Source organism: Bos taurus, chromosome 12, assembly GCF_002263795.3.
Source record: "Bos taurus isolate L1 Dominette 01449 registration number 42190680 breed Hereford chromosome 12, ARS-UCD2.0, whole genome shotgun sequence".
Taxonomy (NCBI): domain Eukaryota; kingdom Metazoa; phylum Chordata; class Mammalia; order Artiodactyla; family Bovidae; genus Bos; species Bos taurus.
In genome coordinates, this window is record NC_037339.1 from 63,225,968 (window position 1) to 63,298,056 (window position 72,089).

General features: G+C 36.1%; 2 long non-coding RNA genes across 3 annotated transcripts; one reads left to right on the forward strand and one right to left on the reverse strand.

The window, feature by feature from the left end:
- Positions 1–20,308: 20,308 nt before the first annotated feature.
- Positions 20,309–31,674, reverse strand: LOC112449136 (uncharacterized). Of its 2 annotated transcripts, XR_009496638.1 has the most exons (3): positions 31,528–31,674; positions 29,470–29,585; positions 20,309–20,500 (listed from the first exon to the last, which is right to left on the reverse strand). It is a non-coding gene; the product is annotated as an uncharacterized lncRNA (long non-coding RNA). The 2 variants fall into 2 exon arrangements; XR_003037631.2 differs by lacking the exon at positions 20,309–20,500 and having other exon boundaries at positions 29,448–29,585.
- On the forward strand, positions 20,910–31,218 carry LOC132346723 (uncharacterized). The gene is made up of 3 exons (XR_009496639.1): positions 20,910–20,972; positions 23,736–23,852; positions 31,140–31,218. It is a non-coding gene; the product is annotated as an uncharacterized lncRNA (long non-coding RNA).
- Positions 31,675–72,089: the final 40,415 nt, after the last annotated feature.

Genomic DNA, 72,089 nt, shown 5'->3' on the forward strand with positions numbered 1-72,089 from the left:
TGAATGTTAAATCATTTAAAGTCTTGCCTAAAACTCCACTCCACCACTCATAATTTCATCATTCCCTGTGCTCCAGTTGATCCCACTACTTGGACCATAGTATATGTATTAGTTATCTTTTACTCTGTAACAAAAGACCCCAACAACAATTAGAAACTTTAAACATATCTATTATTTCACACATCCTGTGAGTCAGAAATCTGGATATGACTTTGCTGGGCAACTGCAGCTTAGCTTCTCCTACCAGGTTGTAAGCAAGGTGTGGTCCAAAGCTGTGGTCTCAACTGAGGGAGGTTCTACTCCAAGCTTACTCATGGAGGTTGTACGAATTTAATTCCTTGATGACTGTTGACTGGAGGACTTTCTTTGTTGGCCATTAAGTAGGTAAGCTCACATATGGTGGCTGGCTTCCCTCACAGTGAGAGTAAAAGAAAGAAAGTAAGAAAAAAGAACAGGGCTTTTTTTTTTTTTTTTTGTAGTCTAATCTCAGAAGTAACATCTTATCATTTTTAAGATTTTTTTTATTTGTAAGATTTGTAAGAACAAAGCTAGTGGAGGTGATGGAATTCCAGTTGAGTTATTCCAAATCCTGAAAGATGATGCTGTTAAAGTGCTGTACTCAATATGCCAGCAAATTTGGAAAATTCAGAAGTGGCCACAGGACTCGAAAAGGTCAGTTTTCATTCCAGTCACAAAGAAGGGCAATGCCAAAGAATGTTCAAACTACCTCACAATTGCAATCATCTCACAAGCAAAGTAATGCTCAAAATTCTCCAAGCCAGGCTTCAACAGTACGTGAACTATCAACTTCCAGATGAGATGTTCAAGCTGGATTTAGAAAAGGCAGAGAAACTACAGATCAAATTGCCAGCATCCGTCAGATCATCAAAAATCCAGAGAATTCCAGAAAAATATTTACTGCTGCTTTATTGATTATGTCAAAGCCTTTGACTGTGTAGATCACAACAGACTGTGAAAATTTCTTCAAGAGATGGGATACCAGACCATATTACCTGCCTTCTGAGAAATATGTATACAGGTCAAAAAGCAACAGTTAGAAATGGACATGGAACAATAGACTGGTTTCAAATTGGGAAAAGAGCACATCGAGGCTGTATATTGTCACCTGCTTATTTAACTTATATGCAGAGTACATCATGCAAAATGCTGGATTGGATGAAGCACAAGCTGGAATCAAGATGGCCAGGAGAAATATCAATGACATCAGATGACATCACCCTTATGGAAGAAAGTAAAGAGGAAATAAAGAAATTCTTGATGAAGGTGAAAGAAGAGAGTAAAAGAGCTGGCTTAAACTCAACATTCAAAAAAGTAAGATCGTGGCATCCAGTCCCATCCCTGCATGGCAAATAGATGGGAAAACAATGGAAATAGTGAGAAACTTTATTTTCTTGGGCTCCAAAATCACTGCAGATGGTGACTGCAGCCATGAAATTAAGAGATGCTTACTCCTTGGAAGAAAAGCTATGACTACCTAGACAACATATTAAAAAGCAGAGACATTACTTTGCCCACAAAGGTCCATCTAGTCAAAGCTATGGTTTTTCCAGTAGTCAAGTATGGGTGTGAGAGTTGGACTCTTAAGAAACTAAACACCAAAGAATTGATGCCTTTTAACTGTCGTGTTCAAGAAGACTCTTGAGAGTCCCTTGTACTGCAAAGAGATCCAACCTGTCAATCCTCAAGGAAATCAGTCCTGAATATTCATTGGAAGGACTGATGCTAAAGCTGAAACTCCAATAGTCTGGTCACCTGATGAGAAGAACTGATTCATTGGTAAATTTCCTGATGTTGGGTAAGACTGAAGGCAGGAAGAGAAGGGGATGAAAGATGATTAAATGGTTGAATGGCATCTCTGACTCAATGGACATGAGTTTGAGTGTGCTCCGGGAGTCAGTGATGGACAGTGAAGCCTGGCGTGATGCAGCCCATGGGGTCTCAAAGAGTTAAACAGGGCTGAACGACTGAACTGAACTTAACTGATTTGTAAGATGTGGTTTAGTTCATACTCAGGAGCCAGGACTACACAAGGGTATGAATAACAAGGGTTGGTAATAATTGGATGCCATATTTAGAGACTGTCCTAGGACACTATGATATATCTTTTTCTTAAAATTTACAACTCATTATTATGGTGAACAATTTTCTCAGTTTGACTGTGACTGTCTCAGTTTTAGCATTAAAATCCCCCATCCTGGGAAAGTCTTCATTGGTTAGCCTACATAATACATATACTTTCAAAATATAGGATTTTATAGAGAGAACTCTACTTATATTGTCTCAATAGCCTTTTTTTCCTACTAGCATGAAGCTACTCAAACTCCATACCTCTGCTTAAAATATTTTCTCCTCAGAGAATTCTTCCTATCCCCAAGTCAAGGTTAATGGTTCCTTTCCCACTCCAGAAAATGGCTTTTGTAAGACTATTTAAATACTTCTTCATTCTGCTTCTATCAAGACCCACTTGCCCTTTCCTCTCCCTGCACCAAGAGTAGAATCTCAGAAAGGTGACTGAAGATACCTATCTCAATGGTTAGTGATTTTGCAGGCAGAATCCACATTTAATGGAAGAGAAAATATGACCTCAGAAAGGTGAAAGTAAATGTTCAAATTCATTTAGCTCATCAATGAGGAAAGAAAACCTGCAGGTGCACTGGTGTCTACCCCAGGCATTGATAATGAGTTACAGGACAAGATTATATTTAAAATTCTTCCATTGTAAGCACTGACCTATCCAAATTGTATAGTAACCATAAAAATGTCTGTATACTTTTGGGCACCAAGAAACATAATAACTGAAAAATTATTATAAGAATTTATTTTATTTTTTAAGAAAGTGTAGACATCTTATAGGGAGAAGGCAATGGTGCCCCACTCCAGTACTCTTGCCTGGAAAATCCCATGGACGGAGGAGCCTGGTAGGCTGCAGTCCATGGGGTCGTGAAGAGTCAGACACGACTGAGAGACTTCACTTTCACTTTTCACTTTCACTCATTGGAGAAGGAAATGGCAACCCACTCCAGTGTTCTTGCCTGGAGAATACCAGGGACGGGGGAGCCTGGTGGGCTTCCGTCTATGGGGTCGCACAGAGTCGGACACGACTGAAGCGACTTAGCAGTAGCAGCAGCAGACATCTTATAATAAATACTGCTATCACACTCTGGAGAACTCACACTATTAGGATGATGCTAATAGACCGTTCTGAGCTTTCTGCATAAACACTTGTGTATTAAAACTATAGATGCTATAGGATTAGGTAAAATAGTTTACAAAACTACTTTATCTAAGCCAACAAGCAGGAGCCGCCTGAAGTTTCACTTTTCACCCAGGTTATCATACATTATTTGGATTTTTGAGCAACTGTTTACCTACTTAATTCTGAGCCTGGAATAAGGAATATAGTTGAAATATTATCAGTGATTCTTTAGTGTTTATGGATGGATAAAGATGACTCAGCATTATGTTTCAAGAGAGAAGATAGTTTCCCAGAGTAAACAGGCTTTGGAAGTAGAGGAATGGAATTCTCACCTTTACTTCTTCCCCCAGTTAAATATAATAATTCAGAAGTAAATTAAGAAGGGCTAGGAATCCTGAGGTGACTTAGAGGCTGACATCTGGTGGAACAGTGGTTAAAGAACCCACCTGCCAATTCAGGAGACACAGGAGACTTGGGTTCGAACCCTGGGTTGGGAAGATCCCCTTGGAGAAGGAAATGGCAGCCCACTCCAGTATTCTTGCCTGAGAAATCCCATGAACAAAGAAGCCTGATGGGCTATATTCAGGCTACAATCCATGAGGTCACAAAGAGTTGGACATGACTTAGAAACCGAGCGTGTCTGCATGCATCCCATGGCTATATTGGTCATTTTTTTGTTATGTGAATGACAATAAATAAACCATGATTAATATAAAGTAATATGATATTCATATTTCCTTTTGCCAGATGCTGTATCGGGCTGTTCATGGCACTTATAATGTAACAATAATACTGCTAAGAAAGATTTGTTCCCCAATTAATAAACTTGCTGATTGGAAAGCAATTTTATGATATTGCTAAAAAACAATGATGTGATATTTAAAGCTGTGACTATAGTCTTTTAAATCATGAACAGGAGCATCAGTAATATACAGAGTTTAAGAAAGAGTGGAAAAATAGGAATATATGGACCCATGAATTCCTCAATAAATCAAACAAAATAATGCCTACACTCTAGATCCAAATAACTCCAACCTCTTCATAAGTGTTCTCTTTACGTTTTTTTTTTTTTTAAACTTGTTTTCAAGTGCTAAGTATTTGGATATTCTGTCCTAGCAACTGAGTATGTACTAACTGAATAAACTAATTCTATAGTAAAATCATTAGTGATGTACATAGCAAAATCTTTGAATAAAACTGAAAAGAATTTACTTATATAACCATATTTTTATGCTCAATCAACTTGAAAAAAAAACTTCAACCTTGCTAGTAATGTAACATTTATAATATAAATAAATATAATTTTAATGGCAAAAACAAAGCCAAGATAAGTTAATCCCAGGAAATCTCTTTTATTATATTAATAAATAAGCCTATATTTGGTTCACACACACACACACAACATTCTTATGTATTTTTCTGCTAATATTTTAATGTAGTTTAAAGTGTAACACAAATATTTAACAAATAGCAGAGGCTTACTGGCCTCTGATTTTAGGTAAAGAACATTTACCAGATGTTGTTTACGTTAATGATTTTAGGTGATAATGGAGTAAGATTAGAGTAATTTTCTCTTTGTCATCTCATTAATAATACAAGTCACACTATCAAACTATATGTATTTTTCCCCCTAAATAGTCTCACTTTATTGTTAGTGAGATCAACAGAATAGGAAATCAAGACAGCACATTCACTGCTAATTTTCCCTGTGGTTAACCACCGAAACTGTTAATGAGACCCCTTGTGCTTTTCCGGCTACCTCTAACTTGAACTTGTTCAGCAAATTTTGTCTGCATTAGTAGCCATGGCAACTTCAGGATTAATATTGAGTGCTGGCCTTCCAACTGTTAAAAACCTCTAAGTCTCCTTTAAGTCCACAGTGTATCTCTACAGAGACGCAGGGATTCAAAACAATAGAAACTTTTCATCTAGATCCAAGGAAAAGAGGTAAAATGTCAAGAACAATCTAGTTTATTATGAAAGTAAATAGAAGTTGCTGTGCCAGTATTAAGAAAACTTTTTTACTCCTAAGGTGGTAGAACAAATGGCAAATTTCATAGCAATTATGTGAAGCTTTCACATAAACAGATCATTAACACAGTTACATGCTTAGCTGCTCAAAGGACTATTGAAGAATGAGTGGAGAAAAGGGATAATTCAAGACCAGTATTCTCTCAAAAACTTGATTGCCCTTTTAGTTATTTGTGATGTATGACTTTATGTAATGTCTTCTTAATTGAGGGTAAAAGTATATCAAGTCCAAACCTTTTAAAATTATATGCTTGTCACTTGAAAGTTATTAACAGGTCTTCAGGCAGTGCTTGTATCTACAGATTACCTTGTGTTAAATCAAAATTCCATGTGTGTGGCATCAAATCTCATATTGTTGATTTGTTAGATAGGCAGAGGGCTGTGCCCAGCTTGCACATTCTGATAATGCCCTTTGATTTTTAGAATACTCAAATGTATACCATTAAAGATTATTAAAATGAATATAAGCCCTGTGGCATATCATATTTCCCATTGTTGTCATTCAGTCCCTAAGTTCTGTCCAACTCTTTGCTACCCTATGGACTGCAGCACCCCAGGCTTCCCTGTCCTTCACTATCTCCCAGAGTTTGCTCAAACTCATGTCCATTGAGTTGGTGATGTCTTCCAACCATCTCATCCTCTGTTACCCTCTTCTCCTCATGTCTTCATTGTTCCCATAGATGACCACAGTAATATCTTATATACCACATACTTTTCTAACCATCTAACCTTGACATTCCTCCCAGGTGTTCTGTCCTTTGGATCTTGTGGACTATATGTCTCAGGTAACAGTATGGTAGAAGTAACACTATAATCCCTAAGGCTCAGTCATCAACAGAGCATAGACTCTTTGCCTTTTAGGCACACTTCCTTTTAAAACTCAGCTGTGGCCATCTTGCAAAGAAGCCCAAACAAACACACAACAAAAAACCAAATGGAGAAGGCATATCTCGGCTGATAGCTGATAGTGTTTCCACTGCCTGCTGTCATCAATTGCCAGACATACAAGTTAAGACATATCCAGATGTTACCAGTCCATATCTGTTAAATCCCATCAGACTTAGTGTTTTCCTGCTGAGGCCCAAGACATCAATGAATAGAGCAAGTCATCACTGCTGTTTTTGAATTTTAAGCTTCACAGTACCAGAGCACAATGAAATGATTGCTTTGCTTCCACATGTGGTAAATTAATATGCAGTATTGGGTAACTTAAAGCTCAACATTCAGAAAACTAAGATCATCTGGTCCTATCACTTCATAGGAAATAGATGGGGAAACAGTGGAAACAGTGTCAGACTTTATTTTTGGGGGGTTCCAAAATCACTGCAGATGGTGATTGCCGCCATGAAATTAAAAGACGCTTTCTCCTTGGAAGGAAAGTTATGACCAACCTAGATAGCATATTCAGAAGCAGAGATATTACTTTGCCAACAAAGGTCCGTCTAGACAAGGCTATGGTTTTTCCAGTAGTCATGTATGGATGTGAGAGTTTGACTGCGAAGAAAGCTGAGCGCCAAAGAATGGATGCTTTTGAACTGTGGTGCTGGAGAAGTCTCTTGAGAGTCCCTTGGACTGCAAGGAGATCCAACCAGTCCATTCTGAAGGAGATCAGCCCTCGGATTTCTTTGGAAGGACTGATGCTAAAGCTGAAACTGTAATACTTTGGCTACCTCATGCGAAAAGTTGACTCATTGGAAATGACTGATGCTGGGAGGGATTGGGGGCAGGAGGAGAAGGGGACGACAGAGCATGAGATGGCTGGATGGCATCACTGACTCGATGGATATGAGTGAGTGAACTCTGGGAGTTTGTGATGGACAGGGAGGCCTGGCGTGCTGCAGTTCATGGGGTCACAAAGAATTGGATACAACTGAGTGACTGAACTGAACTGATTGGGTAACTAGATAAGACACTATCTACTCATCTTCTTATTTGTACTATTCTTCAGATGGAAAATTCCTAATTAGGTTTCCTAGATTTGTTTAAAAAATGTTTTATATTCAGCCCAGCTTTATTCAAGGGAAGATCATTAAATATATTATTTTCATTTCAAAAGTTTTAGTAGTTGAATTGCCACCAAAGAAGCATCTAAGTAGCATAGAAGTTTTCACTAAAAGCATAAGCAAGATTTTCCCCTGTCAAAGGTTGAATTGAATTTATCACTTGGAGATATAGATTCAAGAAACTGATATTAACATTGTCAATAGTTATTTTGTTTCCTCCATATAAAATATTAAGAAAAATTTCCCTTTGCAAGATGTAAATATTATAAAATGTCAGTAATTTATCTCTTGGGGATTGGAAATTGAAAACCTGAATCTCTACCAGACTTTGTTTTTGTGTTGCAAATCAGATGTAACATATATATTAAACATATGAAGAAGGAGACAGGAGAAAAGATAAAGAAACATGCAGACTATGACGGTGTTTTTTTTTTTTTTCCTTAATTGATTTTCTGTTTCTGGTTCAACTGCATATCTTGATGCCACTGAAAGTGACAGTTTTCGTTGCTCAGTCATGTTCAACTTTGCGACACCATGGACTGTAGCCCACCAGGCTCGTCTGTCCATGAAATCCTCCAGGCAAGAATACTAGACCGGGTAGCCATCCCCTTCTCCAACGGATCTTCCCAACCCAGGGATCGAATCTATGTCTCCTGGATGGGCAAGTGGCTTCTTTACCATCTGAGCCACTAGGGAAGATATCCCTGTGTTCCTGCAAAGCCCAATTGTCATCTGAGGTTACTTAAAGATAATATATTAGTTAGAATTCTTTTGACTTGAGAACAGGGCTTCCCAGATGGCACTACTGGTAAAGAACCTGCCTGCCAATGCAGGAGACATAAGAGATGTGGGTTTGATCCCTGGGTGAGAAAGGAAATGACAACCCACTCCAGTTTTCTTGCATGGAGAATCTAATGGACAGAGAAGCCTGACAGGCTACAGTCCATAGGGCCTCAAAGAGATGGACACGACTGAAGCAACTTAGCATGCACACACACAGAATGCCTTTGACTTGAGAACAAATTACAGTGTCAGCTCTGTTGGCTTAAATGAAAGGAAGGGCATAAGATTCCATAACAAGAAATGAAGAGATAGAGTCATCTGGCAGCTTAACTGTAGAGAAACCAGAATCTTTCCATGTTCTCATACACCAGTCCCAGTTTAAGATGTATCTCACCACCAGTTCCTCTTGTGGTTTTAGGAAGCTTCAAAGTACCTATCTCTTTATTCATTCTACCTATTTCTTCATTCAGTACAAGTGATAACAAGTCCTTCTGCATGCCTTCTTCAATTCTTTTTGGTCTCATTTGACCCTTCAGAACCCTTTAATTGTTTATTTCCCCAACATTTGCAAATCCCAACATCTGCATGTTAACATGATCTGTTAACGTGCTTAAAACAAAAGCAAAAGCATAGTCTTCTTTGTCATCTTTTTGTGGCACAGAATCATTGATAGTAACCAGGTTTCATCATTTTCTTTTTTTCACAGTTTTTTCACATGGAAGGGAACAATAACCTGATTTATCTTAATAATAATTTCAATAATATAATATTTTCAGAAGACATAATCAGTTTTCATTTTGAGTACTATTTCTTTTCCTTAGTTTCACTTCATTTTGTGTTCCTTCTAGTTAGTTCAAGGTCTATAGCTTGTCAGTAGTAAAAGACCCATTAATAAAAGTATTTATAGGAAATATTCCATAATTTCTTAGTAAAAATAATTCTGTATTCTGAAGCACAATTTATTTTTAACTGAATAGGCAATTAGCTATTTCAAATATAAATGATTGAGTCATATGAAAATTACATAGAAAAAAAAAAAAAAGCACATCGCTAAAAAAGCACATTGCCAAAAATTAAACACTATGGATGTGTCTTGCTTTCAAGATTTTGTTTAAAATTTCTGCTGTGACCCACACCTATACACAAACTATAACATACCCAACATACAGTTTTGTCTTATGATGTATTTTCTGAGTCTTTTGAACAGAAAGAATTCCCCGTGTTGTTGAATATTTTAAAAATAGTACTAAAATGCCATTAAATATTTTCAAATGAATATAGTATTAAAAATAAATGTAGTATCATTTCCACACTTTTGTTTTTTACATTACATCTTATCTTTTTAGTATTAAAATACTACTGTCACATATTAACTTTTGTATTAATTAGTATCCACATTTTATATTCATAAAATATTTTAAAATTTATTCTTATAATGGAGTTACTGAGACAAATAACAGTGTATATTTTCTTAAGGTTGTCACACAAATGAATATATTTAATAAAAATGTAGATAATTTTCTGGGCTGTTGATAATATGCCTAAAACTTGTTTCTTATTAATTTTCATATATTTATCATTTGATTTCATCTTTTACATAGTAAGTCCTAGTCAATATTATATAGCATCAGCTACTGAAAATTGCATATTGCTCTATCATCTACAGAATACAATATAGCTTTCAGTATTTTAAAGTTTTTTCACTTTTCATTTGTAAAATAGACACATAATTTTGCAATATAAGCAAACCTTTTTTCTCTGTTTTGTCGTTTGTAAGAGGGGGAAGTTTATATAAACCAGTAATCATAAGATGTTTTTACCATTATGAGAAAAGAAAAAGCAACTCTAATTAAGTGACAGGGTTTAAAATGGAAGGTTAACTCCATAAAAATCTATTTTGATTTAATAAATTCATCTTTGAAAATTACAGAGGTATCCTTTAATGTGTGAAATTCAGATGGAAAAATAAAACTGAACTTTTGGACATTATTATATTTCTAATTAATAAAATAGTAAATTTTCCAAAATAAAACACAGCCACTTAGATATTTTTATAGCGTATGTAAAATTTATTTTGGAAAAAATTTACTTGCAGTTTATACAGACAGTTAATTCCCCAACTTCTTATGATGCATCAGATCAGATCAGATCAGTCGCTCAGTTGTGTCCGAATCTGCGACCCCATGAATCGCAGCACACCAGGCCTTCCTGTCCATCACAAACTCCCGGAGTTCACTGAGACTCATGTCCATCGAGTCAGTGATGCCATCCAGCTATCTCATCCTCTGTCGTCCCCTTCTCTTCCTGCCCCCAATCCCTCCCTGCATCGGAGTCTTTTCCAATGAGTCAACTCTTCGAGTGAGGTGGCCAAAGTACTGGAGTTTCAGCTTCAGGATCATTCCTTCCAAAGTAATCCCAGGGCTGATCTCCTTTAGAATGGACTGGTTGGATCTCCTTGCAGTCCAAGGGACTCTCAAGAGTTTTCTCCAACACCACAGTTCAAAAGCATCAATTCTTCGGCGCTCAGCCTTCTTCACAGTCCAACTCTCACATCAATACATGACCACAGGAAAAACCATAGCCTTGTCTAGACGGACCTTAGTTTGCAAAGAAATGTCTCTGCTTTTGAATATGCTATCTAGGTTGGTCATAACTTTCCTTTCAAGGAGTAAGTGTCTTTTAATTTCATGGCTGCAGTCACCATCTACAGTGACTTTGGAGCCCAGAAAAATAAAGTCTGACACTGTTTCCACTGTTTCCCCATCTATTTCCCATGAAGTGGTGGGACCGGATGCCATGATCTTCGTTTTCTGAATGTTGAGCTTTAAGCCAACTTTTTCACTCTCCTCTTTCACTTTCATCAAGAAGCTTTGTAGTTCCTCTTCACTTTCTGCCATAAGGGTGGTGTCATCTGCATATCTGAGGTTATTGATATTTTTCCCAACAATCCTGATTCCAGCTTGTACTTCTTCCAGTCCAGCGTTTCTCGTGATGTAGTCTGCATATAAGTTAAATAAACAGGGTGACAATATACAGCCTTGACATACTCCTTTTCCTATTTGGAACCAGTCTGTTGTTCCATGTCCAGTTCTAACTGTTGCTTCCTGTCCTGCCTACAAATTTCTCAAGAGGTAGGTCAGGTGGTCTGGTATTCCCATCTTTTTCAGAATTTCCCACAGTTTATTGTGATCCACACAGTCACAGGCTTTGGCATAGCCAATAAAGCAGAAGTAGATGTTTTTTCTGGAACTCTCTTGCTTTTTCCATGATCCAGCGGATCATGCAAATTTGATGCAATTTGATCTCTGCTTCCTCTGCCTTTTCAAAAACCAGCTTGAACATCTGGAAGTCCACAGTTCATGTATTGCTGAAGCCTGGCTTGGAGAATTTTGAGCGTTACTTTACTAGCATGTGAGATGAGTGCAATTGTGTGGTAATTTGAGCATTCTTTGGCATTGCCTTTCTTTGGGATTGGAATGAAAACTGACCTTTTTCAGTCCTGTGGCCACTGCTGAGTTTTCCAAATTTGCTTAGTGGCAGACAAAAAAAAATGTTGTTTTAACAGAATGATTTAAATTATATCATAATATCTATTAGTAACTCTCTTATTTTTTTCTGTATATGCAAAACCTTTTAACCACAGATCAAATCTCAGTCAAAGCACTTTGATACTTTTCTGCTGTGCACCTTACATTCCAGTATTGTGCCCTGTAGTACCCTTCCCTACTCTGCTGTTCCTTTATTTGTTTTCCCCTCTGCCTATGAGTTTTGGAATTGAAATGCCTTTGGAACATCCTCTCTACCACAATGCCTTTTCTTGTCTCCTCTCACCAGCCCAAGCCCCCTACACACTCCAGAATGGATTGGGTGTGTACCCTGGACTCTAATACATGAGCCTTTCACATAGCAATTGTTGGGATATATCAACATTTTCTGGAGAAGGAAATGGCAAACCACTCCAGTATTCTTGTCTAGAGAATCCTGTGGACAGAGGAGCCTGGTGGGCTGCTGTCCATAGGGTCGCACAGGGTTGGACACGACTGAAGCAACTTAGCATACATGCATGCATTGGAGAAAAAAATGGCAACCCGCTCCAGTATTGCCTGGTGAATCCCAGGGACAGAGGAGCCTGGTGGGCTGCTGTCTATGGGGTTGCACAGAGTCAGACACGACTGAAATGACTTAGCAGCAGCAGCAGCAGCAGCATCAACATTTTCTGTGTGTGTGTGTGTGTGTGTGTGTGAGTGTGCATGCTCATGCCTGTTACCTTCTACCCTACTGAACCCTAAGAGTGAATACTTAAGTATTCTTGAGAGCAAATTCTGTCCTTTTCACATCTGTAAATTCAGTTCAGGTCCAGTGCCTGCCATTTAGTGGGCACTCATTATAAATTTGATAAACTCAGCTAATCAGAAAACAGTCATGAACCTGAAAAATCAATAAACACCTGTTTCTTAGTAGCCTCAATAGATATAAATGTGACATGGATTGTGAACTAAAAGCCAAACACTTTCTTTGTAGATAAGTCCCTCAGGTCCTATACAGGCTTATTTTAGACACTGCTTTTTAGTTTTGTTTTGTTTTTAAGTACTTGCTTATTTTGATTTCCTAGCACACAGAAATTAAAACCTGCAATTTGGAGGAAGTAAGGGGGTGATGCAGGTCAGGAAGCAATAGTTAGAACTGGACATGGAACAACAGACTGGTTCCAAATAGGAAAAGGAGTATGTCAAGGCTGTATATTGTCACCCTGCTTATTTAACTTCTATGCAGAGTACATCATGAGACGCGCTGGGCTGGAAGAAGCACAAGCTGGAATCAAGATTGCCGGGAGAAATATCAATAACCTCAGATATGCAGATGACACCACCCTTATGGCAGAAAGTGAAGAGGAACTCAAAAGCCTCTTGATGAGAGTGAAAGAGGAGAGTGAAAAAGTTGGCTTGAAGCTCAACATTCAGAAAACGAAGATCATGGCATCTGGTCCCATCACTCATGGCAAATAGATGGGGAAACAGTGTCAGACTTTATTTTTCTGGGCTCCAAAATCACTGAAGATGGTGATGGCAGCCATGAAATAAAAAGACTTGGAAGAAAAGTTATGACCAACATAGACAGCATAGTAAAAAGCAGAGACATTACTTTGCCAACAAAGGTCCATCTAGTCAAGAATATGGTTTTTCCAGTAGTCATGCATGGATGTGATGGTTGGACTATAAAGAAAGCTGAGTGCTGAAGAATTGATGCTTTTGAACTGTGGTTTTGGGGAAGACTCTTGAGAGTCCCTTGGCCTGCAAGCAGATCCAATCGATCCATCCTAAAGGAGATCAGTCCTGGGTGTTCATTGGAAGGACTAATGTTGAAGCTGAAACTCCAATATTTTGGCCACCTGATGTGAAGAGCTGACTCATTTGAAAAGACCCTGATGTTGGGCAAGATTGAAGCTGAGAGGAGAAGGGGATGACAGAGGATGAGATGACAGAGGATGGTTGGATGGCATCACTGACTCAAAGGACATGAATTTGAGCCACCTCTGGGAGTTGGTGATGGACAGGGAGGCCTGGAGTGATGTAGTTCCATGGGGTTGCAAAGAGTCAGGCATGACTGAGCAATTAACTAAACTGGACTAATAAGTATAATGACAGCTCAATTCCACTGATCTTTTTAAAACTTAGATTCTTGTGATCACACAAAATTGAGTAAAATTTTACTTTATATAGAAATTATATTGAATGTCATTTTAACATGGTAACTAATAAAGGAGTTGAAAGCATAAATGTATATTGCTTTAAGATTCCAGACTATGGAAGAAATTGAAAAGACGTGTTTGGTAAAGAAGTAAAAAGAGTGATGGAATAATGCCTACTGTGAAAGGGTTTATGTTTTATTTTTTCTAGTGGAAGATAGTGGTGTCAAATTTATTAATATAAGGCATTTAGATTTGATCATACATATTTAAATGAGTGATGTATTTTAATTTTAAAATGTTTGCATTGAAAAGATATGATGGAGTTTTAGATATCAACAGAAAAGTTACAATGTGGCATATGGTTTTGTAAAATTTAAGGAGTTTATTTGGAAACAAAAAGGCATGGAGATCACTGATATCAAATTTCACAAGCTTCCCTGTATGCCATGATCTCCCAGAGTCTGTTGTGTGTAATTCTGCACTTGGCTATCAGCAAATTTTCTAAAACTCACTCATACAGTGATTTCTTTCTCATTTACTAAGGTTCAAGTCAAACACGACTTACTTCTCTAAGAAGTCAGTTCCAATATTTTTTTGTTTTAAGAAGAACTACATTGATACATATACTATAAAATCACACTTTACTATACTATACTAATTATTCCCTTACATATATTACTAGTGTTAGATCGATAGTTTTGAGGGCAGTGTTTAATAGGTCTGTATAATATCAGTATCTGTATAACACACCCTGTTATGCAGATAAGAACATAAGAGTTCCTGAGTAAATGAAATCTTATGAAAATACTGTAGAAAGAAGTTACAAATAGATTTGTGTTTCAGAAAATCTTATGCATTTTAGGATCCTGTTTTTAATCTGCAGGCAATGAGGGAGACCCAGGTTTGATCATGGTTCAGGAAGATCCCCTGGGGAAGGGCATAGCTACCCACTCCAGTATTCTTGCCTGGGAAATGACATGGACAGCGGAGCCTGGTGGATTATAGTCCATGGGGTTGTAAAGAGTTGGACACAACTGAGCAACTAATACTTTCACTGTTTTCACTTCCTTCAAGTCTATACACTTTAAAATCTAGTCTAAAATTGAGAAGGGAGAAATGAGCTAAAATAAACTCATATAATCATATTTAGTTATTTTATATTGCTCTTAACAAATTTCAGCTAAATTCTATAAAGCATAGTATTTTATAAAGCACAATATTTTAAAACTAGGGATATTTAATGGATTCTTGGATAGACTAAAAATAGCATTTAAAATTTCTATTAGAATGGCATATAGAAATTTATTTTCTTTTTGGATGATTTACAAATCTCTTTCAGCTTCAATTCAGGTCAGTTCAGTCGCTCAGTCATGTCCAAGTCTTTGCACCCAGTTACCGCAGAATGCCAGGCCTCCCTGTCCATCACCAACTCTCAGAGTTCACAGAAACTCATGTCCATTGAGTTGGTGATACCATCCAACCATCACATCCTATGTCATCCCCTTCTCATCTCACCTTTAATATTGCCAAGCATCAGGGTCTTTTCAACTGAGTCAGTTCTTCACATCAGGTGGCCAAAATATTGGAGTTTCAGCTTCAACATCAGTCCTTCCAATGAACACCCGGGACTGATCTAATTTAGGATGGACTGGTTGGATCTCCTTGCAGTCCAAGGGACTCTCAAGAGTGTTCTCCAAAACCACAGTTCAAAAGCATCAATTCTTCAGTACTCAGCTTTGTTTATAGTCCAACTCTCACATCCATACATGAACACTGGAAAAACCATAGCCTTGATGAGATGGACCATTGTTGGCAAAGTAATGTCTCTGCTTTTTACTATGCTGTCTATGTTGGTCATAACTTTTCTTCCAAGGAGTAAGGATCTCTTAATTTCATGGCTGCCATCACCATCTGCAGTGATTTTGGAGCCCAGAAAAATAAAGTCTGACACTGTTTGTTTCCACTGTTTCCTCATCTATTTGCCATGAAGAGATGGGACCAGATGCCATGATCTTAGTTTTCTGAATGTTGAGCTTTAAGCCAACTTTTTCACTCTCCGCTTTCACTTTCATCAAGAGATTCTTTAGTTCTTCTTCACTTTCTGCCTTAAGGGTGGTGTCATCTGCATATCTGAGGTTGTTATGCAGATGACACCACCCTTAAGGCAGAAAGTGAAGAACTAAAGAATCTCTTGATGAAAGTGAAAGCGGAGAGTGAAAAAGTTGGCTTAAAGCTCAACATTCAGAAAACTAAGATCATGGCAACAATCTTGATTCCAGATTGTGTGTCCTCCAGCCCAGCATTTCTCATGATGTACTTTGGATACAAGTTAAATAAGCAGGGTGACAATATACAGCCTTGATGTACTCATTTTCCTATTTGGAACCAGTCTGTTGTTCCATGTCCAGTTCTAATTGTTGCTTCCTGACCTGCATACAGATTTCTCAACAGCAGGTCAGGTGGTATGGTATTCCCATATCTTTCAGAATTTCCCACAGTTGATTGTGATCCACACAGTTAAAGGCTTTGGCATAGTCAATAAAGCAGAAATAGATGCTTTTCTGGAACTCTCCTGCTTTTTCGATGATCCAACAGATGTTGGCAATTTGATCTTTGCTTCCTTTGCCTTTTCTAAAACCAATTTGAACAACTGGAAGTTCATGATTCATGTATTGCTGAAGCCTGGCTTAGAGAACTTTGAGCATTACTTTACTAGTGTGTGAGATGATGGCAATTGTGAGGTAGTTTGAACATTCTTTGACATTGCCTTTCTTTGGGATTGGAATGAAAACTGATCTTTTCTTGTCCTGTGGCCACTGCTGAGTTTTCCAAATTTGCTGGCATATTGAGTGCAGCATTTCAAAGAATCGTCTTTTAGGATTTGAAACAGCTCAACTGGAATCCCATCACCTCCACTAGTTTTGTTCATAGTGATGCTTCCTAAGGCCCACTTGACTTCACATTCCAGGATATCTTGCTCTAGGTGAGTGATCACACCATCGTGATTCTCTGGGTCATCAAGATCTTTTTTGTACAGTTCCTCTGTGTATTCTTGCCATCTCTTCTTAATATCTTCTGCTTTTGTTAGGTCCATATCATTTCTGCTTTTATTGAGCCCCTGTTTGCATGAAATGTTCCCTTGGTATATATAATTTTCTTGAGATCTCTAGTCTTTCCCATTCTATTGCTTTCCTCTATTTCTTTGCATTGATTGCTGAGGAAGGCTTTTAATCTCTCCTTGCTATTCTTTGGAACTCTGAATTCAAATGGGTATATCTTTCATTTTCTTCTTTGCTTTTTTCTTCTCTTCTTTTCACAGCTATTTGTAAGGCCTCCCCAGACAGCCGTTTTGCTTTTTTGCATTTCCTTTTCTTGGGGGTGGTCTTGAGTCCTGTCTTCTGTACAATGTCATGAACCTCTGTCTATAGTTCATCAGGTACTCTGTCAATCAGATCTAGTCACTTAAATCTATTTCTCACTTCTACTGTACAATTGTAAGGGATTTGATTTAGGTCACACCTGAATGGCCTAGTGGTTTCCCTACTTTCTTCAGTTTAATTCTGTATTTGGCAATAAAGAGTTCATGATCTGAGCCATAATCAGCTCCCAGTCTTGTTTTTGCTGACTATATAGAGCTTCTCCATCTTTGGCTACAAAGAATATAATCAGTCTTATTTTCATGTTGGACATCTGGTGATGTCCATGTGTAGAGTCTTCTCTTGTGCTGTTGGAAGATGGTATTTGCAATGATCAGTTTTGCGTCATTACAGTATTTGCATTCTCTTAGCAAAACTCTATTAGCCTTTGCCCTACTTCATTCTGTACTCCAAGGCCAATTTTGCCTGTTAGTCCAGGTTTTTTTGACATCCAATTTTTGCAGTCCAGTCCCCTATAATGAACAGGAGATCTTTTGGGGTGTTAATTCTAAAAGGTCTTGTAGATCTTCATTGAAACATTTAACTTCAGCTTCTTCAGTGTTACTGGTTGGGGCATAGGCTTGGATAACCGTGATATTGAATGGTTTGCCTTGGAAACAAACAGAGATCATTCTGTCATTTTTAATACTGCATCAAAGTACTGTATTTCAGACTCTTCTGTTGACTGTGATGACTATTCCATTTCTTCTAAGAGATTCTTGCCCACAGTTGTAGATATAATGGTCATCTGAGTTAAATTCACCCATTCCAGTCCATTTTAGTTTGCTGATTCCTCAAATGTTGACATTCACTATTGCCGTCTCCTGTTTGACCACTTCCAATTTGCCTTGATTCATAGACCTAACATTCCAGGTTCCTATGCAATATTGCACTTTACAACTTTGGACTTTTCTTTTATCACCAGTCGCATCCACAACTGGCTGTTGTTTTTGCTTTGATTGTGTCTCCTCATTCTTTCTGGAGTTATTTTTCCACTGATTTCCAGTAGCATATTGGGCACCTACTGATCTGGGGAGTTCATCTTTCAGTGTCCTATCTTTTTGCCTTTTCATACTGTTCATGGGGTCTCAAGGCAAGAATACTGAAGTGGTTTGCCATTCCCTTCTCCAATGGACCACATTTTGTCAGAACTCCACCACGACCCATCCGTCTTGGATGACCCTACATGTCATGGCTTAGTTTCATTCAGTTAGACAAGGCTGTGTTCCATGTGATTAGATTGGTTAGTTTTCTGTGATTGTGGTTTCAGTCTGTCTGCCCTCTGATGCCCTCTCTCAGCACCTACCATCTTACTGCGGTTTCTCTTACTTTGGATGTGGGCTATCCCTTCACAGCTGCTCCAGCAAAGCAGAGCTGCTGCTCTTTACCTTGGACGTGGGATATCTCTTTTTGGCTTCTTGTTCCTGCAGAGCCACACAGCCGCACTGCCTTCAGCTTCACAAGGTTCAGCTGAAGCCATTTTCAACATCACAAGTTTATTAATGATATATTACAAAAATATAGGATTTTGGCATCAACGTTTGGAAGACATCACTTGTGCATATTGAGCTGTACTATCTTTTATTATTTACTGTATTCTTGAGCAGTGAGAAGTCCAAAACACATTTGAGTTGATTACATTTATTATTAATCACTTCATTTTTGATAGCCTTACTTTTGTGTGATATTTTAATTTTAATATCTATTTCAGTGTCAATAGTTTATGAGAAGTCAGCATGAATTTCAGTTTTACGTACATCACATATCACTGGTTTTCAAAAATTATCTAGTAAAGGGATTATTCATTATTTTAATTCAAAAGTCAAATTTTTCTTAATTATTTCTGCTTTTGTTAAAGTCTGAAAAATGTTAGACTTTGCTTCTCAATGAAGAACTCTAGATTTTGTCATATTTATCAGATTTTTAAAATGATCTCATTAAATTTATCTGGAATTTCTCTCATTTTTTTTAAGTACATAAATCTAATGTTAGTAAAAGAAGATACACTTCCTATACTTATATGTTAGGGGATTTTAACTTTTCCTTACTTGTTTTATCGACATAGAAGACATTTTTCAGATTTACTATAAAAATTGTATTGTTTCAACTCAGCTAATTATCAGCTAGATTGCCAAAAAGTCCTTCAAGTGTCTCCATTTCACCAGATCCTAGAAGAATTCTGATGGAAGGGAAGTCAGAGGACAGGCTAAGGCCTTGAATGGCTGTATTTCCTTAGTTTCATGATACATCTGCTGCTGACAAGTGTGTACTTTGTATTGCCCTCCATGTGTATACGTGAACTATTAGCATATTCAGTTAAGATTTTTTTAAACATGTATATATGAATTTACCATATAAACAGTATCTAAGGACCATCCAAATTTGTCCTGGATTAGGATTGGTAGCTAACATGGAAGGAAAATGTGAAATTTTTACAACATATGTGTGTTAAGTCACTCTTTGCCACCACATTGACTGCAGACCATCAGGCTCCTCTGTCCATGGATTCTCCAGGAAAGAATACTGAAGTCACAGCCAGGCCCTCCTCCAGGGGATCACCCTGACCCAGAGATTGAACCTGTGTCTCTTTGGTCTCCTGCATTGGCAGGCTGGTTCTTTACCACTAGCTGGGAAGTGCTTTCTACAACATACACCATGCTTAAATTAAGAATGATTGTGTTCTTACTGTTTTACCCCACCACGGTCTCTCATAACTTGATGGTATGTGAATATCCATCTGCCATTCTGAGGAGAAATACTTTACAATATATATGTGTAGTTCTTAACTACCATAAATTTTCACTGATCCAAGTTCAAGAAGTGAAGTGAAGTGAAAGTTGCTCAGTAGACTTTTTGAAACCCCATGGACTATAAAGTCCTTGGGATTCTCCAGGCCAGAATACTAGAGTCAGTAGCTATTTCCTTCTCCAAGGGATCTTCCCAACCCAGGGATTGAACCCAAATCTCTCACATTATAGGCGGATTCTTTACCAGCTGAGCCATAAGAGTTCAAGAAGGCATGTTGATAAAAATTAGCTTTCCTGTTCTTTTTAACTCCATAGTCACTAAACTTATTGCTGAAATCATATTAACCACATATATCAAATCAGTTTACACTGTCACATTGTCACACATTCCACAAATTAATTTAATCAGAATAAAAGTCAGGTGTAATACAAGAAGTTCCAAGAGATAAGTAGGTTGTATCTGGGGAAAAGTATGAGTTTTAAAAAATACATTCAGTAAATGTGCCTTTTGAATTGATGATTTAAGCAGTGGGGAAGGATGGTGATTATCTATCCACATTTTTAACTTTAATTCCTTTTAAATATCTGGCTGGAGTTGGAGGTTCAGTCAATGTCTGTGAAAGAGAAAGTATCACAAGTGTAGGAATATTAAAGAACTTAAATTACACTATTATCTAATCTACCAAAAATGCATATTCTCAATGAAATTGCTATTTTTGTACTCAAAACTCAGCAAAAATTGTTTTGAGATTTTTTTTTTCTCATTTCAAAATATTTTTCTTATGTATGTTAATTAGAAATTGAAGCAAATACAAGTCTTAGTTTAAGTTCATGTGAAAATTCAAGATATTTGTTAAATTCCAACAAAATTTATAAAGCAGTCTACTAAAAGTAAGAGTTTATTATTCATTCTGCTCAGTCATGTCTGACCCTTTGCAACTCCTGGTGGACTCTAGCCCACCAGGCTCCTCTGTCCATGAGATTTTCCAGGCAAGAATATTGAAGTGGTTTTTCATTTCCTTCTCCAGGGGATCTTCCCAACCCAGAGACTGAACCTGTGTCTTCTGGCATCTCTTGCATTGACAGGTGGGTTCTTTACCACTGAGCCACCCTGGAATCCCCTTTACTATACATTATGTAGTCAGAAAGAATTAAGGAACAAGTATCATGTCTTTGAGGGCCTTATATTTAGTTAAAAATATGTTTCCTCATGCGAGCATAACATTTTTGTAATACAAGATAATATAGCACTCCAGGTTTAATTACTGCTAGACATTTTTCATCATATAAAACATTGATCATTAGACTACTAAGTTTTATGCTACTTTGATTAGTTATGAAAGTGACATATTCATTAATAAACATATTTTAATTTAGCTAATGAAAGCTGCCATGACAATTGTTTTCAAATATTCATTAATGAGCAATTGGCAAAGCATTTTAATTCTTGAAAAATGAAAATTCACAATGTCCCCAACCTGTGATTTCCAACTTAAAATTGTGTAACTGAAGCAAACAGTAGTCAGCAATGCAATATTGTATATTAATTGTTTATCTAAAATTTAAACTTATTTTTTTGTAATTTTATATGTATATATATATTTTTAATTTTACTCGCTAAATCTGAAACACTAGTTTCTCTTAAATGAATTAATAAATATATTTACCACCCACCATAGTTAGTGTCCTTGTCTTTTCAAACTAATAATTAGATATATTTTCATTTATATATATTATTATGTTGATTAATTTATTGATTATTGGATAGTATGTTATAGCATTTATGTAACTTTGTTTAAAATTTCTCTACTGAAATCCACTTAGATTTTACAGATATTATACCATCACATAGTAAATCTAAAAATATATTCTTGGTCCTGTTCCTTTGGATACATGGCAAATATCTGTTCAAAGTAAATACTAGAAGGAATGCTTTAAAGTCAGAATTCAGACCTATTTTATTTGAATAAATGCTAACTTACCCTTCAGAATATTTAACAAATATATAAACAATGACACATTCAATCTATTTTCATAAAAAAAAACAACAAAAAAAAACTATCAGTTCAGTTTAGTTCAGTCACTCAGTCATGTCTGACTTTGCAACTCCATGGGCTGCAACACACCAGGTTTCCTTGTCCATCACCAACTCCAAAGCTTGCTCAAACTCATGTCCATCAGGTGGTTGATGCTATCCAACCATCTCATCCTCTGTCATCCCCTTCTCTTCCTGCCTTCAATAAATTAATTGATTTAAATTTCCATCCTTCTGATCCATGGAATTATTTTTCAGGTTTTTATTAGTCAACTACATATTATTCAAGTTGACTACGGTTTTAAAAATTTTTAATGTTTTTGTTTTTTTAATATGTTAGGTAACAGTGTTCATTGTAAATATAGCAGATATTTTCTTCTTCCAGTCTGTATCTTGCCATGGAACTTATGGTACCATTTGTTTCATAGGAATTTAAAACATTAATGTCATCAAACTTATCAGTACTTAACTTTAAGAACTGAATGTTATTTTGAGAAACAAGGTACCTTGGTAAGCTGAATAAGGATGTCTTAAGATTTCTATGCCCTAATTCCTAAAACCTGTTACCTTAAATGGCAAATAGGATGTGATTTAGGGGCTTCTCAGGTGGATCCCTGGTGGATCAGATGGTAAAAGCGTCTGCCTGCAATGCGGGAGACCCGGATTCGATTCCTGGGTAGGGAACATCCCCTGGAGAAGGAAATGACAATCCACTCCAGCACTCTTGCCTGGAAAATCCCATGGACGGAGGAGCCTGATAGGCTACAGTCCATGGGGTCGAAAAGAGTTGGACACTACTGAGCGACTTCACTTTCACTTTCAGGTGGATCCCTGGGTAGGGAAGTTCCCCTGGAGAAGGGAATGGCAACCCACTCTAGTATTCTTGCCTGAAGAATCTCCAGACAGAGGAACTTGGAGGGCTACAGTCTCTGGAGCTGCAAAGTCAGACACAACTGATGGACTGAGCACATATAGATGTGATTTAGTTAAGAATCTTGAGATGTGAAATTTATTATCCTGGATTATATGGGTGGGTCTGATGTAATCACAAGTCTCTTTATGAGAGAGAAGATGTTATGAAATTTAAGAGAGAGATTTGAGGATGCTACACTGCTGGATTTGAAGACAAGAAGTTAGAAAAGCAAAGGAAAGGCATTCTTTCCTAAAGCTTCTGGTGGGAGGACAGCTCTGCAGGCACCTTTTTGCACAGTTGCTCAGTCATGTCTGAGCATGACTTTTTATATTTTTATAGCCTATATTTTCACAATTGTTAATTACTTAACAATTACTTCATAATTAATTTTTGAAAATGTCTTTCATCCTCTAAATTTACTTTCCATTGTTTAATTAATAGTCATCAAGTTGTTTCTGAATTATCTGTGCTATGCCTCGGTCTATCTATATATCATTGTGATAATAGTACATCTTATAAAAATTTAGATCTTTTCATACTGTTTGTTTTCAGGTAAAGCAAAAATCCCTTCTTTTTTCTTTGATAGATTCTCTTAGACAGTCTTACATACATATTACAGGGAAAAAACGTGTTTCACAATTTAAAAATCGCTATTGCAATAGTAAGCCTGCGGAGTTCTTAACTTCTTTTAAAAGAACACTTGTCTTTTTCAGTTTTGAAGCAACCATCAATCTTTTAAATACTTCCTCTTATTTTTCACTGTTTTTGGAACTCATTACCACTCATTAGAACCCGGATGTAACTGACAGTCTATGAATTTTAATTTGGTTTTCAGTTCTTAATTTTTATACTACTTTCTAAAAGACTTGATGAAATCAATTTTAACACTTTGGCCTTTCAGAACATATATTTGTGGCAACATCAGATGGACCCTGGCTCATGGCTTCATGTGTGAGCCCCAACCAGGCTGATAGTACAGATGCTGCCCATGGGTCTCCCTGAGAGAGTTGGCCTCAAGGTAAACCTTTGATTTCCATCTTCCAAATACATTTAAGAGTTTCTGAACACAGATATTTCCCTTAATTGAGTTACATTGAGGTAATATATTAGCTTTTTTATTTTTAGCTTATACTTATAGTACATCGTTTTCTTTCTTTCTATGAACTTGTGTCTGAATATAAATTCCAGCATATTCTCAGTCTGCAGTTTTTAAGCTGAAATTAATATGTCATAAAATGCCCTTGAAATTTTGAAATAGTCTTACTAAGGTATGATGTATAATATAGTATTTTTTAAATTTTTCTACCTCTTTATTAAATGACATTTTTGGTTTTCATATATGTGATACTTGTTTAATTTCAAAGCCATGTTAGCCTAACTTTACAAAATGAAGTCATGAGTTAAATATGTCATGTGGATCCAGTGGATTTTAGGATTTGAACTTGTAATGCCTTGCCATTTTCTTTTAGGTTGATTTTCTGCTCTGCCTCTATTTTGTTTGATCTCACTATTGTAAATTACAAATTGAATAGGAAATAATTCATATACTGTACAATAACAAATGTATTTCAGGTATCCATGCTAGTAGCCTAACTTCAAAATATGTCCATTATAAATTAACACATTCATTTATACATGTTTATTATATATTTTTCTCAAACTCTCAAACACATATATAAGATTTATATATATATTTTTTATCTCATCAAAGAACTAACTTAAGTTTTAATTAATGGCAGTACAATTTTGGTTTGCAGCAAATAGCTTAATTTCTCATCATACTTTGCAGATTTATTACTTCCATTTTTTTATTTGTTTTATTTTGTTGGTCTTTTCAGATTCCTAATATTAAAATTTTATTCATTTTTCCCCTAAGAAATCTATCTAAAGCTGTAATATTTTATTTGTAAACTACTTAGGTCATAACCCACAAGGTATTTTTTAATTTCCTTTGTCTGTCATTTTCTACTAAAATGATCAGATAGAGAAATAGGAAAAATAGTGAATTAAACCCCATATATATATTTAAGTATATATGGGCCAAAAGTCTCGATATATGGGTATTTGTTTAAAAATTATTTAAAGAAAAAAAAAAGGACAAGTAAAAGTAAATGAACCTCTATTAGAGATTCAAAATTAATTTAATTTTGCTTCATTTACTTTACTTGCACTTTTTTTTTCTTTAATAAATTCAAGCAAATTCCCATATATTGAGACCTTTAGCCCATATGTACGTCAATATATGTCTTTTTTAATATTTATTTTATATTGGAGCCTAGTTGATTAACACTGTTATGTTTCAGGTGTATAGGAAAGTGATTCAGTTATACATATATATGTATCTATTATTTTTCTAATTCTTTTCCTATATAGGTTTTTACAGAACGTTGAGCTGAGTTACCTGTACTATTCAGTAGGTCCTTATTTCAAATATAGCAGTGTGAAAATGTCAATTCCAAACTCCCAGCCTATTCCTCCCTCCCACCCTTCTATCCATGGTAACCGTAAATTTATTCTTTACATTGCTTATATGGAGAATCTGAAAAAAAATTATACAAATGAACATATTCACAAAACAGAAACACACTCAGTATGTGTCTTTTCATACCATAGGTAATTTGTTTCCATATAACCATGATGCTGTTATCACATTTTCCTTATTTTCTCAGAACTGTTATTTAAAGTTGATTTTTTTAAATTTTATTTTATTTTTAAACTTTACATAATTGTATTAGTTTTGCCAAATATCAAAGTTGATTTTTAGTAAGGATTTTAGCAGAGTTCATGTATCACATTTAGTTGTTAGATATTCTAGGTGTACGTTTTTTTCTTAATGTGGAAACCTGTGAACATCCCACATTGTGTTTCTTCTTGTTCTCTGATTAAGTCATTTACTGGTTTCTCCTCTGTATTTGCTAAAATTTGAAGTTTGCTCCAGATATTTGATTTGCAGTTTTGATATGAACGCTTTAGAGATACTCCTCTGAGATTCATATTGCTCCACATCAGGAAACAAATTATTTTTTTCCCACTTTTAGTGAATCTGAGATTTCAATTGTTGTTCATGACAAGGCAGTCTTATGTTCCGATTTTGAAGTTCCCCACGAAGTATTCACTCAAAAACTTATTCTTTATTATTTCCTGATAAAATTTTTTCATGAGGAATTACCAAATGTTGTCTTTCAAATTTTATTGCTGTCTTCATATTTTGGCTTCTGTGATACACATATCTGATTAGGTTTCTTTGAATTTAATTCTTCTGGTAAAAAAAGTTTATTTTTTTCCAATTCTTTTCTGATATATGTTAGTTCTCATTTCATGTCCTCATTCCTGTCTTGCTGCAAAACATAAGAATTTGTTTATATTCTGATTTGTGTCTTTCCAAAGCTTGGGCAATATTTTGAATTTGTTTTATAGAACTTTAAGTTACTAGGTTTCTCTTTCCATTTGCTTTGTGGTCACATTCTTTGGTATCTAGTCATTTTCTATTGAAATTTTATTAGGTACATTTTCTGTTTTTTCTCCTACAAAACTTTTTGCTTTTAATTTTAATCTATCTTTACCCATCTGTAAATGAAATAGGTGACTTAAATTATAAGGAAAAGGTTTACTCCAGTTATTTTAAATCTCCTTTCTATGTATATTTTTGTCTCTATCTCTTCTATTTTTCTTTCTGCTTTTTTCTATTGTTTTCTGCTCTTAACATTCAAAATCAAACACTTATTGTAAAAATTTTTAGCAGTTCACAAGTAGGTATATTTGACTAGTTTATTATTTTCTATTTATACCACATTAATACATTAAGGTTATTGGATTTGACCTAATTGATCTAATGTGAATGTGACCTAATTGACCTAACTGATGTTATTTGGACTTTCTTAAGATATTCTCTAAAGTCTGAATGTATTATTTAGTATATATTATCTAGATATATATTATCTAGTATATCTTATATATATATATATATATATATATGTTTTCAAGATATGATCATAGGCATCATACTTCAAATAGAATCCTATTCATGCCATTTCATCCTCTTGCACATACTTACCAATGAAATTCTGGTAACAATTATTCTCATTTGATGATGACCACTCACAAAACTTTTTTGGATTTTCATTATGTTTTTGGTGTTTCAAACATCATGGTTTGGCTTCTTCTTTTCTGTTGCAGAGGGGATTGTGAGAAAGCTGGCAAAGTGTCTTTACCTCCATAAAAGGAGGCATCAGATCCACTGCTTGACGTGGGCCTTTTTTCATATCTCTAGCCTGACTGTGATGTTCAGTCATGGGGATGAAAGAAGGGACAGTACCAAGGACTCTTGTCAAGGTCATTTATCTAGCCTATTACTTTTCACCTATAAACAAGAGAGGGCTTCCCTGGTGGCTCAGAGGATAAAGCGTCTGCCTGCAATGCAGGAGACCCGGGTTTGATCCCTGGGTTGGGAAAATCCTCTGGAGAAGGAAATGGCAACCCACTCCAGTATTCTTGCCTGGAGAATCCCATGGACAGAGGAACCTGGCGGGCTATAGTCCACAGGATAGCAAAGAGTCGGATTTGTGTCCGCTCTGAAGTGAAGAGACAGTTTCAAGAGATAGTCCAAGTCCATTGTTTTGGGTATATATTTTATAAGTCTCAGATATATAACTTTGAAACTCAAAAGTCTCTTTCCTTTTGGGGAGTCCCTTAGAAGTTTCTTTATTTTTCTTAGAGTATTCAGTACAAAAGTGGTAACTCCACACACAAAGTAAAGAACTGATCATTTCTAATGTGTTTGACAAAGAGTGGGCTACCAGTGTCTTAAACATATATGTTCAAAGTATTTGGATGTATTTTTGTCTAGAGTATTGATCTAATTGGAGAATACTTAATTTTTTCCAACTAATGGCTATAAAATCTAAAATGTATCAACTATGGTAAAAGGTTACATCTTTGTTAGCTCGACTATATTGTAGTCTCAGGAACTTAAATTTGACATTCAGTAATTTCCTAAGTCTTCATTTGTGTTGGGAATCAAGATAATGTAAATTGCAGAGTTATGTTCATGTACTGAAGAGTAGAGAAAGTCAGTCTACAGAGAGAAGAATGAAGAAGACCCACAAAGTGTAGAGATGAGAGGTCATGAGGCTGCAGGGAGAGAAGAGACTGATGATGTGGGAAGCTTTGATCCTTGATAGATTTCCACATCTTGAGTCTCAGCCCCCAGGAGGTCTGAATGTACTGCCTGCCCTTGAGTTCTATGAAATACGACTGCATCCTTTATTTGCATCCTTTTAATAAAGGTCTTTCTTTTTTGTTCTTTTATTCCATTTATTTTTGCCTTAAGGCATTTTAAATTCAGTTCTCTAATGAGCCAAGATTAACCTTGACTAGCATGCATATTATTTGTGGCTTGCTTTGTAGAGTGATTAAGAGGTTGCGATTAACATGCTACACAGATACAAGAAATGAGTGATAGCTTAAGTAAAAATAGCTGATTTTTCATACTCTTGCTGTATCAATATTATTTTTAGCATTTACATGCTTAATTGTATTTCTAATTCCTACTGAGCCAAAATGATTAGACAACCAACAGTTCCTCAAATCATTTGTTATCGATGGCATGGTAATCTGTGACTATCAGAAAAAAACAAGTAAACAAAAAACCCTGGGGGGTGAATTTTCTGAATCAATGAAATATTGTGGTAGCACTTTTATGTTGCCAACATGGGTTCTAATATTTGAATTGTTTCTGATATCAAAATGAATTCTGAAGTGGAGATACTTTCTCTGAGGACAAAAGATGCATTTCATTTTATTTAAAGTTTACAATTCCACATTTTATACTAAACAAACACTAATCACATGTTCAAAAAAAACTTCTATGAATATTACTACAGTGTATAATATAAATCCAGTTAAGGAACTTTAGTGATAAAAAATATTTTAAATATGAACTCATTTTTAATATATTAGCACATAAATTTGTATTATACATAGAATATATAATATTTTGTTTTAATATGTTCATATACATGTAAATATAAAATATTGTAGGGAATGTTGTATTTCTGAATTAATTAGAGCAAAGCATAGACATTATGGTCTGTCACAGCTTTGAACCGTGATTCCACTGCTTATTATCTCATGATTCTGAGAAAGACTTAAATCCTCTACGTCTCAGTTTTTACACTGAGTTCTTGGAGTAATAATGTTAGTTTTATAATATAATGTTTTTAAACATGTAGCACAATCCCTGCATAAAGTATATAACTGGAACTGATTATTCATGTTATAAGGCAGGAGAAAAATAAATGCATAAGTTAATATATGCATAAATGAATAATGATCATTACTTCCTTAGGTATAAGATTTCATGTCTGATTTCTCTAAGGTTTTTTTCTCTGACTCAGTATAAGTTTACCTCACACTTGGAGAAACCACATCTTCATCAAGGAAGATCTCTGTCAGATCTTGATTCCCTTCCTTTGTCATGTTACCCCAATCACTGGGGAAAGTGAAGATCCTAGGAAAGTACTACCTGGCTGTTACAACCAGGGAGAACATAGGGGTTTTGTCATATATACACACAGCCATTCAAAGTTCAACCATGAAAAAACAGAAGTTCAACTATATGTTTTCTGGTTTATTACCGTGGTTGATTCTCTCACTGCTTTATCAGTGAAGAGAAGTCATGTTTGTTCTCTCCTATGAGGCTCCTCATTTTTGGCATTTAGTTCTCCAAGGCTTCTTGTTTACAGTCAGCACTCTGAGAAAAAAAATAATGCTCTGTAGTTTATCAAGTGTGGCTTGGTTTTTAGGGTGAGACTGATGGCCTTTTGTGACTACTTCTAGCCTACGCTTTCTGTATTGCTAACAAAGAAAAACATACAACATAAGAGTTGTGAGTTTTAGTTTCACTCAGGGTCTTACTGAGGATGACAGCTGGAAGACAGTCACTCAAGGAGCTTTGAGTAGATGTTCCAAAGAGGTTGGGGAGAGAACTTGTAGAAGGGGAGCTTGGAAATACATGCCGTCAAGGATATATCTTAGATTACCGCTAATCACAAAAAACAGATATCTCAAGTTAGTGATTTTACTGGGCTTCCCTGGTGGTTCAGATAGTAAAGAATCTTCCTGCAATGCGGGAGACCTGCGTTCAATCCCTGGGGTGGGAAGATCCCCTGGAGAAGAGCATGGCAACCCACTCCAGTATTCTTGCTTGCAGAATTCCCATGGACAGAGGAGCCTGATGGGCTGCAGTCCATGTGACCACAGAATCAGACACAAATGAGCTACTAAGCACAATGGTTTTAGTTCTTTTCTTGGTATGGGAAGATGCAAGGATCTGAGGTCATTGAAATTCTTCTAAGATGCCCATCTGACTATCTAAGGGCCTCTTTACTCAAAGTACAGTGTATCTCATCCTGTTTTTCATCCCAAATTCCTCCCAGGTTGCTCTGTCAGTGGGCAACTACAGTGGGTTATGACTCAACCCTTTTAGAGCTGGGCAGTAAGGAACACTCTTTTGTTTTTCTTGTTCACAGTAGATTCACTGCAGAGATTTCCTGATTAATTCGGGGTAATTTTGGTGAAAATAATCTGTCTATGAACCTCCACTTACAATAATTTCTGTGTATATTGTTCTTCTGGAGGAGTATAGAAGTTGATGAGAGTATTTGAGTTCAAGTTTCATATCTGATTTCACAAGTTGTATCACACTAACTGCAGATTCTGGGTGTTGAGGAAGAACATTTGCCCATAAATATGTCCTTGCCTTATTTCCAAAAAAAGGGAAATATTTTGATAGAAGAATGAAGCTGGTAGGCAAATTATTATGCTCCCTGAATCCAAACTTCTTTAGCAATGAAGCAGGAATAAAAATTTTAACTGTATCAAATTAAAGTGGATTAAGAAATAGTAATTTGGGTTACAGTCTTTACATAATTAATAAGGCTATGTGGTTTTTTGCTTTACAGCTGTGAGAGGTTTGAGAAGATATTTTAGAACCAAAAATTATTTTTTGAGAAAGGGATTCAATGATTGAGAATACTGTTGTCTAGGAAAATAGTCAGATTGAGTAGATCCTTTTTGTCTGTAATTTTAGGCAGGGTAAATAGACACTCTCAGCATGTTCCAACTAAAAAAACAGATGGTTTAGTAAAACCTGCCAGATGGAGGGATGGGGCAGATCAGAAGGAACAAGACCTTGCTGTTGCCTGCCTTCACCACCAAGTATATCATTCCTTGTTCCCTCCTCAATCAAGCTATGATTTTAATATTTTTTTTTTCATTTGCTTGTGTGTTTTGTTTTGTTCTTAAGAATCCACCCTACTCCATGTGGCCACAGTCCTCCAGGGAAGAAGAACTTAATCCATGAAATAGAATCCTTTTTGGCTAAGGTATGTATGCTGGTCCCATTACTCTCATCATGGATCAGTTTAGGAATTGAACTATAACATAATTCTCACCCATAAGTTGAAAAGAACACAACTGGGAAACTTATAAAAACTTTTTCTCACTGAGAAGGTGACTCAAACCATTTGGAGGGGTGTCCTCTCCCTGCCGCCCCCTCCTCCCATGAACATTGACCTGAAACAACAGCAACCATCTTCAGAACATGAGAGCAGCAAAGCTGGTAACACAGTAGATGGAAGGAAACTGAGATCTTAATACTATCACTGATAGTTAAGAACTCTGGTAACACCTACCTTCAAATGTATTGCTGTGTTAGAGAAAATAATTTTCTTACTTTTAAAATTCAGTTGAGATAGGTGTATGTTGTGTGCACCTTAAAGTATCTTAAGAAATATAAAGATGAGTGCAGTATGATCTGTGAAGTTCCATTGGCTGTGTGGCAATTGGTTAGTGAGTTCCATGTGACAGTTTAAAACAGGAAATGGCAATATTGATGTCATCACTGTATAAACAATGAGATTCTTTGCTAAGAAACCATATTGTGAAAGTAAACTTATTTAGAATATTTCCTTCTGAGTTGAATATAATTTACTGGAGATATTAGAAGTTAGTGATTATTATCAGTTTTGTATGTACCAGTATGTATCACAAACTAAGCATTTAATAAATGTCTGCCAAATAATAATAAAAGAAAAATCACTATGAAATAATCACTTTGAACAAATATTTTATGTCTGCTATACAAAGAACTAGAAAAGGTATAGTTAATAATTGATGGTAGAAAAAGCAATATTTGTTGAAACACTGCAGAATTAATTGCTGTTGTTGAAACAGGATGCTGGAGGATACATAAAGTGATGGGAATACAGTGATGAATGACTGGTGATATTGGATGTATAAAGAAAGTATAAACCTGGAAAATATATATATAGCCTTTCATTAAGTCTTATTTAACATCTCAAGTGACAGATTTGTATTTTAAAATTGTCTTTAAGCAAAATTTTTTATTTTACTAAATTTTATATATTTGAAATAAAAATGAAATTGAAAAATGGAGATCTGATTCTACAAGGTAAAGTCAAAAATTAGTGGGGCTAATCATTGGAAAAGTCCAAGTCTTCTTTTTATCTTGTCTTGTCCTACTTATCTTTCCCTCTTCTTTTGTTACTAGTTATTCTCTAGTTACTCAGGGTTCTTTCTTTTATGATCACTTTTGACATGTTCTCCTAAGGCAATTCTCAGTGTTTTAGACTAATCTCTCTAGTCTACTCTTCAAACTATACTTGCTCCTAGCAAACTAGTTTTGTTGAAGTAGAGTTCATAAACTATTTCTCCTTGGAGTGATGTTGAAAAATATATTACCTAAAGGCAGAATGTAAGACATTCTTTGGAGATATTTAAGAGCTCCTAAAATTGTACAATGAGTGGACCTGTGGGTATGTTTGATATAAGCCAATGGGGGAAATGGAGAATGCACTTATTCATTCAGGTCAGGAGAGTCAACACCAGAGATCAGTTAGGTAACAAAACTCAAAAAGTTAAGTCCGCAAGCACTCTGTTGATAGAAGACTTAATCTAAGAAAAATAAATTATTAAATATAAGGAATTAAAATAAAAACAATCAGGAAAATAAACTTTCTCTACTAGGAATGATTCTAAAATATGGAAATCCTCTAACTAGTGAACAAAGGTTATACTCAGGAAATAATTGAAGGTGTGTGTGTTGTATTGAGCAGGAAGCTAAATATAGCCTGTATATTTTCTTAAAGCTAAATATAGCCTGTATATTTATATAAGATTAAATGATCAATGCAGGATATATCCATTATTGAAAACTACATTTGGATATTTTTAGAATGCAAAGTGTGTGCACCCTACTGGCTTGAACAATTTAATGCAAATTCACTAAATTCTCTCATGATTAGTTACTTATGTATTCACAAATTTGGATCCAGAATATCTACATGCGGTCTTCTATTTTTAAAATGATTTGGGGGATTTGTGCTATAAAAGAAAAAAGTGTTAATGTTCTATATTCTTTAGTTGTGTTTCTCTTTGTATTTGAACCCTGATACATTTGAAAAGCAACAGCTGGGGAGAGACAAGCAATCTTAGAAACTGAATTATTTCACCAAACCATGTTTAAACTCATTTATAGTGTATCTTCTATTTTACAGAATTAGTAATTGATTTATTCAGGCTAACCTATTATGAAGAACTATATGCATAAGTATAATGTATGTGTTTGTGCATATGTATGTGTAACTTTTAAGCTATTCAAATACTTTGCAAACATCCTTGATTATGTTCAATTTTATTAACTATAAGAAGCATTCTCAAATTTGCAATGCTTTTAGAAATATTGGGCTATAGAATATCTGACAATACATGGGAGTCTGAAAATTAAACTGATATATTTTCCTAATATTTTCAATTATGTTTCCCAGTAAATACTGTAATAAAGGTTTTTAGTGGAGCAAAATTTGCACCTCAAAATATTATTTTGACATGCACATTATTTCGAGCTGAAAACAATCAAGGCTCAAAAGACTCAGGAAAATAAAATGTGACCTTCCCCTTAACTGCCTAAAAGAATGCAGATAGAGAACCAGTTCCAGGAAGGAAGTATCATGATAGATAACAGCAATATGAACAAGATGTGTAGATCGGGTAGAACCTAGCAAAATCTGTTTTCTAAAGTTCTCTGTGTCCCATGGTTTCTGCCTGGCCCCAGCAAACATTTGTTTATAACACATTTGCTTTTTCTTCTCCATATGAACAGTCTTCTTACTTCTTGAATCCCCAAACCACTATTCCCAACATCTTGTTTTCTCTTTAGCTGAAGGTGGTGCTTAAAATGAGTGTTTTGGCCATTTTGAAGAGTTACACAGCTGGGTCTCTCCAATGTATACATGTTAGTAAACTATTTAATTTTCTCCTTTTTATCTGTCTTATGTCAGCTTAATTCTTAGACCAGCCATAAGAGTGTAGAAGGGTAGAGGAAAATCTATTCCTCCCAGACAGGTTTATATATTTCATTTTCCTAGTAATTTCTCAATTATTTATCATGTAGAATAGTGATAACTTAGTTGCTTAACGTAATGCATTATTAAAACTGTCATAACCTTGAACAGTGCTATCCAAGAAAGTTTTCTTCAATAATGGAAACTCTTAACAACTGCACTGCCCACTGTGATAGTCACTAACCACATGCAGCTACTGAGAGCTTGATGTGCAGCTAGTGTGACCTGAAGGAGAATATTTCAATTAATTAAATATAAATTTAACCACAGCACTAGAGTCTGCTATGTTGCACAGTTATATCAGGAGTAATATATCTGTATTCTCTCCAGTAATCTCTTCAAATTCTTTTTTGCCATCTCAAAACAGACTGCACAGAGCCTTCAAAACTGGAGAAAAAGTGGTGTGGGTGGGGCTTTTTCTGATATTGTCAGTTAAAAAAAAAATAATTCCATACAGTGCATGACCTAATGATTGGATGTATAAAGTAGAAATGGAGAATGATGGTATCAAATATTAGATGAAGGTAGCTTATGGAAATGTTTTATTTTCACAGTGGTTTATTTTAAAGACTTAGCATAGCTTTTTCTGAGATGTAGAGGACTGAATTTGGCGTTTGTTCCCCACTCTGCCCTTTCTCTCCCCATTCCTGCCCTGAATAAATTTCCATGTTCTTGATCCAAATATGGCCTGTAGTATGATGTTGTAATTGAGTGTATCCTCCATTAAAAAAAAGGATGTTTTTTCTTTCTACTTTAAAGGTATATTTATTTGAATTAAAAGTAAGTAAAAATGGCTAGTGTGCAATTTAATGAGAGTTGACAATTTTATGAAACTCAAATTATTAATTTGTTAAATAAGAGAATTTATTATGTGTTTTTTTCAAGGGGACAATTAGACGAATACCTGCTTAGCCTGTAAAGTCAAACATAGCTGTAATTCTCTGAGAAAATTTAGTTTTACATAATTTTAAAATCAATGAAATTATTACCATATTGCATAGTTTTGAAAAAGTCATTGACCTGATTTTATACGTAAATAATATTTCATGTCACAGTAAACTTTTGTACATCAAAGAGCACAAATAAAAAGTGAAAAGAGAAAAGACAATCTGTAAAATGGAATAAAATTTTTTAAAATAATATTTCTGATGAATCTAGTATGTTGACATGTTAACATTTATATAATTATATAAAATACTAATGTACATTAATTGTATAAATATATGAAAATATATTGTTCAATATCAACTGAATGATATAAAGATAAATGACCCTTTTAAAAATAGAAAAAGAAATAGACATTTCCTCAAAATATTATACAATTAGCCAATATGCACATGGAAAAATGGTCAACATTATGAAGTCATTAGAGACAGATAAAATCCACAATCAAATGTATTTAACAGTCTCTCCAGTTTCTTAAGTATGACATAAATTAAAATAAAAGGAAAGTAAATTTCAGCTAAATAGTATGGATTTCACTGCTTAAATTTGTATCCTGACTAGCTTAGAAGCCATGACAAAGTCATCATATACTTAAACCTATATTAATCTATGAAGTTGATAGAAATGCTATATGGTAAATTTCAAGCCACAGGCAAGATTGCCAAAATAACACCTTTTCTTAACACAATGGAAAAATATTAGTGTAATTTTGAACAAAGAAAAATTCTGTATTTCTTCATTTGACATAGCAGTTGAATTTATTGCATGTTTTGTAATTACTAAGCTCTGAAAAAAATAATTACATAGATTTAAATATTGCCTAGAAAATAATAAACATATTTTCCACTCACATGAATATCCAATAGAATATAGGAATGTTGTGGAGAATTAGGGAAAATATTTCAGGTTTTGGTGGGGGGGAGGAGTTGGAGTGACTTATACTCTCTGAAAGGGTACAAATTCAAATGCAATTTGTACATTACACATCAAATAATAGTCATCGTGTTCCAAATCTCCAGTGCACTAAAGATTTAATAGCAGTATCGATGAGCAAGGTAGAATACAACAATGACAGTTTCTAAAATACTGTCTTCCCCAGTGGTTGGACCCTTAAAAAACTATCGCTTTATACACATTTCTGAAGCTATCCATGATCTTTTACCTAACACATTCCTTCTCTGTTACAACTTAGTTTTGGAATGGTGGCAACTACGGTCACTTTTCAAAGTGACATGTTTAAGAACCTGGACATGATAAACAAGAGGTGTCAAACCTGTTTTTCAGACCAAAGTAGAGCAATCCCTCCAGCTCTGAAAGAGATTGAAGGTGTAGAGGAATCAGTGGAAATTAGGAAGATGTTCCATGGATGAAAGGAGTGTTTTATTTTCCTTGAAAGTCAAATGAGAAAAGTTCAGGACTGTTTTAAAAATTTCCTCTTGGACCCAGTGAAATTTGTGGAAAATAGTGGGATGGTGGTCAGCATGCCAGAGAAAAATGTTCTGTAGATTCTAGCAATAAAAGGCTATTCTATTTGTGGCAATAGAGAGCTGCCTCTGGGAAAGTAAACAGGGCCCCACTGACATTTCCAGATGTTTATTGTTCATCTCAACCCTGAATTACAAGTTTATTAAGGCTAGAGGTATTCTCTCTTATTTCACTACCATAGCCCCACCATCTAAAGCATTGCTTAGAAAATAGCAAGTTGACAGTAACTATTTTGAATTACCAATGAATTAATTAATGATATTTAGGATAGAATAAATGACGACACCCTGTGTGGATGGATGAAGCATTTATCATTAATTTGAACAGAGGACACAGTAAAAATAGCACAACAGAGGGATGAATGAAAATGATGGGAATAGCATTGGAGATATTAAGTTTTAGGTCTGTAGTACATCTAAATGTAGATACCCAATAGGCATTATACATCTAGATTTAATAAAAGCCATTTGGGCTGTAGATAAAGAAAAAAAAAATGGATGTCAAAATAACTGAAGCCAACTGTTGAACAAATAATGCCACACAATATTGTTGCACACAGGCCAGGATTTCAGAAAGAATATCTGTAACAGGTGTCAGATATTTCTTACCACCTATTGCATTCTAGGGTAGGGAAGATACACTTCCAGAGATGGATGTCAAAGCCTGGACAAATGGATGAATGCCAAAATTTGTAGAAGGCATGATTCAGGAACCACCAACTTTTTTATGTCATAATAAAGGTCTGGAGTTTATATACAATGTTAATTGTTACTGTGGGCTTCCCTTGTGGCTCAGTGGTAAAGAATTCACCTGCAATGCAGGAGACACAGGTTAGATCCCTGGGTCAAGAAAATCCTCTGGAGGAGGAAGTGGCAACCCACACCAGCATTCTTGCCTGGGAAATCCCATGGACAGAGGAGCATGGAGAGCTATAGTCCATCAGATCACAGAAGAGTTAGACACAACAGTGACACAACAAAAACTGTTACAGCAGTTTAAATTGACAAAGTGAAGATTATATAACAAGAGTGAGCAAGAATTTGAAGAAGAAACTGGAAACAAAAGTTTTTCAGTTTTGTTTTTAAGATGGAAGTGAAAACAGTGTATGTACTATGGAAATTATCCTATCACACGGAGAATAATGATTATTTAGAAGAGGGAGGAAAATTTTATTTGTAGGCAAGAGAGGCTGGGACCTGGCCCAGCAATCAAGGAACTGACCTCAGTAAAATGTTTGGATAATTCATCTGTGGTAATGAGTAGAAAGACATATGGGTGGAAAATTTATATCCAAGATCTGTTGATTCCATTTCTAAAATTTAATAACTTACCCTATGATAATCTAGTCCCTATTTTACCCCTCCATTCCCACCAATGCCACTCACACATCCAATGAAAATTCATTTAAGGCTCAACTCTACGCCATTTCCCTGTTTGCTCTGTTGCCTCTATTATCCTTTGATGATGCCGTGTCATCCTAGAGCACTCCTCCTTTAGCTCTCAACTCAAAATCGATAAGACAAATATGTCCTTCAAATAGCCAGTTAAAGAGAGTTTGCTTTCTTCTCCTCTATGATTCCAGACACTAGTCCCCAAAACTTCCTTTGAGTGTCTACATGACTGCACATGGACCTCTCATTTATTTCTGTCAAAGTGCTTATTACATTGTATAGCAATGCATCTATTACCTAGAAGTATGTGTTTTAACTGCATAATATTATACCTATTATCTAATTGTATGCTTCATAGACCATAAGCTTCTTAAGGACAGCGCTTCGCAACTTCACATAGCTTAAGAGCTCAGTAAACTTCCATAAATGGATACTAAAATTATTATTTTCCAGCTGCTGGGGCAGAATCCTTTATATTAACTTTTTTATAAATTTTTGAAAGGATTCTGCCCCAGCAGCTGGAAAATAGTAATTTGAGTATCCATTTATGGAAGTTTACTGAGCTCTTAAGCTATGTGAAGTTGCGAAGCGCTGTCCTTAAGAAGCTTATGGTCTATGAAGCATACAATTAGATAATAGGTATAATATTATGCAGTTAAAACACATACTTCTAGGTAATAGATGCATTGCTATACAATGTAATAAGCACTTTGACAGAAATAAATGAGAGGTCCATGTGCAGTCATGTAGACACTCAAAGGAAGATTGTGTTTTCACCAGTCAGAATGGCTGCGATCCAAAAGTCTACAAATAATAAATGCTGGAGAGGGTGTGGAGAAAAGGGAACCCTCTTACACTGTTGGTGGGAATACAAACTAGTACAGCCACTCTGGAGAACAGTGTGGAGATTCCTTAAAAAACTGGAAATAGAACTGCCTTATGATCCAGCAATCCCACTGCTGGGCATACACACTGAGGAAACCAGAAGGGAAAGAGACACATGTACCCCAATGTTCATCGCAGCACTGTTTATAATAGCCAGGACATGGAAGCAACCTAGATGTCCATCAGCAGATGAATGGATAAGAAAGCTATGGTACAAATACACAATGGAGTATTACTCAGCCATTAAAAAGAATACATTTGAATCAGTTCTAATGAGGTGGATGAAACTGGAGCCTATTATACAGAGTGAAGTAAGCCAGAAGGAAAAACATAAATACAGTATACTAACGCATACATATGGAATTTAGGAAGATGGTAACAATAACCCTGTGTACGAGATAGCAAAAGAGACACTGATGTATAGAACAGTCTTATGGACTCTGTTGGAGAGGGAGAGCGTGGGAAGATTTGGGAGAATGACATTGAAACATGTAAAATATCATGTAAGAAACGAGTTGCCAGTCCAGGTTCGATACACGATACTGGATGCTTGGGGCTAGTGCACTGGGACGACCCAGAGGGATGGTATGGGGAGGGAGGAGGGAGGAGGGTTCAGGATGGGGAACACATGTATACCTGTGGCAGATTCATTTTGATATTTGGCAAAACTAATACAATTTGTAAAGTTTAAAAATAAAATAAAATTAAAAAAAAAGAAAATTGTGTTTTTATCAGTTAATATGCTAAGTACTGGGATGTAAAAATTGTGCTATAAGGAACCAGGTATGTTACAATATATTGTATTTCTGATTTTTGGAAATATGATTTTTTTAAATAAAACAAATAATGTTGATCAGTAATAGTCTCAGGAATAATCAAAGTAATTATTGAGCACTGAAACTTTATTCAGGTGTACACTGGAGCGTGTCTGCCTCCAACAGAGAATAAATAATGCCAAATATCACAATAATTTGTCCATACACAGGAGCTACAGAGAGGTTGTTCAGATCACAAAGCCCATTGATCTCCTTTGGCATGTAGCACAACTGGGAATAATGCACCAGGACTTTAGTGGTGTCTAGGTTCAGTGCTCTGTCTGATTTTCAAAGGCAATCTCTTGGACATGATAACAATCACAAAGGTGTTATATACTACTTAGTAACCAAAGGTCATTTCCATTATTATCTGTGAGCTTTTAAATATTTCCTTTGGGATTCTCCAAAGGGATTCAGTTTCATTCAGACAAAACACTTTTGAGCACAGATCACATAAATAAAAGCATGCCCTCAAAATATTTGAAAACAAAACATCAGTGATAGTTAGGTCAAGTAAAATTCTTACTAAGTTGACTATAAAGACTTAAGATCCATGTTTTTCTTATAGTCAGTTCTTGACACAAGACCAGATATACTAGGTTGATTTTTATGTCAAATGTTGCAGATAGGCAAAATTTATAATTTCATAAATATTTAATAATGACATTTCCAAGTTAGAGAAACTATTTGTATACTACTTTTGTCTACACAGCAGAAATATATCATCAAGTCTTTAACATTTGCTTCAAGTCACCTTTTAAGAATTAAATATTACAGATATTTTAAAATCCATGTACGTGTGTGTTAGTCAGTCAGTCATGTCCAACTCTCCGTGACTGCGTGGACTGTAGCCCTCCAGGCTCCTCTGTCCATGCAATTATCCAGGCAGAAATACAGGAATGTGTTGCCATTTCCTTCTCTAAGGGATCTTCCCAACCCAGGGATTGAACCCAGGTCTCCTTCATTGCAAGCAGACTCTACTGACTGGGCCATGTATTCATCTCTTCAATTTTATTCTTGCTCATTCCTCAAAGATACTTTTTTTTTTTTTTTACAGTAACCCACAAAAGTATTTCATACAGTTGCTAAATGTGTTTATAAGCATAAAAAGTTATTTTAAAGTGTTGATTTTTTGTTTTAAATATTTTATAAATTTCATCAGTCCTCATCTTGCTTCTTCTTAAACTTTTTGATATCTGTTCATATTGATACATTTAGTTCTAATTTATTCACTTTAATAAACACTCCAGTTTACCATTCTTTTATTTATGGATGAGTAGTGTTTCCTTTTTCTAAATATCTTATGCTACAAAATGCTCCAGTGAGCATTCCTGTATATATTTCCTCATACGTACCTATACTCAAGTACCTATACTTCACTAAAGCATATCAGTAAAGCAGAATCGCAAAGTTCTGGGTGGGCCTTGTAACATTTTCAGATGTTATCTATTGCCAAATTTCTTTCTAAAGTGGTTGAAATACTCTGTGCATGTTCCAGCAATGCAAAAATATTTCTGTTTTTGCAAATACTTGCTATAATTTTGCATTATTCATCTTTTAAAATTTTGCCAATCAGGTGGGTATGATATTTTATACTGTTACAAGTTTCACAAATATAAATTGTCATCAATTACACCAAATATACAGAAAAGTGTACAGAGCATAGTACATGACTTGATGAGTTTTCATAACTCAAAAAAACTTATAACCAGCACCCAGAATATTGATAACTTTTCTAATCCCCTGATCACCCGTATTTACTTTTCTAGTCACTGCCTCTTCCCAGGAGAACTGATATCCTGATTACCAGCATCCTAGACTAATTTTGCCTGGTTTGGAGTAAATTCTTCTTTGGCAATAAACAACATGCCATTTTGTATCTGGCTCCTTTTGTTCAGCATCACGTTCGTGAGTCTTTTCTATATGGCTATATTTATGCATTCTCATATTTTATTGAATGACCGTGAAACTGTTTGTTTATGCATTCTACTGTGGATGGATATTTAAATGATTTACTGCTGTATAAGACCCTACAAGTTGGTGCCTTAAAGCAGCTGTTTTATTATGTGTTGTAATCTGTACCTAGACTCAACTCATCTGAGTCTGCTGCCCCACTGAACGATGCAGAGATTAGCAGGCCAGTGTGTGTGATGTGGTGAACTCACAGGCCTAGAGGTTAATGCTGCTGGGAGCTCTTCTGACATTGTCGACCAGACTGTCTCCGTTCCCCACTTTATTCCTTCTTCATATGATATGGTTCCAAGAGAAGCATCCCAAGATAAGTTTTTCAAATGAAAATAAGCAGATGCTTCCTATCATTTTAAAGCCTATGATCTGGAATCTGAATACCATTTCTGTCACAATTGCTTCATCAAATTATTACAGGACAATCATAGATCCAGGGGTTTTTACAGGGAAGGAAAGAATTTGGGGAAAAACAGCCACGTTTGTTCACCCTCTTGTCATAATAATTCATTTACACATGAAAAATGCATTCCCTCCTTCCCTCTTTCCAATTATGTCAATATTGAATGGTTCAAGATTCCATCACTAAAATAAGGTCAAGAGCAGATGAGCTAATTGTGTTTAGCATCTCAGGTACATTTGTTTGGTCTCAAAGACTTGTGAGCTCAAGAGTATCCAACATATAATGTTGACAAAACAGCAAGATAATTGTGACAAATACTTTAATTTAAAGGACTTCAGATTGGGGAGACACTGTTTCAGGGCATCAATGTATGCAGCCAGCCATGTTTCATCAATACCCAGAGGATTTCTAATCTTCCTCAGCTCTTGGCTGTGCCCTCAGAAGTCTTCCTTCTTTTTCTTTGAGAATGCTGGTGGAGGTTGAATAGCTCTCTCAGCCTGCTAAATGCCTAAATTGAGAACTGAGAGACCATTATCCCATTTTATTGTTTTTAAACTTGAATTAAGTTTATTGACCTTAAGAACACACTATAAGGTCTAACCTTTTTAGCAATTTTTTGAGTGTAGAATATAGTATTACCTGTAGAAAAATGTCGTGGAACAGATCTCTAGAACTTTATTGCCTTTCTGATATTAGCACATATAATTTCTTTGAAAACTGTTTGGTGTATCAAATTGTTGTCTACTTAGACAAAAGTTGTATGCATGTAACTCTCCAGCACCAACTCATCTGTAAATAAGGCTGAAAATCAACTTTATGTGGAAAAAAACCCTTATCAATCCTCAAAGACTTCATGTTTAACAAGAAGATTGGAGAGGCATGTTTTTTATGAACATCTGAATTTTTTTTTTTTACTGAAATGTTCTATGAAACAACACCTTCAACATTCATGAGATATTTACAAACTCTTAAGACTATTCTATTTTTCACTAGCAGCACCCTGAGTTTCATCTTTTTATTAAAGATGTTTCTGTTTTAAAAGCATATTTTAGCTGGAAAGGTTTTTAATATCCTTAATAGTTCTAAGTTCTTCTAAAACATTTATATTTCTTCTTATTTTGCATCTATTTTCTCATATATTATCTTAGACAACTAGGAAAAGCCAATTAGCATGTTGCAGGTTGAAGATGCTAAGATATTTAAATCTCTGAAAATGTTTAGTCACTATGACAAGTTCATTACAGAAACTTTATTTTCCAAGTTACCATCAGCAACAGCATTGTCAAAATTGCACCTTTTCATAGCATGGGTCATTTTTCCCCTTAGCTTTATTAACACCTTTTTATTGTTATGCCTACCTTCAGGAGCTATGCATGCAAGATCCTTCAGGCCTGAGAACATTGCCTAGTTTTATTTACATATTGTTTCAGATGAAATGTTTTAAATAATTTTTAGGTGAAATTAACAGAAATGGAAATTCACCATTTTAACCATTTACTGTAATTCAGTGGGTTTTCATATACTAATAATGGTGTGCATTAGTACAACTATCTAAATTTAAGAATATTTCCATCACCCCCAAAAGATACACGATACCACCCAGTTCCTCTTTCACCATCCTGAGATAACCATTAATTTGCTTTCCATCTTTATGGATATGAAATGGAAACATTATATCTTTCATTCCAGAAGGGTCAAGGGGTATTAAAATATATTTTTGGAGAAAACTTTGGGTTTAACTGAGCGTACAATCATTGTTCGGAAGTCAAAAGAACAGGAGGCCTAGGAAAGAACATTTGGACCCATAAATGCTCAAGATGAACAGAGAAAAGAACTGACACACATGGCCTAGATGGGGTAGTCAGTAATGTTACAACTAAATAACTAAAGCTAAGGGCGGCTAAACTTATCTACTAAAAGAACAAATAACAATAGGATTTAAAATAATGTTTTTGCTTGAATAAATAGAAGGGAGGAATCATCTGCTATCACAGTGACAACAGTGCACATGGAATGCATTGGGCATAAAGTGGGGCAAAAGCTGCTTTTGAGTTTTGCCAAGAGAATGCATAGCCAACACCCTCTTCCAACAACACAAGAGATGACTCTACACATGGACATCACAAGATGGTCAACACCAAAATCAGATTGATTATATTCTTTGCAGCCAGAGTCAGCAAAAAAAAAAAAAAAAAGACATGGAGCTGATTGTGGCTCAGATTATGTGATCCTTATTGCAAAATTCAGACTTAAATTGAAGAAAGTAGGGAAAACCACTAGGCCATTCATGTATCACCTAAATCAAATCCATTATGATTTTACAGTGGAAGTGACAAATAGATTCAAGGGATTAGATCCGATAAGGTGCCTGAAGAACTAGGGACAGAGGTTCTAACATTGTACAGGAGGCGGTGATCAAAAACACCCCCAAGAAAAAGAAAAGCAACAAGGCAAAATGGTTGTCTGAGGTGGCCTTACAAGAAGAGAAGAGAAAGGAAAAGAAGAAAGGAAGGATATACCCATCTGAATGCAGAGTTCTGAAGAATAGCAAGGAGAGATAAGAAAGCCCCTTTCAAACTGAACAATGCAAATAAATAGAGGAAAATAATAGAATGGGAAAGACTTCAAGAAAATTAGAGATACCAAGGGAATATTTCATGCAAAGATGGGCACAATAAAGGACAGAAATGGTATGGATCTAACAGAAGCAGATGATATTAAGAAGAGGTAGCAAGAATACACAGAAGAATTGTACAATGTCTTAATGACCCAAATAACCACAATGGTGTGATCACTCACCTAGACTCAGACATCCTGGAGTGTGAAGTCAAGGCACCTTAGGAAGCATCACTACTGCTACAAACAAAGATAGTGGAGATGATGATTCCACCTGAGCTATTTCAAAGCCTACAAGATGATGCTGTTAAACTACGGTACTCAATACGCCAACAATTTGGAAAATGCACAATCGCCACAGGACTGGAAAAGGTCAATTTTCACCCCAGTCCCAAAGAAGGTCAGTGCCAGAGAATATTCAAACTACTGCACAATTGCATGTATTTCACATACTAGCAAAGTAGTGCTCAAAATCCTTCCATCTAGGCTTCAACTGTATGTGAAACAAGAACTTCCATATGAAAATGAATCTGCCACAGGTATACATGTGTTCCCCATCCTGAATGGCAAAACTAACACAATTATGTAAAATTTAAAAATAAAATAAAATAAAATAAAGAACTTCCATATGTACCAGCTGGATTTCAAAAAGGCAGAAGAACTAGAGATACATCACCAACATCCACTGGTTCATAAGAAGAGCAAGATTATTCCAGAAAAGCATCTGCTTCTGGTTTATTGACTGTGCTAAAGCCTTTGACTGTGTGGATCAAAACACACTGTGGAAAAATCTTAGAGATGGAAATACTAGTACACCATACCTGTCTCCTGAGAAACCTGTATGCAAGTCAAGAAGCAAAAATTAGAACTGGACATGAAACAATGGACTGGTTCCAAATTTGGAAAGGAGTACATCAAGGCTATATAGTGTCACCCTGCTTAATTAACTTATGTGCAGAGTATATCATGTGAAATGCCAGGTTGGATGAAGCTCAAGATAGAAGCTCAAGATGATTCCTGGGAGAATTACCAATAACCTCATATATGCAGTTGACACCATCATAATGACACAAAGCGAAGAGGAACCAAAGAGCCTCTTGATGAAGGTGAAAAAGGAGAGTGAAAAGGCTGGCTTAAAACAACATTCAGAAAACTAAGATCATGGCAGCCAGTCCCATCACTTCATGGCAAATAGACGGGGAAACAATTGAAACAGTGACAGGCTTTATTTACTTGGGCTCCAAAATCACTGCAGATGGTGACTGCAGCCATGAAATTAAAAGACGCTTCCTCCTTGAAAGGAAAGCTATGACCAACCTAGACAGCATATTAAAAAGCAGAGACATTATTTTTCCAACAGAGGTCCATCTAGTCAAAGCTGTGTTTTTTCCAGTAGTCATGTATGGATGTGAAAGTTGGACCATAAGGAAGGCTGAGAACCAAAGGACTGACGCTTTGAAACTGTAGTGTTGGAGAAGACTCCCAAGAGTCCCTTGAACTGCAAAGAGATGGAACCAGTCAATTCTACATGAAATCAGTCCTGAATATTCATTGGAAGCACTGATCTTGTAGCTGAAACTCCAACATTTTGGCCACCTGATGCAATAAGCTGACTTATTGGAAAATACACTAATGATGGGAAAGATTGAGGGCAAGAGAAAAAGGGAGCAGCAGAGGATGAGATGGTTGGATGGCATTGACTCAAGGGACATGCTGCTGCTGCTGCTGCTGCTGCTGCTAAGTCGCTTCAGTCGTGTCCAACTCTGTGCGACCCCATAGACAGCAGCCCACCAGGCTCTGCCGTCCCCAGGATTCTCCAGGCAAGAACACTGGAGTGGGTTGCCATTTCCTTTTCCAATGCATGAAAGTGAAAAGTGAAAGTGAAGCCGCTCAGTCCTGTCTGACTCTGAGTGACCCCATGGACGGTAGCCTACCAGGCTCCTCCATCCATGGGATTTTCCAGGCAGAAGTACTGGAGTGGGGTGCCATTGCCTTCTCCATGAGGTTAAGCAAACTCTGGGAAATGGTGATGGACAGGGAAGCCTGGCATGCTTCAGTCCATGGGATCACAAAGAACTGGACATGAGTGAGTGACTGAACAATAGCAAGAAGACTTTTGTGGAGTCAAGGGTGAATATATCACCAATGATTATAAAACGTTTTAGAATCATCATTAGGATAGAGTTTCTCGTTCTTAGGTTTGAAGAATTTTTAATTTCATTGTGTTAAGGTGAGGCTCCATAGAGGCTTCTCAGGTGGCTCAATGGTAAAGAACTGGCCTGCCAATGCAGGAGACATGTTTAATCCCTGGATTGGGAAGATGTCCTGGGGGAGGAAAAGGCAACCCATTCCAGTATGCTTGCCTGGAAAATCCCATAAACAGAGGATTGCCTGCCAGGCTCCTCTGTCCATGGGGTTGCCATGAGTGGGACTTAACTGAGTGGCTAAACATGCACACACGCCATGAAAATAGAAAATAATTGACAATAAACATTCTACATTCTGTATCCTTCAGTGTCATTGAGTGTGTATTCTTTCTCAGTTTCTGGAGCTTACTTGAACTAACTAAATCAATGCCTGAAGATCAAACATGATTTATTGATCCAAAGTTACTTATGGATAATAATAGTATAATATAATATCACTTGATGAAAATACTTGTATGTTAGTGGGTATTTTTAATGTCTGAAGAGATATATACATCTAATGCATGGATATCAAGATTTACGGAAAGGGATAGATACTTTGAGAGATTTTCTCACTCCTGAAGTTTTATTGTGTATTGCTGATTACTCTGTCACCATGGAACAGATATAATTCCTGAGTTGTGGAAAAACTGACTTTATTATTAATCATATCCATTCCATAATGAAGTCACAAAGTGTTGACTGATTTAGAGGAACATATTGATCAGACTGTAAATCTTATAGATGTGGAAACTATTGCCAAGGGAAATGAAATGTGCGGTCAAGGTCACAGTGAAAAAGAAGATGCACCCGAGTTTTCTGATTCATGGTATAATGCTGTATCAAACTGCATATATTCCCTCCCTGGACATATCATGACAAATTCTTAGTTCAACCTCCCCTTCTGGTTGCTAGAGTGCTCAATAATGTAACTCCCTGGTCCTATCTGTACCATTTTTAAGTTTCTCATAAATGCTACTTTTTGCTTTACCTGACCTTTCTCAACACGATATAGAATCTGTTGACTGAGGTTTTAATCCTGGTGGTCAACTCACTGTGACTGTAAATAATTTTTATAAAAGTTATTTTGGCTAGTTGTATAAAATAGCAATAATAAATACATCTTCTTCCCTGAGTTGTTGTGAGGACAAAACAAAATGTTCTGGGAAGTGTTCTGTAAATTGTAAACAAATCCAGTTGTAGGTGATGATCCTTTTCTTTCCTTTAGTCTGGAAAATCCTAGACATGTTCTTATTATACTTTAGCCATACGGTGTGTGAACATCATCATCTTACTTTGGTACTACTAACCAAAAATTTATTTATTCAGAGATGAAAAACATTAGCAATAAGTAGAAAGTACTCAGACCTTGATTTATTAGTGCTTTTTTGAACAAATACTGTATTGCCTAGAAATTAACTTAAAAAAATAATTTTGAAGATATGTGTGGAATTCATATAAATTGAGCACTACTTACAATCACAGTGTAAAAAATATCAAGTTCAGGACCATTGCAAGACTGTGCTCCATGTAATCAAACAAGTGTTGAATTTGTGAGTCATTCTGAGATTTTTTGTTGACATCTTGAATAAGTACAACACGATAAAAAATATGAAAATCAGTTCAAGGAACCACATTGTCTGCCTTGCTTAAATAAATTAGGCTAAGTTTTGTCTAAAATATGTGAATACATAGAATAAAAATTTTCTTGCAAGCCATACCACTAGACCTCTTTGCCTTCAAATATGTAAAAGAATGTTGTGTTTCTACATATATTGAAAAAAACAGAAGATAGGAGATAGATTTATTTGGATTTTTATAATCTTTATACTTGTTAACTAATTATTCTTTATAAAGTAATATATGTACTTGTTGAAAAATCACATCATAAATAAATGTGAAATCTACATAAAATGAAGACCTAAATGTGAAAGATAAAAGAAACAGGAAAAAAGTTTAGAATAAAAACATGTGAATTGGCATGGGAAAAAATAGATTATAACAGGTACTCAGAAGCAAAAGCTTAATGTAGACAGAGAAAGAAATATTTTCAAAATATCAAAACTAAAGTTTTCATGAAGACACACTTGTGAAAAATATTCATTAGATAACTGAGTAAGATAATTGAAACAGCCCAATGTGACACCGACACATGACACCCATTTTTGAGGGCTCCAAAATCACTGCAGATGGTGACTGCAGCCATGAAATTAAAAGATGCTTACTCCTTGGAAGGAAAGCTATGACCAACCTAGACATCATATTAAAAAGCAGAGACATTACTTTGCCGACAAAGGTCTGTCCAGTTAAAGCTACGGGTTTTCTAGTAGTTGTGTATGGATATAAGAGCTGGACTATAAAGAAAGCTGAGAGCCAGAGAATTGATGCTTCTGAACTGTGGTGTTGGAGAAGACTCTTGAGAGTCCCTTGGACTGCAAGGATATCAAACCTCTCAATCCTAAAGGAAATCAGTCCTGAATATTCATTGGAAGGACTGATAGTGAAGCTGAAACTCCAATACTTTGGCCACCTCTTGCAAAGAACTGACTCCTTGGTAAAGACCCTGATGTTTGGAAAGATTGAAGATAGAAGGGGATGACAGAAGATTAGACGGTTGGATAGCATCACCGACTCAGTGAACATGAGGTTGAGCAAGCTCTGGGAGTTAGTGATGGACAGTGAAACCTGGTGTGCTGCATGCAGTCCATGGGGTTGCAAAAAGTTGGACACAACTGAGCAACTGAACTGAACTGAACATGATACCAACTGAACTGAACTGAACGTGATACTGGATCATATCTAGCAAAACAAGGAAAGTCTCTAAAGCAACAAAACTGAAAAATAGAAGATTAATAGAGAAATTCAATGCATCGTATAATGCAAAAATGGATAGTAAAAGTAGAAGGAAATGGTCAGTTTCATTTGTAATTAGAGAAATATAAATAAGCAATAATTATGTCCACAGTATCCATTACATGGGAAAATATTGGAAAGTTGCTTCCAAAAGTGTTCGTTTAATTGATTGGATATTCAAGTTTTCTAATTGTCTACATCTCAAAATACATAAATGCTTCCAAACTTAAAGATTTAAAACAATGACAACATAAAGCAGATTGTGAAGGGTTCAGGGGGATTGATGTATAAACTCTTCCACTTTGAGGTGGCTCAAAGGCTGCAGACTGGAAAGATATGAAGAGCAGTTCTCTCAGCAGTTGCTGCTCTCCACTGGAGAATTAGCTCAACCTACAAGCAGGAGCCTCTCGCTGTAGCCGGTTTTCTCACAACATGGTGGCTGCTTTCTAAAGAGTATCCCACAGGAGACAGCAAGGTGGAAGCAGTGTTGGTTTTCTAACTGCACCTTAGAAGTCAAGCCCTGTCACTCCACAACATTCAATTAATTCATCAGAAGCATATCATATGTGACTCATATACACATATATACAAATACTTGCATTTTAAAGTATCTTTTTGCTGGAATGGAATCACTCTGCAACTTATTTTTTTTTAATGTGATGATATACCATACACTCATATGACATTTTTATATACACTTAGCTTTTGTAAAATTGTTAGCAAGTTATTAAAAACAAGCAGGCAATCTTACTGTAATTATATTTTTTAAAAAGAGCTAACTGAAACATATTTATTTTCATCTCAATTAGTATTTTTTACAATAATGAGTGTAAGCATTAGTAATATGGTCTGTAGCCATTTGAATTTATTATATAAATTACTCTAAGAAAAGATTGTCTTTTTTTTCTTTTTTTGAACCACCTATCAAGGCTTTATCATTAGTAAATATGTTAATCATTGTGTGTCATATTGTACATTTTGTAAGTGGTCAAGATATGTTAATAAGTTTTATGCTTACATATGTGCTTTTATTTTTATAGATTCTTGAGATCCTATGCCGAAGACCAAAAAAAAAAATTAATTGGTGACTAGAAATAATCACAAAAATCATTCAGACCCACACCAACATTAATAAAAGGTGGGGCAGGGGGAAGATACCACATGGTTTTTTTCTTAATTTATATTGTGCGTGTGTGTACATATATATGTGTGTGTGTGTGTGTGTGTGTGTGTGTGTGTGTGTGTGTGTATCCATGTGTGTGTGCATATATGTACTAGTTTTGCCTTTTCAAAATTTCTACTTTTCTCAATCTCTTTTCTGTTGATGGCAATTAAATCTCAAATTTAGACCATGGCTTGCATTATAAAAATTGAGACTGAGATGGTATTAGAAGAGAAATAGGAATTATATAAAAATCCTAACTTATGAACCTAAGGGAGAAATTAACACAGTGTTGGGTTGATTTTCTTTGGGATTGAATATGAGTTTGATATACTTTGCAGAAAAATCATTGGGTTGATATGCTGATTTGGAGCTAATTAGAGCACTTCGAATACCTTGCAAAAAATGATACACTGCCTGTCTGCTAGGATGATGGTTAATTGAGCTTCCAGCTGTGAGAGTTTTCAGGCCTTGCCTCAGTTTTCAAACAAGGTCCAGCTCTTCTCCAGGCATTTTCCGGCCAATGATTGAACAAGGAGATACCCAAGGGCCTAGCTCTCTGTGTCCACTGAAGCACCCCTTTTATGGGCAGCCTTTGCTCTGAAGCACCCAGCAGCACTAGCAGGGCCTTTTGGGTTGCTTTCATAGTCTGCCACCTTCATCTGGCCTTCCCTGTTCTTTCTGTTTTATTTAAAATTGTTGCTTCCTTTAAAGCTTTTGCAGTTCTGCTCCATTTTAGTATCTACTTCCCTGGGAGTACATTTGGCAAAATTATGTATTTAAGTCTGGGATTCGAAAGGATGGTATATGTGGATATTCAACAGGAAAAGGAACAGAGAACAATATATATCTAATTTATAGTTTACATGTAATATATATTATTTACATACATAAAACTTATAAAAGTATAATTATTTTCTAAATGTATATATAATATAACATTTACATTTATAAAATATATATTAAATACTTATTGGTCTGTTTGTGTGTGTGTATGTTTAAAGGGCTGATAATCAAATTCCACAACTGCTTTAGGAAAAATATTTTTAAAAACTCCCCTGAGTTTAATATTACTGTAATTAAAGGGCCAACCATCTATAACACAAATAAAAAAGGGAAGGCTCATGGTTCTCTATCCCCTCTAGTTCCCAGCAGACAGGGTACTGACACAAGACCTACGCTGAGAAAATTCACTGTTTCTGGAGAAGATAAAATGAATTTGGAGTAGGTGACAAATAGAAAGAAATTATCAGAATTAATTAAAAGCAACTGTAACTCTGTTGGGTGGCAAGTGCAGTAGTATGTGAAATAAGGTTTTTCCAGCTGTGTTGTCCACCAGCATCTTCTGATTGTTGGATTTATTCCTCTTCTACATCAGAAGTTATCTTAATTCTTGCTTATTTTCTATCTCCAGCTCCTATGATTCCATGCATCCCTGGCATTCTTCTATCAATCCTTTCTTCTGTTTTTCAATATTAGTTTTTCTTGCAGGCACACAAAAGACAAGATTTATACAAATTTGAATATTAGCAATATTCCCCATTATCAAATTCCCACAGAGTAATATAAGTTTAAGCAGTTTATCCCCAGTAAAGTACGTAGGAACATGGGACAATGTTAAGTCGCTCAGTCCTGCCCTACTGTTCACAACCCCATGGACTCTAGCCTGCCAGCCTCCTCTATCCGTAGGGTTCTCCAGGGCTTATTCTCAAGGGGAGTCTTCCCACCCCAGGGATCACACCTGGGTCTCCCACATCACAGGCAGATTTTTTACCATCTGAGCCATGAGGGAAAATCAAAAGCTTTAATCCTCAATGAGCTTTGTTCAATCAGCTCCTGCAGCCTGAATTGTCACTAAAGAAATGAGGTGGTTTGTTCAAAACCTCAAAATTGAAGTTTTTTTTAATACCAAGACCCTTAACAGCCTCACAACTTAAATTCTAAATCAAACTTTCAAAATATCACCCCACACCTATGATACTGAGAAAACTCAAGAACGATTAGAGCCATTTTTCTAACAAAATTATGTTTTCAGAACCAGGACATAGAACAATACAGAAAGATGCTAACTTTCTAAGAGTTGATGGTGGAGACTCAATGAAATCTCTGGCAAAAGCAGTAGATAGAGGACTACTAAGAGTTGGAAATAGCTTCCCCTGGTGGCTCAGACAGTAAAAAATCCGACTGTAAAGCAGGAGACCTGAGTAATCCCTGGGTTGAGAAGATCCCCTGGAGGAGGGCATGGCAACCCACTCCAGTATTCTTTCCTGGAGAAGCCTCATGGACAGAGGAGCCTGGCGGACTGCAGTCAATGGGGTCTCAAAGAGTCGGACATGACTGAGTGATTTCACTTTTCTGAGCATTGTAGTTCTTGCCATTTGATATTTTTACATTTTCTTAAAATTTTCAGAAATGTACAGTGATGAACTCTGCTCTTATTCTCCAGTATGCATATTTAGAACATCTAAATTTGCATTTCTATCTGAGCCTTTTGTTTCAGGCACTTCAATGCTAAATTGAGTGTGAATTCTGTCAGGTGACATTTTCTTTTCTGCATCCACTATGCAGACTAAATTGCATCTGTAGCAACCAACTCTCCATTCATAGAGTGCTTTTATTACATATCTCAAATCCTGTCTCTTCTGTTTTTCTCCTTTCTCAGAGACCCAATTCATTTTTAATCCTGTACTACAGTATCTGCCAACTGCCCTGGTGGCTCAGAGGTAAAGAATCTGCCTACCCATGCAGAAGACACAGATTCTATCCCTGGATTGGGCAGAACCCCTGGGAAAGGAAATGGCAACCCACTCCAGTATACTTGCCTGGGAAATCCCATGGATAGAGGAGCCTGGTGGGCTACAGTCCAAGGGTCGCAAAAAGAGTCAGACATGATTAAGAGACTAAACAACAACAGCATCTGCTCCCATGGGTTTTTGGAATGGGGTTTCCTAGGTATATAATAAATATCCAAGAGGGAAGTCGTCGCTTGAGCATCTACATTTGATGCAGCATGAGACTTGCTCTTCGTGCATTCTTGAAATGAAGCTGCTATCAATGACTTCAGGACCTGGGCTCCCAAGGACCTAGTGAGAATCACTGCTTCTCCCAAATGCTTTTCCCTGATAACTTTGCTTTTCTGTGGATTTGATTATCCCAAAAGATTAGAAAGATTATCCCAAAGATTAGAAAACCTTTGGTAATTCAAGGCTTCAAATAGTAGAAAGAGTCCTTTCTGCCATGCATTTTTCTGTGGTTGTAGAACACACACACTGTGTTCCGTTTTTCCTCTACTGTTTGTAGTTAGGCACAGTTGAGTTTTAAAAATCTGTATCTCCTTTTAAGCTGGTCACATATTCGTTCTGCCTTGTTTGTTGGATTGAATTGCAGTACCTTTATTACTCTTCCTCTCACATTGTTTTCTGGTCCAGAGATTTTTTTTTTTTTTACTACTAAACAGTTTTGTTTTCTTATCCTAGGCTTGAACTGGATTGGCATTTCTCTTGCTTCCTGTAATTCTCTAACACATTCTAGGCAGGAGCTCTCTGAACAGAAGGTATAACTATATCATCATGTAGCAATAACTGTGTCACCTTGAAGCTCATACAATAATGCCAGAAGTATTGTACATACATTTTCCTGGTATTGTCATCCCAATTAGTCTTCCTCTTTTTTTTTCCTGTAATCATCTAATATAGCTATTTTTGAATGTTATTATTATGGATTATACATCAGAAGCTTTCTGAAAGTTCTTTTCAATAATTTCCTGGAATCCAGACTGTCTTTGAAAAAATCAATCAGATTATTTTTTCATTGAATTATTGCCTCTCCTCTTCTGTTAGATGTACTCAGGTATTAATCACTGTTTATAACCCAATAAACTAAAAACTTTTTTTTTTCAAGTCTCATTTCCTGAACATATAAAGTAGCATTGTTGTTACATGCAAGAATGTAATTACTATGGATGGAATCATACGTTTTTAAAATTTCAGAGCAATTCATTTTTGTGTCTGTTCTCTTCTTACAGTTTAACATATCTGAACTAAATTTTTCATATGTATTTTCTGATAACAAAAAAACTAAAAATTTAATATCTCAAATATATTTAGATTTTTCTTGCTTATCATTGTATTCATCTGTCAGTAAATAATACTTTTATTCCACATTTTTTGTGTCTATTTATTTTTCTTTACTGTAAACATAGGACCTTCAGGGCTTCCCCTGTGCTTCAGCGATAGAATTCACCTGCAATGCAAGAGCAGCAGGAGATGCGGATTCAGTCCTGGATGGGGAAGATCCCCTGGAGGAGGGCATGGCAGCCCACTCCAGTATTCTTGCCCAGATAATCCCATGGACAGAGGAGCCAGTCGGGCTACAGTCCATGCGGTCTCAAAGAGTCCAACACAACTGAAGAGATTGTGCATGCACGGATATGACCTTAAAAATATTTGGGGTCAAGCTTTAAATGACTTTCTCAGGGAATGAGGACACTGATTTTGTTTTTATTTTTTACTCAGAGCTGAGTCTGACATCAGCCGTTCCAGAGCAGATGCTATTCCTTCTTCTCCTCATCCTCTCTTCCTACTCCTCCCCCTTCTTATCCTCCTATTACTACTAGTTTACACATAAAAAGTGTCATTTTTGTGGTCCCAGCTATTTAAAGAGCATCTCTAATTCAAAGTCCTTTAACAATCGTGTTTTTTTACTTATCTCTTGATGGCTGCATGGAACTAATAAAGCTAAAATTCTAGGCTTTGGAACACTGGTATATAATGTTATGATGGCAGGCTCAACTTCAGGGTTTAGTAACCTTTCTGTATACATGCATTCTCTTTATTTTTCAAGATTTTTTTTTTATATAGCTACCTCAGGCATTTGCAGTAGTTATTTCACACATTTCACTACATTGTTTAACTTACTACAGAAAAATTTTAGTAGACAAAATATGGGTAATTTAATTTGACTAATTGGACTGTGAAGAAAGCTGAGCGCTGAAGAATTGATGCTTTTGAACTGTGGTGTTGGAGAAGACTCTTGAGAGTCCCTTGGACTGCGAGGAGATCCAACCAGTCCATTCTGAAGGAGATCAGCCCTGGGATTTCTTTGAAAGGAATGATGCTAAAGCTGAAACTCCAGTACTTTGGCCACCTCATGCGAAGAGTTGACTCACTGGAAAAGACTCTGATGCTGGGAGGGATTGGGGGCAGGAGGAGAAGGGGATGACAGAGGATGAGATGGCTGGATGGCATCACTGACTCGATGGACGTGAGTCTGAGTGAACTCCTGGAGTTGGTGATGGACAGGGAGGCCTGGCATGCTGCGCTTCATGGGGTCACAAAGAGTCAGACATGACTGAGTGACTGAACTGAACCGAACTAGGTAATTGATAGTTTAAGTCGCTCAGTCGTGTCTGACACTTTGCGACCAAATGGACTATACAGTCATGGAATTCTCCAGGCCAAAATACTGGAATGGGTAGACTTTCCCTTCTCCAGGGATCTTCCCAACCCACGGATTGAACCCAGGTCTCCCTGGGTTGGTGATGGACGGGGAGGCCTGGTGTGCTGCTATTCATGGGGTCGCAAAGAGTCAGACACAACTGAGCAACTGAACTGAACTGAACTGAATATAAGAGGATAATATGAGCTTAATTGCTTTTAAGAAAGTATATGGAGGAAATGAATCCTTGTAGATTTCAGATTTCTGTAAGCAAATAAGAGGAAAGAAGTGTTTCTCAGAAATAATGACAATATACAACAGGGAAACAGGGATTAAATCACTTAAAGGAGATATTAGTATGACTTGAGTTTCTTTCTGAATAGTGGATAAAATCTTGGAAAATTACAAAGTAAACAATAGCTAAAGGACTTTGAAAGTCAATTAGGGACATGTGGAGCCAATTAGGTGAGGAAAAGGTAGCCATAGGCCAGATTGGAATATTGTTTTATAGGGTGGATAATACAGGGGCCTTAGAGTAACTTTGCAGGAAATGTCTGTAAATGGGCTTTAATTGATGATAACAATGTAAAGAAATTTTAATGGAAGTGAGATTTTCTTCACTGAGATAAACCTCACATAATATAAAGTTCACCATTTTAGCCATTTTAAAGTGTACAATTCATTAGATTTCAGTGTATCCACAAATTACCACTATTATTTAGTTCAGAATATTTTCTAGAAACAATTCCAGAGAAATTCCATACCATACCTATTAGCAGCCAATACCCATTGTCTGCTCCCCCTATTCCTGCCAACCACTAATATACTTTATATATAAAATGTGCCCATTCTTGCCTTTCATCTAAATGAAACTGTCATTGTGTGTGTGTCTGTGCTTTTGTGTCTGGTTTCTTTCTTATAGCATAGTATTATTTTTAAGATTCATTTATAGAGTAACATGTGTCAGTACTTCATTCCTTTTTATACCTGGATAATATTCCATTTTTATTTATCCATTAATCAGTTGATAGATAAATTTGAGTTGTTTCTATTGTATCACTATTATGAATAATGTTGTTATAAATATTAATATTGTTTTAAATATTCACAAGTGTTTGGGTGAACATAATTTCAATTCTTGTATGTTATATGAGGAAAAATTGGAATTTCTGTGTCACATGATAATTCCATGCTTAATTTTTGAGGAACTGCCAAACTTTTATAAAGTCACTATTTTCACACTACATTTTACATTTCCACCAGGAAATTTTCCACTTCTTCGCCAACACTTAGTTTCATCATTATTATTCATTATTATTGTTGTTGTTATGCTACTGGGTGAGAAGTGGTGTCTCATTGTTCTGATTTGTGTTTCCTTATGTTTACTGAATTAGAACATCTTTTCAAATCCCTGTTGGTCATTTACATATATTTTAGAGAAATATGTTTACATGAATCACTTAATTGTATCATATGCTTTTCTATTGTTGACTTGCAAATATTCTATATATATACTTGTATTCAGAATTCAGTTCAGTTCAGTTCAGTTACTCAAGTCGTGTCTGACTCTCTGCAACCCCATGAAATGCAGCACTCCAGGCCTCCCTGTCCATCATCAACTGCCGGAGTCTACCCAAACCCATGTCCATTGAGTCGGTGAAGCCATCCAACCATCTCATCCTCTGTCATCCCCTTCTCCTTCTGCCCTCAATCTTTCCCAGCATCAGGGTCTTTTCAAATGAGTCAGCTCTCCACATTAGATGGCCAAAGTTTTGGAGTTTTAGCTTCAACATCAGTTCTTCCAATGAACACCCAGGACCTGTCTCCTTTAGGATGGACTCAGGACCTTTATTATTTAGTTAAATTGTAAATACCTTCCCTAAATTCTTTTCAACTCTCTAAGGGCATTTTATTAAAAAAAAAAAAAGAATTTTAAAGACGTCTTTCAGCTTCTTGCTAGTGTCTTTCAAAGTACATTTGTTTTATTACTTGCTTTAAATTTGGCATTGTATTCAAGAAGCTGTTGAATATGGCTTGGACATGATTAAATCTACATTTGCATCTAGGAACTTTATGGGTTTTGTACTTATATTTAGGTCTTTGATGAATTTTGAGTCATTTTTAATTATTTGTGGGAAATACAGGTCCAACTGTATTCAGTATTCAGTAGTTTGCATATGGAATTATAGGTATCCAAGCATCATTTGTTGGAAAGATTATTCTCCCTTCAACTGAATGTCACTTTTGTTAAAAATCAATTCACCATTAGGATATGGGTCTACCTTTGTACTGTCCATTCTATTTTATTGATCTGTATGTCTGTTTTTATGCCTCTATGATCCTATTTACCCCACTCCAGTACTCTTGCCTGGAAAATCCCATGGATGGAGGGGCCTAGAAGGCTGCAGTCCATGGGGTCGCTGAGGGTGGTACATGACTGAGCTACTTCCCTTTCACTTTTCACTTTCATGCATTGGAGAAGGAAATGGCAACCCACTCCAGTGTTCTTGCCTGCATAATCCCAGGGACGGGGAGCCTGGTGGGCTGCCAACTATGGGGTTCCACAGAGTCGGACACAACTGAAGTGACTTAGCAGTAGCAGTAGCAGATCCTATTTTGATTACTATAGCTATATAATATATTTTGAAATTGAGAAGTGTGAATCCACCAACATTATTCTGCTTTTTCAAGATGATTAGTATATCTGGGTCCCTTGCAATTTCATATGAATTTTTGGAGCACTTTGTTCACTTTTGTAAAGAAAGACAATTGGAAATTTGATACAGATTGTGTTTATTTATCATTTTGAAGAGTATTGACACTTTAATAATATTCAGTCTTCCAATTCATGAACATGGAGTCTTTTTCCATTAATTTGGATCTTATTAATACCTTTCAACAATATTTTGTAGGTTCAGTGTGTAGATCATACATTTTCTTGGTTTATTCCTAAGCAATGTATTATTTCTGATGCTATCACAAATGAAATAGTTAGCTTTCATTTTTTATTATTTTGTGCTTGTATATAGAAATAAACTAATTTTTACGTATTAAAATGTATCTTGAAAATTTTCTGAATTTGTTTATTGTTTCTAATAATCTTTTCATGGATTCTTTGGGGGTATAAATTTATATCATAATCATGTCTTCTGCAGATAGAAATGATTTTTGTAGTTTGTTGTTCAGTTACTACGTGATGTCCAGTTCTTTTGCAGTCCCATGGACTGTAGCACACCAGGCTCTTCTGTCCATGGGATTTCCCAGGCATGAATACTGAAGTGGGTTGCCATTTCCTTCTCCAGGGGATCTCCCTGACATAGAGATCAAACTTACCTCACCTGCATTGGGAGGTGAATTCTTTACCACTGAGCCAGCAAGGGAAGCCCCAGAAATGGTTTTACTTATTTTCCAATGTGAATATCCCTATTTCTTTTTCTTGTCTGATTGCTTTGGCTAGAACTTCCACTATAGTGTTAAATAGCAGTGGCACAAGTTAACTTACTTTCTTGTTCCTTCTTTTGGACTTCCCTGTTGGCTCAGACAGTAAAGCATCTGCCTACAATGTGGGACACCCAGGTTTTATCCCTGGATCAGGAAGATCCTCTGGAGAAGGAAATGGCAACCAACTCCAGTACTCTTGCCTGGAAAATCCTACGGATGGAGGAGTGTGGTAGGCTATACTCCATGTGGTCACAAAGAGTCAGACACAACTGAGTGACTTCACTTTCTTTGGAGAAAGTTTTCAGTCTTCCACTATTGAGTATGATATTAATTTCAAGGTTTTTATAAATATTTTCTGTCATGTTGGAAAGTTTCCTTCTATTTGTAACTTGGCCTTTTTGATGGTACTTGCATATTGTACTGAGCAATGTATAATATCCACAGACTTCCCACTGGTAACTTTGAGTGAAACAATTTTTGGTATAATTGAAGGCAGTTTGTAATGATGGATACAGACGCAAACATGAATGAAAGACTTTTCCAGTAGCCAGTGAATTAGTGTTTTGGTCTTTAGTAGGAAATCATGATGAAACAATGTAGTATATAGTTTAAATGATAAAGACAAAATTTGGTTACTAAACATAAGATTACATTAAATAATGAATAACAAAATTTGGAGAAGCCAATTCTAGAAAAAATATTTTCAGTCAAGCTCAGTAAAATCACATTTTAATTTGTTATATGATTTTCTTTATATAATAAATGATTGGAAAAAATTTAGTCTAGGATGCATAGGATTTATTTTTGTACATTTATATTATATAATATATTATTCAACATTAATATATACTAAATATATTATCACTTTGCTATTTTAATTTTATTTCCCTAGTCTATTTCTGTCCATGCTATGAATGAGGGGTATATATTAAGTGACTACAATGAAAATTGCTTTGAAAATAACATTTTAATTGATTATAGTTACATTCCATTAACATAATGTTTAAATGCAGCTTTTAAATATAATAGCAAGCTGGGAAGATTCCTTATCATCCCACACATTTTAATCTTTTTTGAAGCAATTGGCAATGATATTTTCTGTCCCTTAGAAATAGAAAATAGCTATACTGCATCTCAAATAATAATTCTTTTTTAATTAACATTGCAACATAGGGGGAAAAAACTGATAAAAAGATCATGGGTAACATCCAGTCACAGGAAATTGAAATCCACAGATAATCTGTTCAGTGGATATCCTTGAGTAAATTTACAAGTAATTGTACAAAAGAGAATTGATATTCCAAAATTATTATATAATTCTGCAATGAAAAATATAGCCACATGTTACTTCTGGCTTGAAGTGAACAGTTGCAATTGGAAGCATTTGAAATCTATTTACAAGAAATCTGAGTTCTATATGCAGTCATTTTTCTACAGCCAGATCCTCCATGAGAATTCCCAGGAAATGTGAGAGACTTTCTATAAAGTCCCAGTGGTCATAGTTTTAATATACCGATCTTCTTTCATATGGATGTTTGCTATATAACCACTATGAGTAAAGCATGCTGTAAAAATTACAAAATATTTACTGATATATTATCATTTCTCAATTCTACTATGCCTTCTTACAAACTAGCGATTCCACATTTGCATATTTGATGAACATATGAACGTAGATGTTAATAATATATTTAAGATCATGACTATCATTTGATTAGTTTTCTGAATATATATAAATTTCAATGGGGTGCAAAATATTTGGCTAAATGAAAAAATGGTTGTGTTTACTAGTTATCTTACAGAGTAAGGAATTGTATTAGGAACATAAGTCTCTTGCCCTCCCTGTATTCCTTCAATCAAATGCATAAGTAACTACTGTATTAAGAGATAAGGTCTGTCCATATGTACCAGATTATTTCCTCATTTCCATCTTCACAATTTTGTTGAACTTATAAACTACAGTATCTAGAATTTTCTCTTTTAATTTTAATTATCTCTATTTTCAAATTAAGAAATACAGTAATTAATCTAAAACAAAAATATTGAATAGGAAAATAATACATGTTGTTTACTAAAGAGAGGAGAAACAAAACCTTTTAATAAAGACCTGGCTATATCAGTATTTGTGTCCTGGAACCCTACCCCTACAATGTGATAGTATCAGGAGTTGAAGCCTTTGTGAGATAATTAGGATTAGATGAGGTCATGAGGGTGGAGCTTTCACAAATGGAATTAGTGCCCTTATGAAAACTAGGAGAGAGCTTGGTTTTTCCCTTTGCTCCCAGACATCCTTGAGGACAGAAGGATAAGTCCGTCAGTTCAGTCGCTCAGTCATTCAGTTGTGTCTGACTCTTTGCGACCCCATGAATCGCAGCACACCAGGCCTCCCTGTCCATCACCAACTCCTGGAGTTCACTCAGACTCATGTCTGTCGAGTCAGTGATGCCATCCAGCCATCTTATCCTCTGTTGTCCCCTTCTCCTCCTGCCCCCAATCCCTCCCAGCATCAGAGTCTTTTCCAATGAGTCAACAAAGATAAGTAGGTAGTATATAATCTGAAGAGAGTTCTCAGCAGAATCTGATGTGCTTGACACCTTGATCTCAGACTTTGAGCCTCCAGAATTGTGTAAAATGAGTTTCTGTTGTTTATAATCCACTCAATTTGTGATATTTTGCTATAGCAGCCCTAGCTGACTATGACAGTATCCTAGATTGTATTATGGATTCACTGTGCTTTACAGTGTTTGTGATCTTACTTCTGTTAGCAATTTGACAGTTAAAGGTAAATATTTATAATATGTGATTTCTGAGGACACAATACATGTTAGATTAATGAAGACTGGTAAAGTATGTGACCCTAAGTAATATATGTTTTTGATATTTTTACATTTGCATTTGATGGAAGAACATAAAAACACTATTTCCTCTTTTATTCAGTATATTTGGGTATATTTTCCTCTTTTATTCATTATCTTTATTTATATAAACACTTGTTAATAATTTATTGAATGACAGCTTAGTCTAAAATAACATATCAGGCAAAAAGTGAAAAAAAAGGTTTTTTTTTTAATATTCTAAGTTAAACTTATTATTCTTATGATCATTATGATTACCTTTGCATTTGTCTGCTCTATGTATTAAATTAGTCTTGATCAATTTTTGTTTTTAAAACTTTGGGGCTTTATTTCTGACATAATTTAACCTAGTATTCAGAAATGCTGCCTTAAATCATTAATTTGTCAAAGAAGACTTTCACTCTGGCCAGACTTTCTTGAATCTCAATAATTGTTCAGGGAATATCATTACCATCCAACATATTGCTGAAGGATGTCCACCTGCCAAACAATGAAATGAAATAACATAGCCTGGCTAACTTTGAAAGGAGAAAGAGCTTCAAAAATTTGTAAATGCATTTTATTATTTAGAGATATTTGGCACCTGTCATTTTTGGGCTCTTTCCTTTCTTGTAGAAAAGAAGAAATTCCTTTTGTGTTTGACAGCTTCCCCAAGGTCAGTGAAGTGATTCGTTTTACAGCACAACTTCACATATTCTGATTTCCAAGGGCAAAAAAAAAATTAAAATAAAAAAATCAAGTCTCAGTGTATATACCCAGAGATTTGGTGTTAGCTAATCGATCTTATTTCTCAGAGCTCCTTAAATGTGCTGGTCTTGAACATGGTTTAGCAATGACAGTAGTAACAGTAAACCAAACTGGGGTAACCAGGTAAAGGCAATTGAGCAGGTCTTGAAATTGGTAGAATTTGCTCCAGCTAGAACCAGCAACAGTAGAGAGTGAGTAAAGGCTTTTACATTGAGATCAGATCAGATCAGATCAGTTGCTCAGTCGTGTCCGACTCTTTGCGACCCTATGAATAGCAGCATGCCAGGCCTCCCTGTCCACCACCAACTCCTGGAGTTCACTCAGACTCACGTCCATCAAGTCAGTGATGCCATCCAGCCATCTCATCCTCTGTCGTCCCCTTCTCCTCTTGCTCCCAATCCTTCCCAGCATCAGAGTCTTTTCCAATGAATCAACTCTTCGCATAAGGTGGCCAAAGTACTGGAATTTCAGCTTTAGCATCATTCCTTCCAAAGAAATCCCAGGGCTGATCTCCTTCAGAATGGACTGGTTGGATCTCTTGCAGTCCAAGGGATTCTTAAGAGTGTTCTCCAACACCACAGTTCAAAAGCATCAATACTTCGGCACTCATCCTTCTTCACAGTCCAACTCTCACATACATACATGACCACAGGAAAAACCATGGCCTTGACTAGACGAATCTTTGTTGGCAAAATAATGTCTCTGCTTTTAAATATGCTATCGAGGTTGGTCATAACTTTCCTTCCAAGGAGTAAGCGTCTTTTAATTTCATGGCTGCAATCACCAACTGCAGCGATTTTGGAGCCCAGAAAAATAAAGTCTGACACTGTTTCCACTGTTTCTCCATCTATTTCCCATGAAGTGATGGGACCAGATGCCATGATCTTAGTTTTCTGAATGTTGAGCTTTAAGCCAACTTTTTCACTCTCCACTTTCACCTTCATCAAGAGGCTTTTGAGTTCCTCTTCACTTTCTGCCATAAGGGTGGTGTCATCTGCATATCTGAGGTTATTGATATTTCTCCTGGCAATCTTGATTCCAACTTGTGCTTCTTCCAGCCCAGCGTTTCTCATGATGTACTCTGCAAAGAAGTTAAATAAGCAGGGTGACAATATACAGCCTTGACGAACTCCTTTTCCTATTTGGAACCAGTCTGTTGTTCCATGTCCAGTTCTAACTGTTGCTTCCTGACCTGCATACAAATTTCTCAAGAGGCTGATCAGGTGGTCTGGTATTCCCATCTCTTTCAGAATTTTCCACAGTTTACTGTGATCCACACAGTCAAAGGCTTTGGTGTAGTCAATAAAGCAGAAATGGATGTTTTTCTGGAACTCTTGCTTTTTCCATGATCCAGCGGATGTTGGCAATTTGATCTCTGTTCCTCTACCTTTTCTAATACCAGCTTGAACATCAGGAAGTTCACGCTTCACATATTGCTGAAGCCTGGCTTGGAGAATTTTGAGCATTACTTTACTAGCGTGTGAGATGAGTGCAATTGTGCGGTAGTTTGAGCATTCTTTGGCATTGCCTTTCTTTGGGATTGGAATGAAAACTGACCTTTTCCAGTCCGGTGGCCACTGCTGAGTTTTCCAAATTGGCTGGCATATTGAGTGCAGCAATTTCACAGCATCATCTTTCAGGATTTGGAATAGCTCAACTGGAATTCCATCACCTCCACTAGCTTTGTTCGTAGTGATGCTTCCTAAGGCCACTTGACTTCACATTCCAGGATGTCTGGCTCTAGGTCAGTGATCACACCATCGTGATTATCTGGGTCATGAAGATCTTTTTTGTACAGTTCTTCTGTGTATCCTGCCATCTCTTCTTAATATCTTCTGCTTCTGTTAGGTCCATATCATTTCTGTCCTTTATTGAGCTCATCTTTGCATGAAATGTTCCTTTGGTATCTCTGATTTTCTTGAAGAGATCCCTAGTCTTTCCCATTCTGTTGTTTTCCTCTATTTCTTTGCATTGATTGCTGAAGAAGGCTTTCTTATCTCTTCTTGCTGTTATTTGGAACTCTGCATTCAGATGTTTATATCTTTCCTTTTCTCCTTTGCTTTTCCCTTCTCTTCTTTTCAGAGCTATTTGTAAGGCCTCCCCAGACAGCATTTTACACTGAGATGAGATATAAAGGCTTTTAGGTTGAGACGAAGTCAGGGCAAAGCCTGTTCAAAATCACCTACGCTTGGATAGTTATAAAACAAATTCTATCATGAGGTCTAGCCTATGAATTTTTGAACATTAGAATGTTTAAGGTTGAAGGAAATCATAATTCATGAACTATTTTCAGACCAGAAAAGTGTAGTACTTAAAATATACAAATATATATATATATATATATATATATATATATATATATATATGGAAGAGAGTGAATTTCATCTGATGGGAAATTTTGAAAAGTTATTTTTGTTTAATCTTAATTCATGTATATACAAAACATATATTTAATTATATTAAAGTAAAATAAGAGTGTCAGTAGCCTAAACTTTGCATTTATATTTTATTACTCCTAGGTTATGATGAAATTATGTTAATAGGCTTTGTTCTGTTCCCTCTCAAATGACAGATCTGTAATAATATAGAGTCAGAATAAGGAAATTATGAGAAAAGTGAATAAGGATAATTTTTCATTGTTTTTTCATTATTATGTTTAAAAAATAACATACTTTTCAAATTATCAAAACATGATACATTTTAATTTCTGTAAACATTAAATAAACAGCCACCAAAAACAGAAAACTTTGTGGGAATAAAATGCAGAGAAATAAGTACAAAGAAGAGCAACAACTTAAAAATAATAATATTATTAGATTCGATAGCTCAGTTGTTTAATCTTGATAGTTTATATATCATCTTTATCTCTTAATGTCTCTTAAGAGCTTATAACTGCAAATATCATAAAAACATAAATAACCCTAGAAAATTCCGATAGTAGAAGCAAACATGTTCCATATGGTATTGTTCTGTTCTTCAGAAGTCTATTATTAAGGATTTACTCAATGTTGTTCCCGAAACTAGCTCAGATCACCTCAGTATAGTCAGTTATGCTCCTCTTTTCCAAACCACTTATTTGGAGATGTCAGGTTGTATCTTTCAGTTGGCCACATTGGAAAAGACTCTGATGCTGGAAGGGATTGGGGGCAGGAGGAGAAGGGGACAACAGAGGATGAGATGGCTGGATGGCATCACTGACTCGATGGACATGAGTCTGAGTGAACTCCGGGAGTTGGTGATGGACAGGGAGGCCTGGTGTGCTGTGATTCATGGGGTCGCAGAGAGTCGGACACGACTGAGTGACTGATCTGATCTGATCTGATACCTCAGAAACTGGCAAATGTGAGAAAATTAAGACTTTTTTCCCCTTAATTTCTTGAGTGTTAGCAATTAAATATTTGTAGCACACCAGTGAAGATCAATGTGATTAAAATATTAACATTCAGTAAAATTAGTTAACTATTTGTCTTATTTGTTGTTGCCACACGGACTAAGAATATATAGTTGCTTTCCACTGAGCATGTAAAGCATCTTTTAAAAGAGAAAACATGAAGCTTTCCAACTGGTCTAAAGTTTAGTGTCAAACTAGATGTTTTTTAAATTACTGCTTAAAATTTCCTCATGGAAAGGTAAGCATATGCTTTAAGAAAACAAATGTAAATAGATGTGAATTAGCTCCTTCATAAAAGTCTCTTTGGGGAAAACAAGTCATCGAATCTCTGTTAAATTCTTTTAACTTAAATGATATGTGATGAAAGCGGAGTCTTTGGAGTGTATTTTTTTTTTTTTTAATATTCTGTTAAACTCATAGGTGAGTAGTTTTTAATGGTATAAACTGCAGTGCAAAAATGGGTAAAAAAGTATATTGAAACCTGAAGGAGTCAAATTTCAGAACAAGTCAAAATGAACTCAATCTACAGTATGTTTCTGTTTCTCTCAATATTTAGTTATCTATATTATTAGAACGGCCGTGATCATTTTGTTTCAATGTACTGCTTGACTCTTTCCCCTTAAAGCTTTGCTGTTGTTAACAAAATAATCCTCAATTTTTAATTATTGAAGGATTTCTAATTTTTCTTACTTTGTTTTTAATCTTTCAACCTAAACACATGGTTTTCTTATTAAATTAAACCTAGGCCTTCAGTGTTATTTAGGCCACCTGTAGCTATAGAATGCATTGTGTATTTTAAGCTCAGTGATCTAAAATATACTTTATACTTTTTCAAAGACTTTTGGATACCTATAAGTAAACTTTAAAAAAATTGCTGCCTGTATTGTGATTGTGTTTGTTAGGTAGTTAGAATAGGAAACAGGAGTCCAAAATGGCAGTGGCTAAAAGACAAGAAAGGGACAAGCCCTAGAAAATAGAACAAAGAAAGGTCAAAGGAAGGTCCAAGGACTGGAGTGAGGACCTTGGGTAGAAAAAACTGCACTCCTGCCTAGCCCAATTTACATAGGGCAGGCCCAGGAGGGAGGGGCAAAACATATACAAAGAGGAGCCAAAGGGCCAGGGGTCTCTCTTTCTCTCTCACTCTTCTCTTTATGTCTTTTGGGTCTGTATGCCCCCACTCCTCAAGGATGTATTTTTCTTTCTTTCTAAATAAAGATGATCTGTCTGAGAACTATAACACAGACTGTCCAAGAGCTGTGACATGCTGAGGGCTTTGACATCCATCGTTTCAAATTTTTGTTGTGATGAGACAGAACCAAGGAAATTACACTCATCTGACATGTTTATAGAACTATTTCATACAAATTCTGTACTAAATCAACAAATAATTTAAATAAGTAGTGTGTTCAGGTCTGAAATATTTAAGTAGCTTTAACTTTTTTCTTATATTTTGGCAAACTTAAACTCTGTACTAGAAAAAAGTAATACACACAAGTCAGGAAAAATTAATTAAAATTCATAGAGGGAAGGGCAGTTTTCAGTGAATAGGAAGACAGTGAGGATAACTGTGGGGAGTAGGTAGAATAGATAATGATAGTTTCCGTTGAGAATTAGTGGGTTTTAACCTGGATTAAATGAAAGATAGTGGTTCTCTCATTTTGGGACTAGGATACTTTCCCCAAGCATGAGCCTTTCTAAAATTCGAGTAGAAAATTAATGGGAATTTTTTAGATAAAATTCTAGATTTCCTAAGCCTTCTGAAAAGGCATTATTGTTAATGCAAGTCTGTGCCCAAAGCACAGTGAGGCCAAACTGAAATGTCAGAGTTTGGAGCAAGGAAAGGTTTATTCTGGGGCTATGCAAGGAGAGATAGCTCTGGCCCAGAAAAACCTGAGTTCCCCAAAGGGCTTCTGCAAAGACTTTTTAAAGGGCAGGTATGGAGGCCACGTCAGGGGATGAGGGATGGGGTGGGAGCTGTGTGGCCGTGACACAGGGTACATAGAGTTCTCTGATTGGCTGATGATGAGACAGATCTCAAAGGCCTGGGACTCTGTGCTTAAGGTCATCAAGTAGTTCCTCTATTTGCAGGGGGAAGGGTAACATCTGCAAAACAACTCAGGAAATTGGCATCAAATACTGACAGGATGAGATGCTTGGATGACATCACCAACTCAATGGACAAGGGCTTGAGCAAACTCCAGGAGATGATGGGGAAGCCTGGCGCGCTGCAGTCCTTGGGGTCTCAGAGTTAGAGAGGACTTAGTGGCTGACTTAGCAACCAACAACAACTGTTATCTAGGTACTTCTGAGAGGACCTAAAGCAGAGGATGTGGGAGAAGTCTTTCCTGGGAAGGCCCCATAGGGTATGAATTGCTTACTAAAAATGGATTATCTTACAATTGAGAGGATAGAATAGTTGCCTAATATCATTGTTGCAGTGATTAGTGATGCTGCTGCTGCCGTTGCTAAGTCGCTTCAGTCGTGTCGGACTCTGTGCGACCCCATAAACAGCAGCCCACCAGGCTCCCCCGTCCCTGGGATTCTCCAGGCAAGAACACTGGAGTGGGTTGCCATTTCCTTCTCCAATGCAGGAAAATGAAAAGTGAAAGTGAAGTTGCTCAGTTGTGTCCGACTCTTAGCGGCCCCATGGACTGCAGCCTACCAGGCTCCTCCATCCATGGGGTTTTCCAGGCAAGAGTACTGGAGTGGGGTGCCATCGCCTTCTCCATTAGTGATGATGGGAAGACAGTAATTAAAGAACAGCAATCTTTGGTTGCTTTCTTGGTTTGCCCAGAATTTGTGATCTAAAGGACCGTTTTCGCATGTATTCACCATCATTTTTCTAAATGCTATATTAATAATCGATGTATTTTAGATTCTGCTAGCCTAAGTTAGGCTAACTTTTAATAAGCCCACATAAAAGGAGCATCCCTCCACAGCATTCCTGGCTAATTTTCCTCAACCTTGGTTTTCTTTTCCTGGCCTCACAATCTGTTCATTCCCTCCTAGCTCTGCCCTATAAATTAGGAATGCTTTTACCTGAAGCTGTTGGTCCAGCCCTTCAGATATACTCCAAACTAGTCAGCTTTATCTACAGGGAGGGGCAGGGAGTAGCCCCTGAGCCTCAGTGTATTTTTCAAAGGGCTCTCTGAACAGGGTGATGGTACTGGCCTGTAATGAGAGGAAGGAATCTTGTCAAATGTGCTCCAAATAAGTGTTACAGACTTCCCCCTTGAACAGCTTCTTTCTATCCAGAATTTAGTAATGTTTGTTAACTTTATTCCTCAGGCTAACACTGGATTTTTCAGACCTGCCAGAAGAGAGTAGATCCAAAAGATGTTCTTTCCTATCCTGTCAGGATTCAGAAATTCACTGTCAATATAAGTTAGTTTGTGCTCAGTCTTTTCTTACTAAATGATCCTAAGAAAAGAGAAAGTTGGAGCTTTTGTGTCAGCCTCAAGAGATCCAGTCATTACGCTGACCCAGCCATCCACTTTTTGTGCTTCCCAGGTGGCGCTTGTGGTAAAGAACCCACCTGGCAATGCAGGAGACCTAAAAGATATGGGTTCGATCCCTGGGTTGGGAAGATCTCCTGGAGAAGGAAATGGCAACCCACTCCAGGATTCTTGCCTGGAGAATTCCATGGACAGAGGAGCCTGGAAGGCTACAGTTCATGGGGTTCCAAAGATCGGGCATGACTGAAGTCACTTAGCACGCACGCACACAGCCATCTTCTTTGACCTGATTGATGCCTCAATAGTGAGAGACTCCGAATAAATTTATTCACAATTAACCAGTTTACACTACTGACTTTGCAAATACTTAAATATACATAGAATTTCTAATGCAAATAACAATAATAATTGCTCCTAGGATTTATTAGAGGAGAAGGAAATGGCAACCCACTTCAGTATTCTTGCCTAGAGAATCCGTGGAGAGAGGGGCCTGGTGGGCTGCCATCCATAGGGTCGCACAGAGTTGGACATGACTGAAGCGACTTAGCATGCGTGCATGCATTGGAGAAGGAAATGGCCACCCACTTCAGTATTCTTGCCTGGAGAATCTCATGGACAAAAGAGCCTGGTGGGCTGCCGTCCATGAGGTCGCACAGAGTCGGGCACAACTGAAGTGACTTAGCAGCAGCAGCAGGATTTCTTAGACTTCCACAGAACTTAGTGGATTTCCATCAACATGGTTGTAAATGATTTTAAATTATATTTTAAATATCTGACCCTGTCTTTTCATTTGCTCAGGATTGCTAGTTACAGGGAAAGCTGGTTTTCATCAAGCAGTTCAGACTCTTCTTTTCTTTAGGCAACTGAATGCCACTTTACTTATAAACTGCTAATTTTATTCATCTTAAAATCCAGCTGAAGTTAAATACAGCCTGCTTTAACATTATATAATGGCACTAATAGAAGTTGCAAACCAATTTTATTCCTAATTATATAATGGCGGATTCATTTTGATATTTGGCAAAACTAATACAATTATGTAAAGTTTAAAAATAAAATAAAATTAGAGGAAAAAAAAAAAAAAAGAAAATAACTGGCAAAGGTTAAAAAAAAAAAAAAAAAATGGATGATGTCCTTATAAAATCAAGAATTTGCAACCATAAAGAGTTCAGATAAGAAATATCAGAGTTCCGGTAATAATGTGAGAACATTAAAAAAGCAAATGTTTAAAATATTTAATTCATAAAAGAATGTTTTTAAGATACATTTTAACCTGGAGTTAAAAAATGCTTGAAATGTAATTCTGTTTTTATAATACCAAAATAAAAATTTTATTTGTTATATTAATATCACATATTTTAGTTAATTACACTAAAAGTATAGCTGAAGAGAATTTTTTTTTTCTTTTTTGGACAGGGATGGTAGTGGTGCTTAAAACTATGATTATCACTTTTTTCCTTTTAAAATTAATTTTATTTATTCTTTGATTGGAGGAAAATTGGTTTATAATATTGTGTTGGTTTATGCCATACAACTATGCAATTTACCCATAATTATACACATATTACTTCCCTCTTGAATCTCCATCTCCTCTCACCTTCCCACCCCTCTGTCATCACCGAGTACCAGGCTTGGCTCCCTGTGTTATATAGCAACTTCTCACTAGCTATCTATTTCACTATTATCATTTATGGTGTCTTTTGTTTCTTAAATGTAGGTGTTGTTTCAATCCCAGCATGTTGATAGTGGTGCTGTCTGGGCCAAGGTCGTGTACTTGTATCGAGTCCCCAGAGATATTTCT